At 34.1% G+C, this 72089-nt stretch overlaps 2 protein-coding genes across 2 annotated transcripts; both read right to left on the minus strand.

The window, feature by feature from the left end:
• Positions 1-1981: 1981 nt before the first annotated feature.
• LOC129220976 (G-protein coupled receptor moody-like) lies at positions 1982-23731 on the minus strand. Its single transcript, XM_054855412.1, has 4 exons — positions 23382-23731; positions 10684-10957; positions 4469-4650; positions 1982-2240 (listed from the first exon to the last, which is right to left on the minus strand). Exons 1-4 carry the CDS (start codon positions 23729-23731, stop codon positions 1982-1984), a joined length of 1065 nt encoding a protein of 354 aa, XP_054711387.1.
• Positions 23732-27978: 4247 nt separating this feature from the next.
• On the minus strand, positions 27979-54980 carry LOC129220139 (histidine ammonia-lyase-like). The gene is made up of 18 exons (XM_054854489.1): positions 54729-54980; positions 52573-52639; positions 51623-51650; positions 51450-51524; positions 48527-48666; positions 44019-44056; positions 43110-43235; positions 41505-41644; positions 37540-37587; positions 37391-37442; positions 36601-36696; positions 35622-35717; positions 34860-34999; positions 33831-33896; positions 33291-33369; positions 32989-33075; positions 32225-32468; positions 27979-29505 (listed from the first exon to the last, which is right to left on the minus strand). The coding sequence occupies exons 1-18, from the start codon at positions 54970-54972 to the stop codon at positions 29187-29189; spliced, it is 2085 nt and encodes a 694-aa protein (XP_054710464.1). The 5' UTR covers positions 54973-54980; the 3' UTR covers positions 27979-29186.
• Between the last annotated feature and the right edge of the window lie 17109 nt (positions 54981-72089).

Raw genomic sequence — 72089 nt, forward strand, 5'->3', positions numbered from 1 at the left:
GAATATTGAAGGTCCTATATTAAAATGCCTAAATAGTTTATTTTTGATAGTTAAAAGTGGCAAATTCAAAAATAAAGTCTACAATTTCATGAAATTGTTTTCTGGAAAAGACAAGAGAAGTACTTCAATAGTTGGCCAGCTGAATAGAAGTAGTTAATATGGATTCTCACAAAGCACATTCTGCAAAATATTTACTCAGTGTAAACGGGTACTCAACTGCTACAAAAATAAATCTAAGCACCAAATAGCATTAAGAAGTTCTAGAAAATTATGTTTATTTGGTCTCTTACGTCAAGTACGAAAACGATCTTTGTGCTCTAGCAAGAATGACGAAGATCAAAACGAAAGTACTTCAAGTAACAAGAAAGGTAAGAACATGGAGGTATCCAATTTATCACTGATGGTGTTTGTTTCAAAGAAATTGAATGCTGAAATTTTGTAGGCATTTTAAGTTGGTAATGCTCCATTTATCTTTTGGTTTCTGGATTCTAAGGATGCTAGTCATACTTTTAAAAACATTCAATAAAAAATGTCTTATGATGTAAGCCCTAAGCAATGCTGCCTGTGTGGGGGCGTTGTTGTTGTTTCAACAAACAAACAACAACAACTGGTCTGGAGATTCCGTTGAAGTATTGGGACACTATTTCAATTCAGTTTTTTTTTTGACAATTGAGTTGCAGTGAGTACACCTTTGCATTACACAATTACAACATACCTTTTATAATTTTCTTTTAAAATCATTTGTCTTTTTCCTTCTGTAAAAATTTAGGTATTATTAAATACTTTTTGATTGAAATTTTTTTTTTATGAACATTTCAAGCAATGTTAATTTATTTAATTACTTTTCTATTTTATATTGATGTGTAGATCTATCATTTATACAATGCTGCACACATCTCATGTGTTAATATTTTTCTGCACATCCTACTAGTATTAAAATGTTGATGCTAAACTGAAAGTATCTGTAGACCCTGGTCTACTCACTAAATACTTGAAGTTTCATGTTAACGATATTGTAGAATGTGATTTTCTTAAGAGTAACAAAAGAAAATTGGTTTACAATATTTGAATAAAATTTGTAATAATTTTAAGAAAAATTTTGAAAAATGAAAAATTAATCATCGCTTACAAACTATTTACTAATTCTAAAGAGTCGTAATTGTAATGTCAAATAAAAGTTGATGGTAAAATTGTCTTTTGTATAATATCTTTTGCCGTTTAGTCGGTTATCAACCAATTTGCCTCAGTGCGTTCCTTCTGCTGAAAATTCGTGATAGCCATTACAGATTGGTTGCATGATTTTATTTGTGCAGTATACTGCTCCACCCAGGGGTGCCCCCTCAAGAGCAAGGATGCATCCTCCCAAATACCAAAGAGATTCCCCCAGGGGGAGATTCCCCCAAAAGAGAAAAATTTCCCTCAAAACAACTCCCCCTAAAAAGTTTAAATGCTGCATGGTGTGCCATGAACCCCCTCCCCCCCCCGCCTACGCTAGGTGGTGCCCTTGACTACACCTGCCCTATACTAAATTAATTACTCCCTGATTTAATTTTTTGTCAAAGCAGCAATTAAACACTTTTAATCTCCATAATCCTTGATTTCTGAAGCTCGAGGAACTTCACCCCCCCTCCAGGTAATGGGAAGAACTTTAGCTTTATTCAGTCATTCTGTAAACCCACCAAACCAAACTTTTTAGTAAACCCATGATTCAAAGAACACTTTGCTTAATTGAGCGATTGTTTAAATCTAATTTTTCGTTGGAAAAACTTGGTTGATCAATGTTGGTAAAATAGCTGCTTGCATTTTTGGACTAATGAACTGAGTTTAGTTCTGTGTTGATGTTAGTGTGGAATTGTTTAAAATATTGGTGCTGCACAGTCAAAATTAAAAAAAAAAAAAAAACAGTCAGTGGTAATGATGCCTAAATTATTCACTGACCTCATTATTTACAAAAATGTACAATGGTTTAATGGTAAGTATGTTACATAGCAACATCTCTGGAAACAGATAATTGAGATTCTTTGCTTTCTTCACCATAAACTGTTCGTAACTGATGTGCCCTTGAAGAATCGAATGTTCCGTTTTCCTGAACACTTCTATTCGCCTTGAGAACCTTCCACGAGCAAAGTAACTGAAAGTATGCTTCTCTGTAATGCTTGTTCAATAATACATAAATGAAGGGGTTGGAGCAAGCAGACATCCATGCAAGAACAGAGGCCAGAATGTGCAGTATGGGATACCTGCAAAGAGAAAGAGATGTAATATTTTCCTTGCGATATGTGGAATCCTTCTTGCAGTGTACGTAGGTATGATTCCCCACATCCACATATAGACAATAACACAATGTAAGAATGTTTTCACAGTGAGCTTTTTAGTTTTTACCAAATGATAGGACCACTTACGTTTGACTGTGCAACTGCCTTTGACGGTGAAGTTGAAGCTATTGCTGTGGAAGCTTTTCAACAACTGTCGATTCATACCGAGTCTTTTGAAAGAGCAGTTAAACTGTCGGATTCTAAGAGTGTGCTACAGGCCTTTCAGAATGGGAAAAGCAGTTCCCAAAGAATTTTAGAATGTAAGCCATTACTTAAGGAGCTGGCACAAAGAATTTCATTCCAATGGATTCCCACCCACTGCGGTCCCCCCAAAAGCTGATACACTGGCATGAAGGCGGATCTAGAAGATCATTTTGGGAGAGAGAGGGGCCATTCGAATTTTTCTAACCAACTTTCTTTGGATGTTTGTCCTAATGGTCACCTCTCAAACAATACCAGATCATTGATTTTTCCGAAAAACCACCACCTCTACCCATCTTCAAGTTTTTATATCGAGTTCGAATGCAAAAATAACAACAGAAATAGGGTGAATACATTAATTTCAGATAAGGTTAATATTAAAAAATTCTTTATGTGCAATTTATTGTTTTGAGGAAATATATATTAATTTTAGTAGTCTTTCGTGGCATTTGTGGAGGAGCAAGGGAATAATAAGGTCTCCTCCAGAAAAGTTTCGAAATTAAAGCCATAGATCGCAGCATTTATGGATCATCCTAGTGTCTAAAATTGGCATCAAGAAATGACGCAAACGATAGTGCTTAATATCAGGAACAAAATAGTTTTGGTTCAAGGGAGAGGGGTGAAATTTTTATCCCAGTTAAAAACTAAATTTCTTTTAAAATAAAAGTTGTGTTAAATTTTGTTATTTTCTCATGATATTTTCTTCTTAAGAAATTCCTACACCCACAAGGTTTTTGGAGGGGCCGTGACCCCCCTCTAGATTTACCCCTGCACTGGCAAAAAAAGGAGCTTTGGTAGAACAGCATATGAATCGTCAACATTCCTTCCATACAACTAAATTTGTTAACCTGACCCTCAGAAAAATTCTCAAACAGGATGTGATGCAATGTGCACTTAACAAGAGATGGGGACTCTGGGGGAAAACAGAGCAATTCCCAGTTATGAAGGTAGGAGTACAGGAGGGAACATGCCGTATCTACAAAAAGATAGGATTACAGGAGGGAACATGCCGTATCTACTCCCATTGTCAAGTTTGAAGTAACTGTGAGAGAGCGGCGGACATGTTGGGTGGTGAGAGAGGGGGGGGGGAACTCGGATTATGCGAGCGAAAATTTCGCGTGTTTTACTTTTCTCGTTTAAATTGATAATGAAAGTATTTATTTCCTACCTAGGAAATTAAAAAAAAATTGCCCAACACAATTATACATGAAATACAACGCCAGCTCAGTCATTCCATCCGAGGACTGCAGTTTGGTGCTTATTAGCACTCATCAGCTCGGATTAGGAAGACTATAGGGTGGTAACTTACTAAACAACACAATTATATTTTAAGCTTTAAATTTCCAAAGAATAAACAGAAATGTTTGTGTTTAAAGGTATGGGGGTATATCTTTACAACACATAAACAGTTCCGTTAGTTTTAAATAAAATTAGCTGTTTAGTCTCTAAAAAAATATTGGTTGATGTAAAATCTTAAGGTAAAAAAAAAAAAAAACTCATTGTAAAAGCTAATGATTTTAATTGAATATCATATCGAAGAAGCTATGTAGCTAGGCCCTTATACAAGTCAAGTTTTAAACAAGGTAAAATGTGTTACATGAATAAATATTGACAAAACATTTTTCAAAGTTTTAATATAAAAGTCTACATCTAAAAAAAACATAAACGTTTTGAAAAATTTATTTTTCAATGTATATTTGAATATTTTTTTCTTACCTGGACCTAAAATTCCAAATTTCAGCTTAATGTAACATTTGGTTTTGTTTTCAGGTTATCATTTTATATTATATCATATTTTTGACAGTATGATTTATGTTCATTTAAAAATGTGTCTGTAAGATAATGTAGGATGCTCTTCTTTCTCAATAAAACGACTAATGTTCCAAATTGTATTTGTGTAAGAAAAAAAGTAGAGAAGAGGAAGAATATTACACGGGCTTCTGGTCTCTTACCTGATATCTTCTTCGAAAACGTTCATAATCAGCAGAGGAAGAAAACAGATTTGGAAAGTACAAAAGCTCGCAAGCATGGTACAAGTGACTCGGATGTCATCCCGCTTCCGTGGTAGAAACCTGGAATTTCGTTTGTCTCCAGGCGTATCATGGGACAGGACTTTTAGAGCACTGCTCCGGACCTGCGGATGAAAGTATCTATTATATCAAGAATACACATTTTTTAAGCTCTTAAAACTAATGAAACCCAAACCTTTCAAAGTTAAGGCTAAGGCAGAACGACATGCAATATGCTAGACAGCCCGATTAGCACATCCAGAGATCCAGTGACTGCAGTTTCCTTCTTAGTTCCACGTAACCATTTCTTCTCGATCTAGTCGCGTATATATGTGTAATATGTTTGCAACATTGAGCGATCCTTCTTTAACTTTTACATGTGTATTTTATACTAGTGGTACCCGCACGGCTTTGCCCGTAGTAGAAAATAAAAAGGTCTTTTGGTTCGCCTGTATATTTACAAATAATGTATGGTGAACTTCTCGCCAATTGGCTTGCCCATGTTACGGTTCCACGTTATGATAACTTAGTAATTTACTCGTCCATCTTATGGTAATTTTGCTTCGGAAAATGTTCTTAAAATTGGAATAGAAAAAGAACAAAATCGATTCGAGGTGCACACCCCCATGCTAAAACTAATTTTGTGCCAAATTTCATGAAAATCGGCTGAACGGTCCATGCGCTATACGCGTTAGAGATACAGATATCCAGACAGACTTTCAGCTTTATTATTAGTAAAGATAAAGATTCGGGATTTTAAGATTAAGTCAACTTATTTTCTAAGAAATATTTTATATACAGAGAAACCGCAAATGTACTGCACAAGCGGATACAGCAAGAATGCCGTGATTTTTGTTATGAGAAATGTATTTAAAAATCATATTTTCTTGCAAGTAGTTTAGTTTTATGTGACCACTTTTTTTTAAAACTTCCTTTTACATAGTAAAGGAAGTATTGTAATCGTGAAATTTTTTTCACTCAAAAATTGTCCTAAATTTCTAGTTTGCTCACTCCTGTATCAATGTCGAGTAGTTTTCTCCGCCTGACAGGACGTGCATATGAACCTAAGAACGTATGGACGCCCAAAATATCTATTTTGAAGATCCTCGAGTTAATTAGTAAGAGTTTTCTCGTGTCATCTGTATGTACGTATGTGGGTATCTCGCATAACTTTAAGACGGTATGCCGTAGAAGGTTGAAATTTCGTATATGTGAACTCTGAGTGGAGTCTAGTTGAGCACCTACCCTATTGGTTTCATTCGAGTGTTCTAAAAGGGATCGTTTACACATTTTTGGGACAAATCAATGTTTGCAAACTTAAGTGATGAGATAATTTGGCGACCACTTGGCAATATATCGCCAAGTGGTTGCCAAATCTGCAAGACAAGTGAAAGATGCCTTCAATTTCTCACCGAAAAGTGCTATATTTTGAGGCTTTTCATAAATTTCTGCCAACTTTAAGACTATCTTTCAATAACGGGGAGACGAGGGCAAATAATGTTATGCGTCTGGAAACATATTTTACTTTTCTTTTGAATGCTACTTTTTTGGACTTTTTTTCATTATTTCACTATAGTATGGTTTCCTGGTTAGAAGTATAGTGCACAGATTTTCTCTCTCTCTCCCCCCCTCCCCCAGAAAATTCTACATTCACTGCAAATGTCATCCTTTTTCTTTTGCAATTTTCAGATACTTTTCCACGTAAATTGTGAAAAATAAAAAAATATCGTATGATCGAAATTAACATAGCTTGTTGTAAAAGGCAGCCGAAGAATTGAGAATTAGAGTAAGTCGAGGTATCACGCCTCACGTAAGAAGAAACATTTTTTAAAAACTCATGTTAGCTAAAAATAAAAAATAATATCTCCTGCCTCTCTTAATGCAGGTCCAGACGCAATGTAAAATCTATCTTGACCGAATGCTATGAATTAAATTTTTATTTCAAGAAAACAAAATGCAACTTTGGCTCGTACTACCTTGACAGCAGGGGCGTCATTTCACCATTTCATTTGGGGGGTCGAGTTTCTTAAATATGTATATCCCCAAAGCGAAACCATACACACATTAGCTAACAAGAAGTTGTCATAAAATCGGTTTAATATGAATAAAATTAGTGTTTAGAAACAATTAAAATTTTAATTCATTGACTAAGAAGTTATCATACAAAACATCTTGCTACTAAAGTTTTTATACCTTTTGGAGAAGTTATAATGCTTGATTTTTGGAATTCGGAAGAGCAGGGAATCATGTTACTAATGTATCAGTGCTCAATGTCGTGCTGTTTTACCACTTCAGCTAAATGGAAAAAGTTTTTTTTCCCCTTTGCGCTTCGAAAATATTTCTCTAACTTCCTGAGACATTAAAAAAAATCTTTCTCTACTAGCTGAGCTGTTTGTAATAGTTAAAAAATAATTAAAGTATTACAAAGTTATGTATGAAAGCACTTTTTATATCTTGCTCTTCAAAATCACCCAGGCTACTTTAAAAACTGTGAGGGGCTTAAACTTTTCATGATTGAATAATCTAGTCATGTCGGCGCTCTCAGCTTCAATGAGATATCATCTGCCTCCAGCTCTGTTATTCACTATTCCAGACTGTTGAGTCCATAACAAGGGCGAAACCGCAGTCTCTGGATGTAAAAACCATTCTGTCGGTATATTGCTTGTAAGTTTTCTTGCCTCATCCTAAAAATTTTACTCACAGTTGAAACATTTTATTTTTTGTTTCAAAATCCAATCCAATCATATAATAATCCCAGCCTATCATACAGAAAAATAATTATCATCAAATCTTGTGTTAATTTCATTTGAAACTGAATCTATTACTTCATACAAAATATTCAAAAACCAATGTTTAACTTCACATCATCATGTGAATTTTTGTCACTTTTTTTTTTTTTTTTTTTTTGCGCCTCTTTAAAATTGACTCGGAGGAAGAACTTTTTGGAAAAACTTCACGATTGATTGAAATATACATCTATAAAAAATCTATTTTCAGTTTCAATTGTAGATTCAACTGTGGTAGTATGGTGCACAGATCAATTGTAGATTGAACTGTGGTTTGAATAGTCGAGTAGCGGATTGAAGATATAGATTTTGATAGAGTAGAAAGCATTTTTCAAAAACCTTTTCCCGATGCAAACAAAGTGGATAAAAATTCAAACGAAGTCATACATCCTAAAGGGCATGAGCTTTTTCACCATTGAAAGAATCGTTTTGCAATAATGCTTCCAGTCGTCAAATCACTGCTTTGAAGTTATAGAGAAATGTTTTTATCGTTTTAACGCTTGAAGATTATCTTGTGTCACTCCGCGATTGCATAATTATAGAGCCCCATAAAAGGTATTTGGTTGATATGTCTTTTTTTTTATTCAATAATCACATGCATTTTTAAGAAGTTTCTATGAAAGCATCATAATGTATTGAGCAGCTGAAACGTGTTTCGAGCAGAAGAAAGCGATGAACACTCATTAAATACGAGGCATGTTTTTAAAGTAAGTACCGTTTTGATATAAAAAAAGAACGAGTACAGATAGAGCAAAGAAATTAATTGCACAAAAATCTACCATCCTTACGCTATTTTTTGACATTGCTCCCGTGATTTTCCAAGCATTTGTCATAGCGTGGTACAGGTTTTTGTATACCTATTCATAGAAAATTGCCGCCTGTGTAGTCAGCCATGAGGACACTTACAGGGCTTTGGCTGGGGCGTTTTTGAACATCCTCTGGTCTGCCCTCCCCTCGCTCGCAACATCTTTCATTTGTTTCGGCATCTAAATTCTTTCGTAGGTGGTCTGTGGCACAACAGCAATAATGAGCTCAGAGAACATGTTACCCCATGGCTGACTACACAGGCGGCAATTTTCTATGAATAGGTATACAAAAACCTGTACCACGCTATGACAAATGCTTGGAAAATCACGGGAGCAATGTCAAAAAATAGCGCAAGGATGGTAGATTTTTGTGCAATTAATTTCTTTGCTCTATCTGTACTCGTTCTTTTTTTATATCAAAACGGTACTTACTTTAAAAACATGCCTCGTAAATATACACTTAAAAATGAGAGTAAAAGTGAATGTAAAATATCAAGGAATTTTTTTGTGAAAACCATGCAGCCACACCACTTTTCACGAGCCTTGGAGATACCATCGTTACACTGGGCACACAAGTGTGAAATATTTAGCCTATATGAGGCAATGTCTTCTTTCGTTAAAATTAACCATTGTTCTCTGTCAGTTGTCTATGTTGTGAAAAAGCCGAAAATACTTCATAAATTTCTAAGTCATCATCCAAATAACGAAAAACACTTTTTCTAGTCTGAGAATGTCTCGAGTTTCATCATATAGTTACTGAGAACCACCGAGATTTTTTTAAAGAACATTATTTCCAACTTTCATAAATTGAATTCACCCATTTTCTATCGTTCTGCTCAGAAAATTTGGGGGTGCGACCGCCCCTCTTGACCCCCCTATTTGCCGCCCCTGCTTGACAGTTAGGCAATTCGCCCCACTCCGTCCGATTAAATGCCTTTTTGAGGTAACATCACCAAATTTGTTATAATAAGCAAAAAGTATTTAAAATTAAACAAATTAATGCAAATCAGTGCAAATTATTATATGAGCGAAGAAATGAAAAATCAAAATCATTTTTATCCCCTAGCGATAGGAAAATAAAATGTAAGAGGTTCTTAACTTCGTTTAAAAGTTACCTTTCACTTTGCAATATAACTGTCTTCACAAATTCGCTAAAAATGGCTGAAGTCAAAGGCACCCATATGGAGGGGGGGGGGACAAGTGGGGGCTCAAGCCCCCCTCCCTTTGAAATTAGAACTTCCTTGCTTTGAGTACTTTTTTCTTTGCAAAAATGTAATAACATTTCTTCTACAGCAATTAATGAATGAGTTATTAAAAATGTCAAATTTTAATAACTCGAATCTGTACTGAAATCGGTTTCTATGAGGAAAATATCTGAGCCCCCTCCCCTTCAAAATTTTGCATATGGGCGCCCTTGCCTGAAGTGTGTGCGTAAAACTTCTTCATACACAAATGCTCTTGAAAAAGTCGACGCAGGTGCATTCTGTTGCTGAAATCGTGAAATATAGTTATTGGGGCATTTTTCCTGTGCGGGGCGCAATACCCTACTTACTCTACATATCTTCGCCTCAGAGCAACAGCAAGATATCTTAGTGTTATTCCTGGGATTAGATATCTTACTGTTGCTCTGAGCAAGATATCTTAGTGTTATTCCTGGGATTAGATATCTTACTGTTGCTCTGAGCCGACGATATATCGCTCGTTTGAAAAGTGCCACAATACGATTTTATATTACAATTTTAAATTTTCTCTTTTGTTCGCTTTAAAGGGCTTCAAAGGACGTTATCTTCTTTGGAAAATGATGTCAGATTTTTTGCTCGAATATTAACCACCGTAGAGCTCAGCAAAGTTACTTTTTCTTAATACAAATTGCCTGAAGAGTTCAACGTCAAACGCTTCTCCTGTAAAATTTCATTTCTTCGTATTGTGGCACTCTTTATCCAAATGAGCGATATTATTTTTGATAAAGGGGTCGTTTCAAAAATTTTAAAATTATTTTTTTCTGAAAGAGCATGCTTAAAAACATAGGATCTGACCATTTTTTAAATAATTTGTTTAAGTTTAATATTTTTAAAAAATTACTTAAATTGGTATGCCTTCATTGTTTAAGCTTCTGCCGATGACATCACAAATGATGAAATGCCATTCAGTGTAGCCATTCACAGAGCAAAATATTTAATTCGCATCTTTACTCACGTGTATTGGCAACGATATGGTTGATAGCAAGCGTAGAGCGCAATTTTAATTCGCTTCTTGATTATCATAATGTAGAAACGCGATAGAAAGATGCGCCGATGAGCAACAATTGTGACGTCATCAAGACCACGCCTTCTTTGAAAAATCGGACATTTTAAAAACTTAATTAAAAAATAAATGTTGGGAAAATGAAAGAATTTTCTGAGTCCATGTTATTATTATTATTATTATTATTTTTTTGCTTATTCTATCAATTTCAGTGACTAAAAGTACTACTTTTGACTGAAGGAAACAACCCCATTGCTTCACAAATTTTGCTACTAGAAATGATAAACGCAGCTGATCCCTGAAAATGGACTTTTTTACTTACTTTATAAAATATACAGGAATAGCACAGCACGATCGTCACTGTTGGCAGAAGAAAGGCAAAAGAAAACAGGAATTTTTTAGGCGATTTCCCGTCTTTATTCTTCAAGATCGTGCAAGAAAAGGATGCTTCATCGTAGCCAAATCGGCCCCAGTAGCCTGTTAATGTTGGCAGAAGGATGGCGTAGCTGAAAATCCAACAGGTAGCGACCATAAATGCCACATTCAATCTACTGTAAATCTTGTTATACACAGGATAACAATTGATCAGCACAAACCTGAAAGAAAAATTAGGAAATTGAGTCAATCTACACCTTTACAAGTGCAATCCAAGGGTGTTTGCGATCCGAAATTTCAGAATATTTTGGGTTTTTGTTTCCAAAAAGTTTGGGCTGGCAACTCGTTCTAAAACTGAAAAATTGGTTAAAAAATATTAATTGTCTTTCTTTTTCCAATGATTTTTGCATGCATATTTAAAGAGTTAGGGGGGGGGGGGGGAGGAATCAAACTTCCTCATAGTTTCCGAAAATTTCACTTGAGTCCTCTATCCCTCCTGATTGCAATCACATATGTAGGGGCAAATACATTCAAATTTAAATAATCCCTTTAACCCTCTAGAACCCAGAAGTCGCGGCAAAACGACTAGGGCTGCAGAGTAGGGAGAAGGTCTGATTCCAACTCCAGAAATTTTGGAGCATTTTGACTCCAGCGCCTTTGCCTCAAAATCAGACCGACTCTGCAGGCACTTGGCAGAATTGCGGACTTTGAGGGAAAATGAATGACCGTGAGTCTTGGTATATTAAACCTAGCAACTTTTGCCGACTCCGACTGCTTTACCCGAAAATCAGTCCGACTCTGCAGCCCTGCTGAGAACTCGCTGCATGCGATTTTTTTCCCCACGTCACCTTTTCCCCCAAAAAGTTATTTAGTTGAAAATTTTTTTTTTTGCTGCTTATTCTAAGCTAGTACATGTTATACAGAACAATAAAACTTGCTGAAACAAAATAAATATTTAATCAAACAAATTAAAACCGAAAGTTTTTTTCTTCTTTGTGTGAGGTGTATAGTATCGGTAGTCTACATTTTGTTTTTCAATAACGACGAAGCTTCATGCGATAATCAAGTGTACATGTGTCAAGTATAGAGACGTGATTAGTAAATTTTATTTTTTAACTCTACGAAAGAAAAATTAAGTATACATATTTAGGCTATGGATTTAAGTTGTTTCAGTCAATGCAGAATGCGTAGATTTTCAGCTAGAGGGGTGTTCAGTCACTGGGTACGAAAAATTGCGAAAACCCAGGAACAATGGCAAAATTTCTTTTGATTTAAAAAGAAATTTGAAGTTTCTCTGAGATATTTTCATTTTTGTACTTTTTTGTAATGCAGATACTTTTATATGCTTATTTATTTATGTATTTCATTTTTTATTTAATAATTTCTTTATAAAAAATGCACTTTTTACTGAGTTTTATCTTTTATCTATCTATATCTCTATCTGTATATTAACCTACCTACCTACATCTATCTTTCTATATCTTTAGCTCTCTTGATAGATAGACAGATAGATAGAGAGATAGAGAAAGAGAAATATATATACAAAGAGAGAGAATAGATAGGTAGATATGTATGTATGTTTGTATATAGAGAGATAGATAAATAGATAGAGGAAGATATAGAGATAAATATATAAAAAATAAGAGGTAGATAAATATAGAGATAGAATAGGTAGGTAGATAGATTTATTGATAGATAAATAGATAGGTAGTGGTTAATAGATAGATAGGTAGATAGAGAGACTAATATAGAGATAGATAGCTAGGTAGAGAGACTGATATATAGGTAGATAGTAGGTAGATATATAGACAGGTAGATAGACCGATAGATATAGATTGGTGGATAGATATAGATAGGTAGATATACTGATAAGGAGATAGATAGGTAGATAGATAGACAGGTGAAAAAGCAGGTAGATGGATAAATAGGTTGATTAGGATAATAGATTGGTAGATATTTAGATGTACAGACAGATAAATAGGTAGATAGTTAGGTAGATAAGTAGATAGAAAGATAGATAAGTAAATAGATGGATAGATATATAGATACATACATAGACGGATATATAAGTAGACATATATATATATATATATATATATATATATATATATATATATATATATATATATATAGATATAGATATAGATAAGTACATAGATAAATAGACATATAAATAGATGAATGGATAAGTAGATAGATAGATAAATAGATATAGATAGTTATATAGATAGATATAGATAGTTAAATAGATAGATAGATAGATAGATCTCAAAGAAACTTAGTTTCTTTTTGAATCAAATTATATCATGTTCATTCACTGGACCAATTTGTGTTCATTTACTGGTTCGAGGTGTTCATTCACTGGGTCGTTGTGCCATTTTTTCTTTAAACACCTAAAAAAGTCGGGAGCGGCACCATTTAGGTTCCCGGGATTTTTTTGAGATATTTACATAGATCAATTAAAATGTTTCAGCTATCACGATCTGTATAGTATAGAATTTAAAATTACTAGGATTTTTACAAAATGAAATTGTGCTTAACTGTTCATTCACTGGTCGGTCTACCCTAGCTTGGTCAGGAATTAGTTTCACCACTTCACTTGTAACGGTACCTTTAAAAGCCTTTTTAATTCTAGTACCTCTTTTCGATGACATATACTTTTTGTACGAGTTCTGAAGCATCTCGTCTTTTCTGCCAAACGGAGACTAATTTGTGCGGCAAAAACTAACTGCTCTGAATTACTATATTTAATAACAGATGCAAATTTTCATTTCTTAGTTTAAGGTAACTTTCAAAAGTTATTGTAGGTCGACCGCGAGCTGCAAAAATTTGCTGGCCTTTTGAAGATTCTGGGATTGTTATGACAGCTTCTTTAACAATAGTTTCATCAAACATAATATTTTTTAACCAAATAGAATTTTTTCGTAAGAGAGTTTTTTTGTGAGGAAAATCATCGCTTCTATTTGTCTTTCACATGTGCGCCAAAAGTATTTATAGTATTTACAACACTTAGCTTAATAGCATCCTTACAGTCATGAAAGTTAAAGTTTCAATCACAAAATTATGTACATTATTCGAGTTCTGATTCAGAAGTCAATACCAAAAAGAGTTTCTTTTTTTTAAAAAGAAACCATACAGTCGAGTCCCGACTTACGCGAGGGATGTGTTCCAACACACCTTGCGTAAGTCGGAATTTCGCGTTGTGAAACAAGGTATGTTTAGTAATTTTTTATAAGCATACCCAATTGTTTCAGACGTTTGTAAACACTCTTCATATTGTTTCAAACCATTTATTAACGATATATTACAGTATCTTTTACAGAGAACAGACTTTTTCTGTATTTTAGAAAAACTGTTATTATTTGACATAAAATCAAAATCAATGATTAATGGGGGAGAGAAACATTAAATAAAACAGTATGATACTTACAGTATGTACACTACAGCATTATTTTTGCACTTAACAGTATAGATATAGTAAATATATTTATAATTTAAAAAATGAAGAAGGTTTATGCAGCGCGATTAGAATGTACTCAGAATGTATTTTATCAACGTTCATATGTGAAATGAAAAAAAAAAAAGTTAAGAATCGGAGCGGTTGTTTGTATAAACTAAAGCAAAGCGTTGTTTAGACTAATACAGTGGGTGAACTCCCGTTTTCAGTGATGCTAAAGGGATGAAAGTTCATTCACAAAACCAATATTTAGTGTCAACGAAGCCCATTCTAACTCTCTGCCGCTCTTTTCCGAAAAATTTCATGTTGCAGGCGAGTAATTTGTGTCCGCATTAAAAAATTCATTACTCATGAAAAATTCGCGTTATAGCCATTTCGCGTAAGTCGGATCGCGTTGTAGCGGGATCCGACTGTATTCAGCGAAACATTCACATCTATTAATTCGCAACTCCAGAGCTCGAATACGCTACCTTGCGGTGATTAACAATACTAAAGGAAAAGGTAAAACATTCCATTCCACGTGTTCTCTTTGAGGTAAATTACAGGCTTCAGATAGTTTATGATGTAATGTAATTTCAGAAGAATAGAAAAGAAAGCTTCCCACAAACACGATGAAAAATTACTGTTATTCACTAAGAGTCAAAGCAAGTTATAAATTACGGCATTTGTTTGTTTTACCTTTTTCATCCGCCATTAGACAGTGGCTGCAGCGCCCCCTATAGTTTATTGGAGTTGCAAATAGTAGGAAAACATATTTAACAAAAACTTTAGGACGATTATAATAGTGACAATGTAGTTGCCAAAGGAGAAAAAACAAGGTTTGCAAATAAATAGCAGACGATAATTAACAGAACACGATAGCAAAGAAGCTGATGTGTGCATCACATGACTTCCTTTTACTCCAATTTAATGTCATTTCCCTATCACTGGCACTTTTAATGTGATTAAATTGTTAACTCTCTAAATATCACCAACAGTGGCCAAATTGAAACCAAATTAAAAAAAAAAATTTAATCGCCAAATGTGTCGCCAAGTTGGCTACAAAACTTGGCGACCAAAAGACTGGCGATATATCACCAAGTATCCGACAAATTATAACACCACTTGAGTTTACATCGAAATTAACAATGATTTCTCCCCTAAAAGGAGCAAAAGAACCCCATAGGAATGTCCGAATGCAACCAAAAGGGAAGGTGCACAACTAGACTCCACTAGGAGTCTACGTACCAAACTTCAACTTTCTAGGACGTACCATTTTTGAGTTATGCGAGATACATACACAGATACGCACGTACATACGGACGTCACGAGAAAATTCGTAGTAATTAACTCGGGGGTCGTCAAAATGGATATTTCTGGTGTCTGTACGTTCCTAGGCATATGTCCACGTGTGGTCAGGTCGAAAAAAAAAACTCAACATTCATTTGGGGGTGAGAAAAATGGCAATTAAGGCCGATTTTTGAGTGAAATTTTTTTCGCGTATACAATACTTCCTTTTTTGTAAAAGGAAGTAAAAACCAGACAAAGCTAGGGAAAAATAAACGAAACATAATCATCTTTATTAAGTAGAAATTCAGTTCTTTAAACTATACCCCATGAAAATCTCTCGCGATCTTTGGTTGTGTTGGTGAGCTTTTTACAGTGATGAATAGGCTCCATTTTGGCCTTGAAATATAATTGGTTCAAAAATACATGTAAAAAAAAGTTTCTTCTAGATAACAGGACACCCCTCAATATTTTTAGACTTGTGGATAGTAATAATACTGGAAGAATTTTAGCCTTCTAGTTTTCAACTGAAAGAGGGTGCTCAACCCGCTCCCCCAAACTTCATAAGTATTGGGAGGGGGACTAAAAAATACATTAAACTGAAAAAACAATGCTACATATTATAATATACACTAGTAATATGCAGATACATTGCAATAAAATAATTATTTACAAAAAGACAGCTGGAGAAATTAAATGTTTCTATATTTGTGACATTTTCTATGCTACGGTGTTAATGTTAAATTGAGGGGTCATTGAGCACCTTCTTAAAATTTGAGTAAGAAGCTAAGACTTTTACTGCATAATATTATTTGTAAGTCTAAAAAAAAAAAGAGGTGGCCTAGTTGAAGGAAAGTTTTTTTGAACCAACCTAAGCTATATGCTGTATTTTTTCATAATTTGTGCTTTATTTACATTGGTTTTTCACTTTAATCATATACCACCTTGGTTCAAAAAAACTAAAAATACTCGTACCGCCAGGTACAGTGGCTCTCAAAAGTGTTCGTACACTTTAAATTTTTTTAGTAAAACCAAAATAACGCAAAACTGAATTCGAATATGAAGTCCAATATTTTTTCACCTCATTCCTATGTCATTCCAAATAAAACCCTGTAGTTTTTTTCCAAATATTGACGGATCTTCTTTTTGAAATGGGTCAAAAAACGAAGAGTCAGAGAAATAATACGCCACAAAAGTCATCGTGCACTCAAATATTTTCGAATAAATTCATGATTAAAATTATCATACGTGGTTTTTTTTTATTATTATTTTTGCATTGTGTTGACCCTTAAGAGTCATTTGGCTTAAATTTTTTATTTATTCCTTAATATTGTGCTTATTACTTTAAAATGGCTAGTATTCGTAAAAAACCATAAACACCATTGGAAATTTGAATTTTTTTCCTCACAGTGGAGGTAAATTGGTTTGAAATGTCTCTAAATTAGTTAATTTATTCCATTCTATAGTAAAGTGCTTGATAAAATGCTTTAAAGAAAAGAATCGGGCCGAAAACAAGGCAAGAAAAGGTCAACCGGCAAAGTTGACAAATCATGATCGGAGATTTACAGTTAAAAATTTTTATGAAAAATACGCATTTGAGTGCTGTAACAGTTTCTGCAGAATTTAATGAAAAAACTTACATTTAATTTTCACCTAAAATTGTTCTCCAAGTTCTCTGATTAACTGGATTAAATGGGAACTCTTCCCGCAGAAATTTTTTGTTCGTGCGAAAAACGGAAAACTTTCGCTTTTGTCGCAAAACAAAAAAAAAAAAAAAAAAAAGATAAATAAGCTCCAAAGCGTTTTGGAATAACGTCTTACTTACAGACAGGAATAACGTCTTACTTCAGCATTTTTGGTTAAATTGTTGTATAATTGTCAACAGAAGAAAAAATGAGGAACTTGATCTTAAGAACTTAGTTGGATCAGTTTATCAGGACGGTGAAGGGGTTCTTGTGCGAGGGTGCATATCAGCATCAAGACTTGGTAGTTTGGAATTTTTTGATGAAATAATAAACCATGCTGTTCATTTAAATATTTTAAAAACCAATTTTAAACTCTTAGCCAAAAATTTGGTTATCGGAAACAACTTTGTTTTTTTTTATCAAGATAACGATAAGCAGCACACGTTTTTCAACGTTTGCGTCTAGTGCCTCAAAAATTGTTCTAAAATTTAGAAAATACCCCTTCAATCTCCAGATTTGAACTTAATGTAACATATTTAAAGATATCTGGAGGCTTGATTACGAAAATACGGCTTTGAAACAAAAATAGAACTAGAAACAGTAACACTCAAAGTGTGGTTGAACACTTACTCAGAAATTACACAAAAAAAGGAAGAAAAAAGAATGAAATCTATTCCCAGATGTTTAAAAGCTGTTGTTGTTACTGCATGATATTCTACTAAATAATTACTTAATAAAAAAATTAAGTTATTCAATAATATATAGACATTTTTTAAAGTGTACAAAGACTTTTGTGAGTTAAAATTTCCGGCACTTTTTGGTTTTTGATTTAAAAAATTTTTTTTAATTATTTAAAAAATAAAAAATCACGTAGTTTTGTTGAAAATTGATCATAGATCTTATAATTAAATACCTATACCGAAATAATAGTTCCAACCAATGGATAGGGTCCTATTTCATTGAAAGTCGTAGGTGTACGAACACTTTTGGGAGCCACTGTATATCCGGCTATACTATTTTGCACTGATATTTTTAGATATATCCGATGTATATATGTAAATGTAAATTAGAAGGCAGGGGTTTGTGGAGTATTTTTTTTTTTTTTTTTGCTGCTCTAATAATTTTTGATGAAGCGGTGTAAAATTCGTATTTGTTTAGCTTGAAAAAAGAAAACATGCATTTAAAACTTGCATTTAATAAATGAAACTGATGAATAATATTAACCTTGGATAACAAAATGTCAATATATGTATAAGTACAAATATTTTGAAATGAGGCAGACAAAATGTAGCACTAACCAATTATTTTCCATGCAGAAGAACACAAAATGTACTATTGAGAAATGCAAACTTCAACCCTTTATAGGGAAAATTCCAGAAACTAACTGTCTAAATTAGACGTGGTTCATTGCTTTATAGGTATTTAAGTGTCTAATAAAGTATTGCTTATCGAGAAATAACGGTGATGGAATTTTGATTTTTGTCCAGCTAGATTCAATAAATCGACTACTGTGTGATGTTAACAACAGAGGTACACTATAACGACGATGCTGCCCTAACAAAGACTCCCAGGCTACTGCGGACCGGAGTGAGTCCCAGTAGTAACCTCCACCACCGTCCTAATCGTTTTGTGCGCCCTCGGAAGGTACAGTCGCATCAGGAAAAAATAAGTCTCATTATTTATTATACAGACCTTGTAGCAAAAGTACCGTTTTAACCAAAACGAACAAAAAATCGTCTATTTATTTTTATCCGACTGCGCGTGCTCGACGCAAATGATGGTAGTGTGTTTATGAGTCTATGTATGTATGTATGTAAGTTGTTCCTATGTGGCGTTGTAGAGGCTAAACTTCTTGGCCAATTTTGACGATTCTTGCGACAATCGTCTTGTCGATCTTAACCTTGGGAGTGTCACTAAACACATGATAGCAATAAAAATTCACCATATCAGCATTCTTTTTGCCCTTCGAAAACACCTTACGTTCCTTTGCGGGTGCCCAAGTTCCTCCCTGCCAAATTTGGTCGAGATCCGACGTCAACTGTGGATTTGTATAAGGAACATGCACACATATATCTTATATATATAAAAATCTCATGTCACGATGTTTGTTCGGGGTAAACTCCGAAACTACTGAACCGATTTTTATCAAATTTCATACGTATCTGTAATTTGATCCAACTTAAAAGATAGGATGGTTTTCATAATTTTTTATTGCTAATAAAATGTTTATTATACATTAATAATGTGTGTTGATTGTTTGGTTCTGTAAATTCTTACTAGATGGCGCTGTAAGTTGATTCATCCTCAAAAATTTTATTCTTAAGTTAATTAAAATTTACAAATGATACTATGTTACGGATATTAATGGTTATTAAAAATATCGCCGTAGAAAAGAGGAGTATAGAGGCCACACTTTAGTTTCCCCATATACGAAAGAGACCCTTCTGTACAGCATCTTGCAGTACATCTTGAAAACGGACAACGAGTATATTTTGCTAAAGATATTTTCTACGAGGATCAATTGAGCCACCAAAAACGATCCTTTTTTTTTACATGTTAAAACTTAATGTGTTTGGCTCGATTCTCAGAAATAGAATTATTTACCAATGTTCCAAGCTATTTTACATGCACTGCAAAAAAAAAAGTCCGAAATGTCACTGATTATTTCCGGGGAACATGTTAATAGTTCACAGGTCCTCAACAATTTTATTTGAAAATCAAGTATATGCATCACAAATTTCCTAAATTGCTACAAACGTCACGAATGCAGACTTCTCACTGTTGCGAAAAATATTTTTAGCTCCCAGTTTAAAGATTAACTGAAGGTATTTATTAAGTGTATCGGCTTCAAATAAACTACGTTCCGTCTGCATTGCGGAAGCTCTAAGAGAGAGTGAATGAGCGTCTGGATTCCGTAACTTTGCAAGAATTGTAGGCGAGATAGACTAATGGTACTTGCTTGCGATTCTGTCTTACCTTTTGCCATGCTTGCAGCATTATTGTTGGAGCTTTCCTGGAAGAATAGTGAGGAGTCAAGCTTTTTAATCAACTTACCTAAGTTTTTTCTGAAGGTCCAGCGACACGACTGGCTTTTAGCCTGGGATAGTACTGAATTCTTCGAAAAGATTCCAGAATAATTTCAGGAAAGTTAATAAATTTTAGTGATGAACTGACTTTACTACCGTCGTCATGGTCCGTCCAGATTGACGTAACTCCCTATGGGAGGAAGTGATTCTCTGGATTCCGTAACTTTCCAAGAGTAACAAGCAAGTAGAATTCTTTGTGCGTGCTTGAAAGTCCTTCTTAGCAGTAGCTATGGTTGCGATAATGCTTTAAGTACTTTCTTTGTGAGTCAAAAAATGTGCCAAGCTATTACTTTTTATATTACTTCGGTTCTCTAAAAGATTCAGAGAAATGATTGTCTCGAATCGGAGAGGTTTCGGAATTCTTCAGAAAGACTTCAGGATAATTTTAGGAAGGTTTCTGACTTTTAGTGGGGTACGTTTCTATTCTTTTGCAGGATATGTTACTGGCCGAAATTGGGCGTATTCCCTGCCCATTTCTTTTCAGGACGTTTCTTATTTGTTTTTACAATGTTGAATAAAATCAAAAAAATCGTGGAAGGCATGCAAACAAAGAAGACAACATTCATCAATCTCGGACATAATTAAAAATTAAAGCCAAGAGAATGGGACCAAAACTCCATCCAAAACAAAACTGTGCATCCAATACAAAGTGAATGTTGTTTTTGCATTTGTTTTCGTTAAACATTCCCGAACGGAGGGGAATACTTGTCGAGCGTTAACTGTCGAGTGTTAAATATATATCACGATGCATTTCGCGAACTGTAATTATTGGTTGCACACAATGATTGGGAATTGCATTTTCTAATGCAGGTTTTGCATAACGAGAAACCGTATTCGTCAACTGTTTAAAATAATTTTGACGACATAATATCCAACACAATCATCATTTCTGTGGGGAAACTATATAAATTTTGTGCTTGAAGTTGTACTCCATAGAGTTGAACAAGCACACCGATGTCCAAATCTAGATTTTACACCAAAGATGTATAATGAAGCTTTAGTGTTAGTTAAAGATTTTTGCATTTCAATTTCAAATTTGTTATTTAGTCCTTATGGTGCGATATCACCTCATAGATTGGTCACCGACTTAGTGAACACTGATTTTTAACGCGAAAAAACAGTACAATGACTCTGCCTTAGTTACAATTATTGTGAATAATGAGCCATTACTGACAGTTGAAAAAAATCATTATCAGATTGTGCTGACCGTTAATGCTGAACAAGACTATAGAGTTGTCAATGAAAACAAAGCCGTAATCATTTCAACTGAATTTTTAAATTCTCTGGATATACCAGGAATGCCACTAGACGATTTCCGGTTGAAAATTGATTCACCAATTATTCTTTTTCAGTTTAAACCCACCGAAATTACGCAACGGTACACGTCTCTTCATCAAAATTTCAACAATTCTGACGGAAAAGTTAAAAGGAAAAATTTTTGTGTTGTCACGTAATCCATTAATAGCGTCATAATTTTCAAACACATTTAAAAGGCTTCAATTTCCGATTTGTTTTGCTTTTGAAAATACCATAAATAGATCTCAAGACCAAACAATCTCTACTTTCGGTTTGGACTTCAAACATACATGTTTCTCTCATGGGCAACTATCTATCGCCTACTCACAAGTGGGAAAGTTGTCATACCTATTCGTATTAGCAAAAGACAGGTTAAGCAAGAATATTGTACACAACTTAGTGCTTAGATAATTTTCAATTTTCAAATAATAGAAACAATGTATCGAAGTCAATGTTATCTACCTCATTTATAAAGTTTAATTTTTATATGTTTTTTATTTAGTTAATGTATTTTGTAAAGAAGTTATTGATTACAAACTGTAGAATTCTGAGATGAATGAAATGTAGTGTACATTCTAAAAGTGTATGTTAGTTTATGCTTAATTTCTACTGATATTTACTATCACTTTCAAGTTATGTTGCTTTTATTTCTGGCCGAAGTCATACTTGCAAAATTTACTAAGCGTAAGTATAGTGCTTTTACCATTGAAAATTTAGTTAGTACTTACTAATTTCAATAACTACTTAATTCAGCCTAACACGCCCATTATCAATCTCATGTGTTTTAAAATTGGCTAAATTAATTTGAACTTTACTAAACATATTAATTAGATTCTATCAAAATAATGAGTAAAGAATATTTTAATCCAACTACTTCGCCACAGCAACGCGTGGCTGGGTCAGCTAGTATACATATATATTCTTATTGTTTTATTTATATTGATTCGATTGTCTGTGGCGATTTGAGCCGAACCTTTTCACATAAATCTGTTAGAAATAAATTAACTCTTAGACTTCGGAAAAAAACTTTACATGGTGTAGTTTTTTAAACGTGATATAAATTTCAAATTGACAAGGAAATTCATTCGTGTAGACAAAAACAATTTCATACCATTTTATGCATTACAACTTAAGTTTGAGCACTTTGGAACTTTTTTATAGTTTAAGACCAAACCCCCAACCATCTAATCTTATTTCCCGGACATCTAAGTACCTTCATACTACTGAGCTTGGGCGAAGACTCGACGTCAACTGGATTTTATATACGGAACTTACACACAATCAAATCCACATACATTCACCAATAAATACTATATGGACCAACTATTCTCAACCAGTGGTCCGGGGAAAAAATTGACCGTTCCTGGTAGATTTTGACTCGTTCATGCTAAAATATTTTCCTTACTCGAAAAACGAAAGCGCCATAATTTTAAACATAACATCCTATATGACATCTTTTTGCTGAATTTTGTGGTTAATTTTCGTAATTTTCTATAATTTTTCAACACTGTTTATTGGTTATTACGTCTGTATAATTCTTGCAATAATTACACTTATCGTATTCTCAACATTTAAAAATTTAAAACATTTCTTTAACACAAAGAAAAGTTTTATTAAATTAATTAATGAATTACTATTATTTTATTTCGTAAAAAGGTGGCAAGACGAAAAAAAAGAAAAAAAACCTCACCGGTCCAAGTGGGGGGGGGGGGAGAAGAAAGGAAAGGAAAAAAAAGAAAAAGAAGAAGAAGAAGGTATATAACCGGTCTACGATTTTTTTTTCCAAAAGCTCTTGTAAGTCCACGAATCAAACAAGGTTGAGAAACGCTGATATAGATTACTATAACCGACTCACCTGTTGAATGTTATCGCTGTCATCGACATGAGAGAAGCAGCAACGTTGCCGTAGAAAAAAAACGGAAACAAAGTACACATCTGAGGACCCAGAATCCATTCCTCATAAATGTAACGTGTGGCAGTGAGCGGGAGACAGACGATACAAAACAAAAAGTCTGCAATTGCCAAACTGACGACGAAAGTTGTTGTCGCGTTTCTCAGACGTCGACACCTTGGTAGAGCCAGGATCGTCAGTCCATTGCCGACACATCCGACGAGGATGAAAAATATAGAAAAACAGGCTGCAAAGATGCATGACGTACTTGATGGTCGATTGTCCCAAAATGGATGCTCAAGACTTTGATTCATAGATTGTTCTAGTGCTTTATGTGGCACGGATCACCAAGAATTTGCACGATGCGTTAATTAACACAGTTGGTGTGATTAAGTGCAAATAATTGATGGCAATCATCAATATTTCAACTAAAATGTTTTCATCGTGAGCTTGGTTTCTAACTTGGCAAAGCTTCTGACTTTTTCACATATTAATGTTCTTTGCAGCCATTATAACGTGTAGATCCAACGAAGAACACCCCAGCATACATTTTATGGGAGAAAGTTAGAGATTTCAGATTGCTGTTTCTTGTCGTCGAAAAATAACATTCAAAACAAACTTCTTGAAAACGAAATCACGCAAAAGACGTCCCTTTCACTGTCATACAACTTGGCTTATTTTCAAAGCTTCCATGCTTTCGTTACATGGGAATTGGTCTTTGTCAATAATAACGAGACGGAATCAAAAGGCTCAAATACTTAATTATAATCTTCTACTTTGTCAATGCAATAATGGTACTACTTTAAGGAACCACCAAACATTATTCCTCCGAAAACACCTGTGGATGAGAGGCGTCAGCAAGGAATTCTCTCTCCCTAATCTTCTCAAGAATATGAAAGCATCCAGCCTTTCCATGTCGCTCAGCAGCAGACACGAATGGATTAGTTCCGCTAGCAAACGTGATCACCAAAAAGGATTGTAGCTCATCAGAACCGGATGGATGAAAAGAAAAGGGGGAAAAAATGTATCAGAAAACATGACAATGAAAAACGAAGAACAAAAAAAGCCACTCAGGCGAACACAAGATCCACCCTAAGACTAGTGTTCTAAGTATATTCGGTACTATCTGGCCACAATATCCGGCACAAGAAAGCATTCTTCCAGTTATCACTTCATCTGTTCTTCGGAACAGTGTTTAGCTGATTATTTGCGTGCACTGCGGTGGTCGAACTTTTTTCTGTTCTCTGTTGCCTTTGAACCGCTCGTGCGGTCAATAAGTTTTGTTTCTATATTTGGTTTTAATGAAGTACTTTGTTTGTTTCCCAACAAACTTAGAGACCACGTGCTTGCTGAGAATATTTTCTTACATTTTTATGCCGTTTGCTTACCTACATGCTATTGGGTCATTCCACTGTCAAGCGTGGGACAATCCAACTCGATAATTTCACCATGATTTTGTTATAGATTTTAGTATTTTAATTAAACGAAACACACCCTTCTTAATCTTTACATTTTATACAAAGCTACTCCTGACACAGTATCATTTTAAATAAGTAGGTTGGTTTTGATTAATTTGCATGCGTCACGTGCAGGACATCCAAAGTCAACCTCTTGTAGTTTGTTGTTGCAATTCTTAATATTTTTGCTCTTTTTATATAACAATGACAAAACAAATTGTAGGTTTTGAAAGCTAAGGTTCCAAGTTAAAGGAAACGTACTTCATCTGTCAAGAAATAATAATTTAAACCGTTGGAAAAAAATTATGTCTATGGCTATTACTCTGAAAACGGCTATTTTGTCCCGCACATGACGGTTACTATATTTCATAAAAAGAAATAATTTTAAAAGGTAAAGACGAAATGTTTCACTTACAAAGTCGCACCTACTTTTGTGACTTCTAAAGCAACAAAATTTTGTTCATTAACGTTTTAACTTATTATTTTTAACTAGAGAATCGCCCGTCAAGGTATGACAGGTGAAAATTGCTTCAACACTTGAATAAAGCAATTGCGTTTGGTGATATTTTGATAGTTGAAATTCTAACCTTCACTCCAGTTGACTAACCCTAAACTCCAGTAGATAGCGTTCATTGTTGACCACTTTTTCGTTTCTTCATTCTCCTAAAACGACAGTTTTATGAGAAAAACAGCTAAGTTTCTGGATCCAGTTCAGCCTTGTCAAAACAAAGCAATTCTCTGCACGTCAAACATTACCAAAATATATCATGAAATTATCATGCCGTGGAGCGAGTTTCATTGTTGATGACGTCAGGAGCGTTACTCGATCATTTGCTATTGCATATATGAGGATGAAATGTATGAAGCTTCACGTGCGAGGTAAGATTACTATTTTCCGTTTAGTGGCCCCATTGTAGTATACCTATTTTGTAACAATAATGACATACTTAGGGATATTTTAAATAGTATCTTTAAAATTTATTTCAAGAACGTCATAGTTAAAACGCAACTTTTTAAAACTTACATTTTACACTTCTTCTCCATGAAACAGAGAAGAAACAGCAGATTTTATTGAAAAAGACCTTATGCGTACGAAAAAGTTCAAGCTGACTTAAAATATAGTTTTACTACATGATATCTTACTTTTAATTTTTAAAATCGCTTTCCTGAAAAATGAAGGTTTTTGAGTTATGACGATGTTGAAAGGAGTGAGCAAAATGACCATTAAACATTATATTCAGCTAAAATGTGTGGCGAAGAATCACCACTCAATTTGGATACAAAGTGCAGATACGACTTTTGTGCTTAGCACGGCAGTATACTCTACATTCTGCAGATTTTGTAAACCGACGAAAAAATTCAATATTTTCCCAAGTGGTCCGCCTGGAAGAGGCCAGGGCTCAGATTGAAATTTTGTGTGTGTGGGGGGGGGGGGAGGGGCATAGACATATTTTTCTCATTTGGGGGGGGGGGCTGTTGTTGGGGAATGAGCATCCTTGATTAACACATTGAAAGTCCTCATGTTCAAATAGTGTACTTTTTTAAAATTCATCCGCCCTTGTAATTCATTGATGCCTATGTATAAGATTGTAGTTCGTTTCTTAGAATTCTGCTGGCATGTGTATTATAAAGACACGGATTAACGAACTTCAACTGAACTAATTCTTTCAATCTTATAAACGATCTGTTTTGGAGTATACTAATCCGTTTATATCTTGCTTCTTAAAAATATTATCAAAAGTTAGAGTTTATGGAAAGAAAAATTGATCATAGGCCTTATATATAAAATTCAGAAAGGGCGTGTTTCTTTTTACTTAAAAAGAAAAAAAAAAAGGTTTACTAACAGTTTCTTCAATTTCGAATATTTTAAGGTTTATTACTCTTAGTAATGTGCGCTGCGATTTCCTCGTACAATCGTGTGTAACATTCAAATTACATTCTGGAATTCAAATTACAAGAGCACAACCTGCATCACTATGGGTCCTTGGGTCCTAGTAGAACCATGTGCAAGGGGATAGGGAGGTGTGCACGGTGCACTGTCATGTAAATCAGTATTAAAAGAAAGGATGTTTTTTATTTAACTTTTTTGTATAATTATCATTTAAAAATATTATTATTCATTTATGATTTAATTATTTATTTGTTTATAATTTAGTTCTGATTGTTTAGTCTGTCCTTTTTAAATTAATTCAATTTCATTTTAAAAAACCAGGAGGGGGGGGTGAAAGTGCCCCCCTTTTTACCACCTTATCAGCTTTCGTGAACGTATACAGAGGACTCTCTTTATCTCTTATTTATACAGTGGACACTCCCTAATGTGAACACCCCGAGAATCTGAACAGATTTTGATGGTCGCGGCGAAACTCCATAGACTTAACATAAGTTGACCTCTCTGTACTTTGAACCCCCTATGATATGAACCCCCCAGTATTATGAACGCTTTTTTTTTTACCCTGTTCAATGATTACCTCTCCGTATGCTGAACATGTTCACAATCGGTACTCAGAAGCAGAGGCGTGTCCAGAAATTTTGGGACCCGTCACTACTGACTCTTCCGGACCCCCTCCATATTGCTAACCCCTAAATTTCACAACTAGTTTTGAAAATATTGGGCCTCCTTCAGGCTTGGGCCCGGGCCAACAGGTTTCTCTTCTCACCCCTCCCCCCGTGCACGCCCCTGCTCAGAAGTCCTTTCCATTGAATTAAGTATGGAATTTTTGATAGTGTTTTCGAGTTTATCAACTGTAGTTTAATTTGTTTTTGCATTGACAATATTGAATTTTACTATTATTTTTTAATTGATAGCACTTTTTGGCTTGTCTTCAGAGCTGGTCTTTTTGGGAACCCGTGTTTCTAATAAAGATCGATTCGCCTTTTTTTGTTACACTGCCGATACGCAAAATTTAAACTAAAATTTTCTCGTGGGATGATTTTTTCTTATGTTTTATGAGTCATTTGATGAATGTACAAACACTGGATGCAATTAATTCATAAATGAGCAAGATAGTTGGCTTTGAACCTTATGTTGGCCTTATTTGTCGAACCTACCTTATTGATTCATAGATTGATCAAACTTACACTTAAATTCACATAAATATTTTGTTTATTAAAAAGTACATTACATTTCAGCATGAATATTTACAGTGAGTGGATTTCGACACAATAACAAGAAATCAAAAATTTTACAAACATAAGCAAAATACACGTCAGTGCAAAATTATGAATAACATCAACGTAAAATGCACAAAGTTTAATAAATAAAAAATTTCACCTTTTCAAGTTGAACCGAAAAAATAATTAGTTTGAATATCATAAGGCGAACGGCAAACCATAATATTTTTATAACAATTATCTTTCCCTACATTCCTCCTTTGGAACGAAAAGAATCTCACCATTAAAAGAGTTCTGTTACATTTTTAACCTCATCCATGTTCTCTTCCAAGACTGAATACTCCCATGGCACCATCTCTTCCCCATTTCAGAGGCTCCTAATTATTTTAACTTGCTTTCTTCGCCCGTTTATCTTAATACCTTTGGTCATCAATCAAAAATTAAACAGCTAGCATGAATGAAATAATATTTTCCATGTTTTCTTGTGGGGGAAAAAAAACGCATGTTTCATTTTTTTTTATTACGTAGCAAACATGTTTTAATAAACTGTAATTTTCTGAATTTCATATTTTGGTAGAAAAACAGTTTTCCGAAGCTTATGTGGTGTCATACGAATATTAGTTTTTTGGAGGTGAAGTTATAGGAAATTTATATATAATTAACAATTTTTTGTCGGTTAAAAATACTCCCCCCCCCCCTCCCGTAGCAGATTTTTAACAAGGTTTCATTGCATTTTATTTGTATAATATATGTAACAACATCAAGTTGTAATTCCTTGGCCTAAGTACAAATGAAAGATTCATATCTTTCAGATTAATAAATTACCGGTACTCATTCTCGCATCAACTGCGAAAATCTAAATAATATGCTTATTCAACAAAAGCATTGCTTTTGCAACACTTATTTCCTTGCTTTTGAATATTAAACCTATTTTAAGAACTTCTTTGATGCTGTTACTTGAATTTCTTATTAGGTGCTATGTTCAAAAAATATGATTGATATTATTTGCAACTTACAGGAAGGAAAAATAACATGGATCCTTAAAACTTTGAAACATAACCTCAGCCCCATATTTGCATATGCCTCAATTGTAGTTAAAGGCAGAATGAAAATTCGAACTCGTCTCCCTTATTCGCAGTTATCAACCCACATTGATACCCAACTGAAATTCCACCCACTTCTAACTTCTTCTAGGAAATCATCACTCTTCAAGCAAGTATAATGGACGTAGTCCTTTCGTCGGTATTTTGAGTGGGAGTTCTTCATCGCTTTCGTTGCCGTTGATGGTGTTGATGATAAAGTTTTCATGGACGAACCCGTTGGAATTGGCGCTGGAATGGCGTCGCTTCTTGAAATGGTGGGCGCTGCTGGTGGTAGGCGAGGAAGGTCTCGTTTCGACGCCTTGTTCCATGAAGTAACGATCCATGTGAGGCTTAACAGCAAACCAGACCTTTTCTTCGCGAAGGATATCTGTCACCATATCGATATCAGGAGCCATGAACCGGTCTTTGTCCAAAGCTCTGCAAGAAAAGAAAGTCTATGTAAGACTGTATCTGAATTGGCTGTTTGGTTGCTAATGCAAGGGAATTAAATGGCCAATCTTTAGTTAGGAACATATAGTACACCTGGACCAAGAATGAACTCGAATACCATTTCTTATCGAGTTAAGTCTTGCATAAGCAATTGAATTACAGAACTGCAGGGTTAAAAATGCTTTTCTCATGTGGTGGAGAGCGTTTTACGGAAGTGGAAGAAGTAAATATAATTTTCCTTTAGGTACTGAATGCTCAGAATTAGCTTGTTTTAAACATTCGTAGGCTTTCTCTTAAACGCTACAAACGTTAAGAAACAAATCTCTTTAGTGTAACAAAACAAACTGGTCTTTTTTGATGACTTCATTTTAGCTTTGCACAGGCTCAAGAATTTTTTTGTATTAAAAAGGGGGTTTCTTGAAACTTCAAAGAATGTGTTTGCAACAATTTTTAAATTTTTGCTTCAATAAAGTCGGTTTTATCAGCTAAGAGTTACTATTTGATATGAAACACTACCTTAAGAGAAAATTTTGAATTATTGAGCTTACACAGAATGCCCGGTATCGCATGAAGAATACATTTCTGACCCAGCAATGCTTTGTGTTTCGGAATCGTCTAGGTGTACTACCTCTTAAGGTTTGGTCCGCTTTTTCAGACCACCCTGTAGATTTTACTTTTTACTATAGACACGTTTAGTGTGACGTCAGAGGTTGCCAGAAACTCGGGGAAGTTTCCAATCATGCCGTTGCTATGCGCGTTGCTAAGGGATAATCAGCATAGGATCTTCGTAGGAATAGGGTTAGAGCGATGTTTAATTGATAGTTTTTTGGCAATTAAATGGTCGAAATAATTTTTTTAGTGGTTTCAAGTTACATATAAGCCACCTGTAGACATCATTTGACGAGTATCGATAGTTTTTACATGTGAATCGGGTTAAAATTCGGCAAAACATAGAATTATGTGGAATACAAGTGTGTTTTCTAGAGTTATAGACTCTTCTTATTGTTATTTCTTTTTCGTTGGGGGGGAGGGGGATAGGTCCGACATTTGAGAGGGTCAGGAGAGGTATTGCCAATCTCATGCCTTTTGGAAAATAACTGTATTTCAATAAATTTAGTGTAATTTTTGCTGTTTTTCGACGCAACATACTCGTACATTGACTATTTCCTTTTTGTACGTACCCTTCTAGGAAATTTGAAATATCATGACTTGAGGGGGGGGGGGGGGGTTGTGAGATTTTTCTTTTAAAGTATAGAGCGAAATTTAATTATTATTATTATTATTATTAGGAAGAGGAGTAGTTTTAATTGAATTGTATGCATTCTTTTCTTTAGAAGACGAGAGACCATGTCAGCCTAGTCAGCGATACCTGGAGGGGGGGGGAGGATTTTTCTGCATTTGTTCCAGTAATAATGCATATTTTAATGAAACTCCATTCCTTCGAGCTCTTTGGGGGAAAGGGAGAATCGCGTGTTTTCTTCAAATTGTCACGAGTATTTTAACCTTTTTTTTTTTTTTTTTTTTGTATTCCGAGGCGGGGGATTTTTACTTTACTCTACTTGTTATACATATTTTTTATATCAATATACATAAATATACATCGAAAATTTCAGTTTGTTCTACTATTTCAATGCATAGTTCAATTAAATTCTTTTTTTCTTTGGGGGGAGGGGATATTTCTTCTTGCTGCGCGTAATTTTAAGTAATTGCTCTTTGGGGGGGGGCGACAAGGATATACATATTAGTTTTTTTCTAGGTTCAATGGGAATTTTACCAATTTCTTCAAGTTAGTTTTTATTCCTATTCGGAATAGAACTCAATTGGAGTTTAACTTAAATTACGTGTGTGTTCTCGCAGAAGAAAAACTTTTAAACTAAAATATTCCAATCAAACTCGCATTAGAATAAGGACAATGTAACCTAACAACCCCCCTCCAATTCGAAAAAAAAATAACTTCAATGCAAACAAGCATCACAATCGAGAAAAGTGAAAAATTCTCCTTCCCCAAACAAAAAATTACTTATAACATTAAAAAAAAAAAAAAAAAATCCCGGTCGAAGAAAATAATTATAAACAAATTCTTAGAAAGCTTTAAACAGGATTTAAAAAAAATATATCTCCCTCGTCCCGTCATTTCAAATTTTTCTGCAAAGGGGGGGGGGGGGGGTTAAATCATATACAGTCAATGCATATTGCATCGAAAGACAAAAAAATTGCGCAAAATTTATAGAAATACAGCAATTTTCCAAAAGCGGGGGAGAGGGGCAATGTCTTCCCAGATCCTCTCAAATGGCGAAGTTGTTCCCCTCCACCCAAAGAAAAAGAAATAACAATAAGAAGAGTGTATAACTCGAGAAAACACACTTGTATTCCACATAAGTCTATGTTTTGCCGAATTTTAACCCGATTCACACGTAAAAACTATCGATATTCGTCAAATGATGTCTGCAGGTGGCTTATATGTAACTTGAAACCGCCAAAAAAATTATTTAAGCTTTTAATTGGCAAGAAACCATCAATTAAACATCGCTCTAACCCTATTCGTACGAAGATCCTATGTTGTTTCTTCCTTAGCAACGCGCATAGCAACGGCATGATTGGAAACTTCCCCGAGTTTCTGGCAACCCCTGACGTCACCACTAAACGTGTCTATTTTTAGCTCAAAGTTTGTTGGTTTGCTGAGATTCATTTTTTACATAGTACTTACTTGACGACAGATCTAACTAAACTATAAACTGCTTCCAGAGGTGCCGTAGTCTTCAGTGGTCTCAAGAACTCTATGGCTTGACAAGCTGCGAGCAGTTCAATGGCAATCACTCTTTCGACATTCTCGACAACGGTAAGGGCTTTTCGAGCAGCAAATCCACCCATAGACACGTGGTCCTCTGTACCTGCGCTTGTTGGAAGAGAATCGACTGATGCTGGATGACAGAGCACTTTGTTTTCAGATACTGGAATGGAAAAATCGTCACATTACTAATTGTGTGCCACATAAGCAGAGCCTATTGAGCAAAACTCCATTGTTCAACCAAAAGTAGTTTAAATACTTTTAAAATTAAAAGTAAAATTTCCCGCAAATTGAACTAAAGAGTAAAACAGAGTACAAAAAAAAAAAAAAAAAAGCTACATTAAATTTAACTTTAATTGAAAAAATTCTTGTGCTTGAAATATGCAAATGAGAAGTTGGCAACGATCGATGGATAATCGACGATTCGACGATGAAACTTCGATTGAAATTAAATATCGATGGTATGAATCATTTATACATTGACCAAAACACATCGATGCTTTGAAACGTGGAAGATCAATGGTTTTGAAATGCATTCATTGCTACATAATCTCAATTAGCAGTCAATGAGAAAATAAACTTTCATTGAGTTCAACATTAGCTTTTAAATCAGCATGATAGGAGATCAGACAGTCGTTGTGAAGTAAATTTATTCCGAAAGAATTAAAAAGATTTCAGCGTACCTAAAGCAGCTGCTGTGCAATGAGCCATCATGAAACCAGAATTAAGTCCACCATCCTTCACTAAAAATGCTGGAAGTTCACTCAAAGCTGCAAAGTAAATTTTTGATCATAAGAAACATGGGACGCGACATAAACAATATTGTTTTCAAAAATAAAGAAAATCTAATTTTACCTAACGAAATCATATTTTCAATTAACTGTAATAATACAAGTAATCTGATGGGTTAATATTACTCTTTTCTAATGTTTAGCTGCTACAATTTTTAAGTTCAACTCCGATAACATTTTCACATTAATCTTACCAGGATTTATTAATCTTTCTGTTCTTCTTTCACTCATACTTCCTAGTTCATGTACTCCAATAGCAAGGTAGTCTAGAGCCTGAAAATAAATAACCGCAAAATATTAAATGGTTATATTAAATATTTACGTGGTAATGTAACAAAGTTACATTCAGTCAGCGGTATGATTCATTAATGTTTCTAATTTTCATTAATGTTTTCTAATTTTTCAGTACTAAATTTAAAGGACGGATTGGGAGGGATCCAAGCCGTAGAGCACAACCGTCCTGCGACATGGACCCGACAAAGACATGGATGTTGTAGATACAGAAATGACTTCTTCCCATTATGCCCCAGTGATTCGGATCTTATTTTAAGTTATCTCTCCCCCAAGCTATGTATAGGGCAGTTTCATGTTAAGCCTTTTTAACCAACTGTAAGCACACTAGATGGTGGGTCAATGGGTTAAACCGAAATACCAAGTACGAATTAAGACGGTGATAATTTTAAAGTATCGAACATAATCACAGATTGAATGGAAAACAAGAATATAAAACTTACTTTTGCTGGATATTCACCGTGAAAATTTCCTCCAGAAATAATTTCCTCTCTTTCAACAAATACCAGCTGCATGAAGAGTTAAGATAAATACTGTGTTATATTTGATATTTGAAAGATAATTCCAGATGACATTTGAAAATATTTGTTGATAACAGCAGTGATAGTAATACAGTAATTAAAGTGGACAAATTCGACAAAAGCGTTTTAAAACTTACTACAATATCCTTATCAAATTCTGGAATATTGCCTTTTTATTTCAGAGTAGTTTAAATAAATGTTAAGAATGATTCTAAGCAAAAAAGAAAAGAAAAAAGTTGCGCTTACAAATAGTTTTTGCAGATCAATTTACATGGCACTGATCATGCTTCATTGGCAAGGAAATGCAGTACAGTGTGGGCATAAAGCTTTTGAGAGATTATAAGAATTCATTGTAAAGTATTAATACAATGTTTAGGCATAAGCTGCTTTCGATATATTGTAGAAATATTTATAGTTTTCGCTAAAATCACTTAAGCCAATAAATTTTAAACTGGAAGATCTCGAAGGATGTCAAGGCGGCATTCCAATTCTTGCAACAGATTGTTCAATATTTTTTTAAAAGATTTTTTAGGAGGCGATTGAAATTTTTAGAAGCGTTTATGAAGTTTTCACTAAAATCACTTAAGTCAGCAAATTTTAAAGTGGAAGATCCATAAGGATCTCAAAGAACGCCAAAGCGGCATTCCAATTCTTGCAATAGATTATTCAATATTAGGTCGAAAAATATTTTTTTGGCAATCAAAACTATTAAAACATTTAATTGAAATAAAAACTTTGATTAAAATAAAGGTAATCAGTGATCTGCCGATTACAGGCTTAGAAATTTGTGGTTTCTGTTATCCTTCTTCGACCGCATGCGTTTGATTTAAAATCCACCTCTCTCTTATGCGGACTTTAGGGTCTTTCCTTATGCCTTAACTTTTTCACTTAAGGTGAAACTATTATTTTATAAATTGTATACAGTCAAAACAAAGAGCCGGAAAAGGATACAGGATTGTCTGTTGCGCTGTTCATTTCTGTCGCAATAATGTCTCGCACAAACTCGATGGTGTCGTGCACTATGCCGTGGACTTGAGGGCAACATCTCAAAGTGTAAGCATCTTGCACGCGGTGGCAAAACCGATGGCTCTCTGTAAGAAAACACAGGAAGATTTGGATTAGGAATCTTGAAGACTTAAATTGCTGTTTAGTATTAAACGGCAAAGAAAACGACGAAAACAATCAGATAGCGAAACTTATGAACTAAATTCCTTAAAATCTTTTTCATGGTCTTTCTCTCAGTTTACCAACCCCGTTTTTTTACCTCTTCTGTCGTAATTATGAAATATTTAACCAAAATTGTTTATATTTGGCACACAGTGTACGACGGCGAAGAGTATCTTACAAACAAAATTTTAAATTTGTAAGTGAAAATGTAAAGAGTTATGATGCGTCTAATATTTCGGACTTATATTTTTGAAATTAATATTTTCGATAAAAAGAACAATGAAATATCAAACGAACTTCATTGTAAAATGTTCTCTAAGCAATTATAAAACATAATATAAGCATTTGAAGATTAAGAAAAAAATTTGTATTAAAAAAAAAAAAAAAAAAATCAGGAAAAAAAAAACATCGCTATTACGTGACGTATTATTACGTGAAAGTTGCATATATTTTTTTCCTAACTGAAGTTTTGAGGCAGTATTTTGTTTTTTCTCTGTTGGTTAGTGATTAAAGAAGTTTGTGGAGAATAACTGCTGAAGTTATTACCTGCCATCTCTGACGGATGAGTATCAGAATGAAGCAAAGCTCGAAGTCTTTTAGCTACTTGACTCTGTCCTCTGTGGGGACGAACCTTCTGGATGTCTGTCAAAAAGAAATCGATCATCAAGAAAAGTAACTGATATTCATAATTTTAATAAATCTCAAAGGAATAGCAGATTGATAAATATTGAACGACAAAACTAAAAATAAAAAGCGAATGTTTGGCACACTTATAGTTCTGTTAACATTACTTAAAATGATTATTTTTGGGAATATGTAACATTTTTTAAACTCCATAGATTAGATCCAGATAAACAGGAAATCCCGATATACGGGGGACGGATAAACTAGGTTCTATTGTATAACAAAAGACGGAAAATAAAGAAAAGCAATGTTCCAGCATTTTTTTATACATAAAATACCTCTTTAAAATTTATTTTAAATTTACTTTGTTTTTATAATTTTTGTTTCAAAATTCGGAAGCGTGTGTTATATTGCTTGATTTAGTAACGCTTGCGTTGAGGAAGTAAAATTGTATTTTCATTTACTGATTCTAACCTGGAGCAATCGAGTTGTAACTTATAATCTATTAAGTTTTGAAAGTTATTAAAGGTCTCAAAGGAGCAATTATTTGTTTCAAAACCACTACACTAGTTTTTGCACGTTTTGAGTAGATTAAACATAATTTTGACAGAACACTTGTTGACATTGCCGGGATTTCGTGGTATTCGTTTAACATTTCAGTGGCTGAAAAAAACATGTTTTTTTTGTTTAAACATTTGTTTAAGTATTGACTGTTTAGTGCAAATAAAGTTTTTCAGCTGTTGAAGTGTTAAAATTCCGGTTGAATTTAATGTTTTCTATAGAATTGGTTGATAAAGAGTACAAAGAAAATGTTTTCTTAAGAATTGTTGCAAAACTGGTAATATAGTTATATCATCGGTATTACGTAACTCAATAAAAGAGTTTTTGGTTTGGTAGTTACCTCCATCGAATGCTCTTGTAGTTCCCTTTAATACTTCTAGAGAAAGAGCTGCAACAACATCAGCTTGTCTTGCAATAATTTCAGCTCTACTTAGGGCTGAAATAGAAAAAGAATTTAAAGGAAAAAATAGAAATGCATTTATAAAGCTCTTTTTTGTGAGCAAAATCTTTGAAAAATAACAACAATATTCAATAAAAACATCAAAATCTATTTAATCAGTTTGAAATTTTCAAATTCCATAATAAAATGTAATAACACTAATGATTATTCTTTTCCATGAAGTACACATATCATTTAAGATTCTGCATCTGGCTCATTGGTTCCGGCCATTGATGGGTCTCATTACATTCTGGGGTCTAATGTAATTTTTTAAACATATATCCACTATGAACAATGAACGTGAAACATATAAACAACCTTGACTCAGCTAGGGACTTTGCGATAGTTTGGGACTCCTGATTGGCCAGCCCACACAAATACGTCGGCCATGTTTTCCCCCCATCCTACGCATGCTGAATTCAAGTTTACATTTTTTAAATCCCCTCCCCCTCCTTCGAAACATATCTAGAAGATTTTCCTCCGACATGAAACAATAATTAGAGCCGTCAAAACAAGCTACGAAGGAGATGGATACCGTTTTTGCGTGGTAGCCAATCAGAGGTCATTAAACTTTTACATTGTCTCTAGCAAAGTAAAGTTTGTTTACATGTGAACAGCATGCACCAACTCTGACTTTATGATGGATTGATCACCCATTGATAAACGTTAGAGGAATTTTGAAATTTCTTACCTTCTGCTCCTATAGATGTAATCAGCTGCGTTCCGTTGAGGAGAGCTATCCCCTAAAACGGAAAAGTTTACCTAAATTAAGATTATATATTTTTCAAAAAAGATAAAACCGGATATATTTGAGAATGCCAATATAAATTGCATAGTTACCTCCTTTGCACCAAGAGTGACGGGGGTTAACTTATGACTTTCAAGAACCTAAACAATACAAAAAAATTATTAGTCCTTGGAAAACTCAAGTATGTAACATAAAAACTTAATTAATTATAACTATGATTTCCAATTTCTAGTCTTATTACGTTAGATTCAAATTTTATGGTACATCTAGTTAATTCCGGCCAGGGAATTCAGTTGAATAATTCTTAGCTGTTTTATGAAATAAAATTATAAATAGGAAAGTAAAAAACCAATTAAAAAAATGCAACAGGACATCTATCTCAAACATAGTCATTAGACAAAATCGGATCAGACTTTTAACGGAAGTCATTACACTGTAAACATTTTTTCGAAACTTTCCTGGAAAATAATGAGTAGCTAATGGGCCTAACTTCTTCCAATAACATATTTGGCGAAAACCAGGAAAATTTTTAGCTAACGGTTAGTAACCTTCCTGATATTATCCAGGAATCTTCCTGAAAAATTCAGAAACCTTCTCAATCAAAGCCAGTTATCTTTCAGAACTAACTCCGGAACCTTCAGAGAAAACTTATATATGTATATCGTTATAGCTTAGCACCTTGTTGATTTACCAAGAAAGCTCCCAAAGCAAAAAATGGCCGAAGCTAAGAAGGAATTGCAAGCTATTCCTTCACAGCTATAATATCAGGAGACTGAATTTTGCCCTTGATTGGGGTTCAGTCAATCCGAAAGGGCCGTAACTAAGTTGAAGGAGAGACACTTTATAAAAAAGCTTATTCTCAGGAAACTGGTGTATACCTTTGAAATCCCGAAACGTTACTCGGAAGAAATCAGAGACGTTTCGGAATTTTTTTACAGTGTATGAAAACAAGAATTTTTGAAAATTTTGTGGTTTGATAATTTGATTACATTGTTCATCCATTCTAAAATGCTGTTGCAAATGCCAATAAACTGTGCTAAAGACATACGAAAAAAATCTAAACTTCTTTGTGCTAAAATATGAGTTTAAAAAAATTATTTTCAAATAAAAAAAGAACCGACTTCAAAAAACAAAGAGGAACTAAAAAGTAAAAAATAATTGGTCATACTTACATGCGATTTTCTACCCAAACCTATAAATCAAATTTATTTTACACTTAAAGTACAAAAATCAACTGAACACCCAAAAAATAAACACTGTTTTTAATTACTATACGATGAATTATTTTAATACCTAACTAATTATAAACGATCTCTTAATTTTTAATAACCATTTGAAGTCGGGGCCTCCTATAAACTACTACCTAACGTAACTGAGTAGATTTAGTTTTAAAGACTTTCGCGTTTTGTTAAATTAGTGTTTAACTCAGGATTTGGTGGGTTGTCAGTTACGCTAAGTAGTAGTTTATAGGAGGCCCCGACTTCAAATGGTTATTAAAAATTAAGAGATCGTATATAATTAGTTAGGTATTAAAATAATTCCTCGTATAGTAATTAAAATCAGTGTTTATTTCTTGGATGTTTAGTAAAGTTGATTTTTGTACTGGAAGTGTAAAATAAATTTGATTTATACGTTTGGGTAGAAAATCGTAAGTATGACTAATTATTTTTTACTTTTTAGTTCCTCTTTGTTTTTTGAAGTCGGTAATTTTTTTATTTGAAAATAATTTATTTTTTGCTTTTTAGTGGTGTAAATATAAAATAAGTACGTAGGGTAGCGTATTGACGTACGAGATGTACTTACGTACATCTCGAGTGAGAAAACGTCGAGCACAGGAGTCTGAAAACAGTAAGATGAGCAAAATAGAGAAATAAATAGAGCACAGCATTTCGGAGATTTCCGAAGACTGTGATGAAAGGCTTTTTCAAATGCGCAATTATTCACAAAGAAAATTATATTCATCATCAAATTGACTTTATCAAAGTATGCTTTCCGAAACGAATTCACGAGTCACTAAAAAAACAACAGAAAGCGCTTTAATTGCCCATAGAATTTGAAAAGTTTTCTTGATTTTTCAAGACTCCCATCTTCAGATACTGACCTGATGACTATGGGATCACCTGGGAAGTATATACCTTTTCAAGCGAGAAAAAGAAGAATTTTCCAAATTGGTCTATGCGTGTTTCAGTTTACGGGGGACATACATAAAAAGATTCCGAAAAATTGAGAACGTCTTTTTTGAAGTCGGTTAAAAAGCAAAAAAATCTTAACGCGCATAATATTTTATACGATTTGCACTAAAAACTGATCTTTGTTTCTCTCCAGGATTTCTTTGTGCGCTAATTTAATTAGAGCCATTTAAAGTCAATGGTTTTCCTAACTATATTATATTTTACAATAATACGTGTCACGTAACTCGTGAAAAAACTCACATTTCTCTTTACTTGGCCCCGTCTTAGATCAGCACCACACTAGAAACAGAGTATCTACTGTGATGTTGTATATATGAAAATCAAAATACTACTAGAGCAATGATACTAAATGAATTTTCTGTTTGCTTCAGAGGAGTCTTTATTCAAAATTTGCGATATGACTACTAATGATTAATACGGGGGAAATATTTAGGGGTGGGGGGGGGGGTTCTCCCCCAAAGCAAGAGCCTCATTAAAAATTAAAAATATCCCTCTAAACACCCCCTCCCCGCCCTTAAGGGGGCACCCCTGATTAATATTAATGTTTTGTGGTACTTTCTTTAACACTGAGTAAAGAAAGTACCTTTGTTTTATGGGGCACTTTCTTTAACAATGGATTTTATATTTAACCGTTTAATATTGAAATTAAATGAAGTTTATTGTTTTTTCCCATAACTTGTTTCTAAAGAACAAAGGTGGTGAAGCAGAGGTTTGGAACCTATATAAGTTAGATCACTCCTATCCATTAAACAAAAAAACTATAAAAATCGTTTCACTAAGTGAGACGCTATGAGTTTACAAACAACAAAGTGCGAGTATTAAATTTGAAGAGTTCCCTCGATTATTCCAGGATCCCTCATACCCGGACTTGAAGACCATTAGACGACCAGGAGAAGTATACCGTTTCAAACAGAAAAATAATTTTCCTAATCGGTCCAGGTGTCTTCTGATAATTGGGGAGCGTAGTACATAAAAAAATTCCAACGAAGTCTGTTAATTAGTATTGCCATAACTGTAAATTAAACTGACAGCATAATGAAATATAAAATCTAAAACACTTGTCAAACTTCAGAAATCGGACACCAGTTACGATATATTTATTAAGAAATATAAATTTAACCGTTGGAGGGAGTGGATGGGGGGATTTTTGTCTTCAATTCCCCTTGAATTGAACACTAAATATATTTCAAAACTGAAAAGTTTAAAAAAAAAAATAATAATGATGATGACTAAATGAAGTTATTTATTAGAAATTTTTTTTTATATAAAATTAATTAATTCAACTATTTTTGTAGCAAAATTCATTCAATTTACTGATATGCTACCTGAGTAATAAAAACATTAGTAAGACGATAATTAAAATTAACAGGCGCCGCCGTGAAAATCAAACATTCCGATGCGTGAGAATTAAATATTGTTCAAGGCAAGATTCCTCCGTCGATAAAAGCTGGGGAAGGCTGGTCTACGTAGCCACAACGCGCGCGTATGAAATTTAAAGTTTCTTAGATTTCTCCGGCACCCCTCATCAGATCCAGACAAAATTAACATGGGACCATCTGGAAAGTATACCCTTCCAAACAAAAAAATAATTTTTCAAATCGGTCCAGTATTCTTGGAGTACTACGAAAACATACATAAAAATCCGCAAGACGAAATCATAACCTCCTTTTTTGAAGTCGGTTAAGAAAGGACGAACAAACAACTTAATTAAAGTACATTTCTTGATAATTTGGGCTCGATTTACCGTGTTCATTTACTGAAGTCACACGTAATTGCAATACGTTGCCATGAATTTGCCCAAAAGCAATCGAGTTGCTTAATCTGAAATAAAATGTTTACAGAAATATGAAAACGGAAGATCATACGTATTTTGCTTCTGCCCAGCCGGATTCTGGACTCCACATTTTCCCTTCTCCAATCAATCCCAACGCCAAGTGGGCCAATGGAGCCAGGTCACCGCTAGCCCCCACCGTTCCTTTCTCTGGAACCCACGAGAGGCAAGAAGCTGCGAAAAGAAAACATAATAAAGGGTCACTAACGAAGATGGGAAAATAGTTGCAATGATTTCAATTTATGAAGAAATCTTCTGATTGTGGTACGTATAAAGTGAATCGAAGATTTTAATGGAACATCTTGCAGGTCTATAGCAGTAGCGTCCAACCTACTTCTTACCCTCGAAACTGACCCGTGTGACCCGTTGTTTTGCTTAATGTTGCAAATCGAAAAGCACGACTAATGACAATGTTACGAGAGGCAAGAAGCTGCGAAAAGAAAACATAAAGGGTCGCTCACTACCTAAGATAGGAAAATTATTGCACCTATTTCAATTTATGAAAAAATCTGATTGTGGTACGTATAAAGTGAATCGAAGATTTTAATGGAATATCTTGCAGGTCTATAGCAGTAGCGTCCAACCTACTTCTTACCCTCGAAACTGACCCGTGTGACCCGTTGTTTTGCTTAATGTTGCAAATCGAAAAGCACAACTAATGACAATGTTACGAGAGGCAAGAAGCTGCGAAAAGAAAACATAAAGGGTCACTCACTACCTAAGATAGGAAAATTATTGCACCCATTTCAATTTATGAAGAAATCTTCTGATTGTGGTACGTATAAAGTGAATCGAAGATTTTAATGGAACATCTTGCCGGTCTATAGCAGTAGCGTCCAACCTACTTCTTACCCTCGAAACTGACCCGTGTGACCCGTTGTTTTGCTTAATGTTGCAAATCGAAAAGCACGACTAATGACAATGTTACGAGAGGCAAGAAGCTGCGAAAAGAAAACATAAAGGGTCACTCACTACCTAAGATAGGAAAATTATTGCAACCATTTCAATTTATGAAGACATCTTCTGATTGTGGTACGTATAAAGTGAATCGAAGATTTTAATAGAATATCTTGCGGGTCTATAGCAGTAGTGTCCAACCTACTTCTTACCCTCGAAGCTGATCCGTGTGACCCGTTGTTTTGCTTAATGTTGCAAATCGAAAAGCACAACTAGTGACAATGTTACAAATTCGGAGCCAAATATTTAGAAATTGGTTTCGGAAAAACAGATGCAGTAATTGATAACAAATTGTTGGTTTTTATTTTGTTTTCATCTTCCATATTCTCCCAAGTTATTAAATTTTGCAAAAAATATTTTGAAATTTTATATGTGTTTTGGATCGCAAGAATCATTTTAATATTAGGTGCGATCCTCGAATAAAAAAAGGTTGGGCAAAACTGGTCTATAGTAGTTGTAAGATGATTAAAATTGTAAAATAATGCATAGTTTTAAAACTTTGACATTAATGAAAAGGTACTGCTAAAATAATGAATAAATGATAGTTAAAAAAAATCAAAGTACAAAGCAATGCACTGTAAAAAGTATAGCATTATATTTTAAAGTTCAGTTAAACTATTTTTCAATGAAAAAATAAAAACATTTAATCAAAAACATACACTAGTATTAAAATATTATTCACCATTGAAAGCATGTACAACGTGTTTCAAAGTCTCTAAAGAAATGCCACTGTAACCTTTGGCCAGTACATTGATTCGAAGCGCCATCAACATCCGGGTCTTTTCGGGTGTCAGTGGTTGACCGACGCCTGAAATATGGGGTACCAAAACGTAAGTAACCAATAATAAATACAAAAAAGTCACATTCTAAAAAATAAATAACATGAAGAACAATACTAAAATGTTCCCAAACTTCAGACCTCCGCGGACCCCATCCGAAAAAATTACGAACTTCATGGAGCCCCCCCCCCCCTCTGGCACGCGAGCACAAAAAAAAAAAAAAAAAAAAAGAAGATTTGACACAGTTAAATTGATTTCTTTCTAATATATGTTACGTTTTTTTCCCTTCAAATTTATTTATTCATTGCTCTGTATATTTTCAGAGCTCTTGTCAGGTTTTTATTTTTTTCCATTTTTATTTTGAGTTATGCAAGTAAAATTCTATTTGAAATTCAAATAGGAATAAAAATGTTGTCACCAAATTTGAACAACAAGTTTATAATAAAAATGAACATTTGAAGTTAGTGAACAAAACACTGTTAGCCTAGTTTTAGTGTGTTAATTTTTCATAGGAGTTGTATTTTTATGGCGTATTAGGATTTTTTTTTTAAAATTATTAACTATAGTTTCGGGCAAACCTCAATTATATTTAACGTTTTAGCTGGATAGCACGGCGGGCCCCCTGGCATAGACTGGCGGACCCGCGGCGGTCCGCGGACCACAGTTTGGGAAACTCTGGTTTGAAGTAATATATTTAATGCGCTACAGGTTGATAAAATAAACAAAATGTATAAAGGTATATAGATTAAAATTGCAGTTTTGTTGCAAATGGTTAGTTATAATTACAATTAAAGTTTATAATTAAGACTTACCAGCTGCATGAGATCGTATTAGGTTCACCTGTAGTTCTCTGTAAAAGTAAATATTAATAAATTATAGAAAGTTACAGTAATGAGTTGAACACATAAGTACATTATTAAAAGACCACTATAATAGGCAAGCCGAGTCGTTCGACACTTTTTCAGGGTTCGTACTCAATTTCAAAAATAAAATGAAGTAGTTTTGAAGGAGTAAAATCAGATTTTGAAGGAGTACTTTAGTGCAGTACATAAATGACACTTTTTTTTCTCAACATATTTGACCCCCCTCCCTCTTTGTCAAAGTATCACACTACACCTTACTCCTCCCCTTGTCACATGTCATACTTTTGGAAAACATATTGTGTTAAAAAATGTGATGTCACTTTTTTTCACCCTCTCTCTTCCCCTTCTCACAATTTCATGAACCTCTCTGTCTTCCCCTCAGTGACATCACTTGTGGATGATCCCTTTTAGTATGTCAAAACTGCTATTAAACAATTGTTCTTTTAACAAAATCACTAAAAAAAAATCTACGTATGTAATTTTAAAAATTTAAATACTAATTAGACAAACTGCTGAGAGTGTGGTAAGGGAAAAAGCAATAATCATAAAACTTTAAAACATTAGATTTAGAAAAACTAAATTTCAAAATATACAAAATTACTGCATTACATTTATTTAAAAAAAAAAAAAAAAAAAAAAAACAAAGAAAAGAAAGAAAGAAAAGAAAATGTTTAATTTAACAGTAAAATATGCTAAAGCTCAATATGTTTATTTTTCTCTCCCAACTGGGATCAACGCAGTTCACAAGCTTCCTCCCCCCCCCCCCAATGCCCTTGGGACGAAGTTAACAGTTCTCGATCGCAGTATTTTAAAAGACTGTCACAGAGGAAGATTACGTAGTCTTGAACTAACTAGTATGTTGTGGCCATCACAAAACTTTCTTCTATATTTTTCCTTTTTCTGATCCCTCCTCATGCTTGACGAGGAAGCAATATTCCTAACAAAAACAAAATTACACATGCAAAAACTTGACGACCATCCCAATGTCTGAATTATTGTAAAAACAGAACAAAGAGCGAAAATTGAAAGTTACTTTAAAAGCCTTACTTGAATTAATTACAAATATTTTATTTATTAACAAACATAAGATGGCAACAGTTAAAAATTTTAAATCATTGAGATAATATTTCCGATCATTTCCATACAATTAAAATCACGAGAAATACGCAGACGACAATCTATTACGATTTATCTCTCTTATTGTTGCATTAATAAAGCTATTTTTATTCGCAAAAAAAAAAAAAAAAAAAAAAAAAAAATCAACACCTCTTGGAGCGATCGGCGTCAAAATAGAACCAAAGCCTGTTTACATATGGATTCACATATATTCCAAATTTCAACCAGAACGTAGCATTACTTCTTGAGATAGGGCACTCAAAATGGAAAAAAAGAACGGGTGATTGCGCTACCCCCTTTTTAGCTGTTGACACAAAAATAAAATCAGTTCTTATACCCACTAAGGGCTACTTGCCGATAAATTTTTCTTTCATTCCGTTCATTATTTCTTGAGATACAGCAGTCACAATTGACGACAAAAAACGTTCTATAGCTCAACCCCCGTTTGAGTTATTGACACCAAAATTGAATCAGCTCCTGTTCCTGTTAATACCAACATATAGACCAAATTTTGTTTGATTCCGCCAGTTACTTCCTGAGGAATAGCAAGCACGCGTAACTCGAAAAACGTCCCATTGCTCCACCCCCCTTGGAGGAATTCGCGCCAAAAACCAATGGGCACAAGTTCACATAGGGGCACATATGTGTACTAAATTTCGTTCGATTTCATGCGGTAGTTTTTGTTGTAGAGCGGCCACAAAAAACTGGTCACACACAGACGTGACACACATACATACACACACACATACACACACACACACAGACAGACAGACATTTTCCAAAAATGGTCGAAATGGACTCAGCACACCTCAAAACGTTCGAATCCGTCAAAATTCGAAATTCGAAAATTTGCACGAATCCAATACTTTCTTCTATATATTAGATATAGAAGAAAGTAAAAAAGAAGGAGCTCTGAAGGAGTTAAAACCGAAATGAAGGAGTTTGAAGGGCCCTTCAAAACATTTTCCTAAATGAAGGAGTATTGGAGGAGTTTTGAAGGAGCGTACGAACCCTGTTTTTTCTTGATTAAAAAAAATTAAATTCCGGCTTGGTTATCGAACAATCGTCGAAGAAAGCTACGTTGCGGATATGTTGCTTGGTTGGTGTTGAAGTATTTTTAGTCTACGAGAGCAAACCATTTCCGTAATTTATATGTAAAACGATTGAAAAAAAAAATATTGGCAATACATGAAACTGATGATGTAATTCTGTAGCTTTAGTTGGAATGCTGATTAATGATGTAGTAGAAAAATACTTTGGCTTATTTCTCGTGGTTTCTTCAAAAAGTATTCTTTTTTAATATTATGTATTTTCCATTTAAAACTGGAGAACCCCAGCATTTATTTCAGAGGCTGATATTCGTAATTTTTCTTCCCTTGTGTATAAATAAGTAAAGGAAAATAACAGCTAAATTACTACAAGTACTCGTCCATTTTTTGATTAATCAAAATCAAGAAAAAAATATTACAGCGCAGTGGTGTAATTTTAAAGCTAGATTTTTTTTTCTACAATATTTTGAAGTATAATAAGCTTTTGATCAATGAAAATCGCAAAAAGTACAATTTTTTTTATAATTAATTTCCTAAAATTCTTTTAAATAGTAAAAATTTGTTTGCTTGTGCATACGTTATATTTTAAACTTATCTTTAAAAAAAATTATATTGTTTTGCATAAAAGTGGTGGATTGGTACCGGATAACGGAGGACCATGAAGTAGAGAAAAATCTTCAGATTATGGAACATGGTTGTTTACAAGGGCGGATTCAGGGGGGGGGGGCAAAGGTCGGTTGACCCCCCTGTGGCATGAATTTTATGATAGTTATGAAATTTCAATATTTTAGATTCGAAAAAAAAGTACATGGTGTCAATTTTAACCCTTTTTTTTCCGCTTGGTTCTGTAAGATATTTTCTCTTAGCGCGTCTTAATTCTAAAGATTGACTGGGTTTGTTTACTGGTCTGTTGCTATTTTGATATTTTTGTTCATTTTCAAAAGAACAATGTATTCAAAGCTTACGGCAACGTGTCCAGCTTATCTACCTGAAGAAATATGACTTTTGATGAAAATTTGAGGGAATATGATCCATGACACCGGTAGCGCCATTGAAAAATTTAGGGGAGAGCGGGGATTCATTTCAAAGGGTTTTGATCTCATTTGTGGAGAGGGGGTACTCCGTAGCATATCAGGTGGTGCGCCATTCCTCTGGGGAGGGGGGGGGGTAGGCACTCCTGCTGAACTGATACTAAATTTTTATGTTGAGGTATAACGTTGGCCATTGAATATTGACCCTCCTTACAAAAATTTCCGGATCCGCCCCTGGTTGTTTATAACTAAGTTTCATACAACTCTGCTAAATATCGTTTCAGATGAAAAGTGTCTATTATTTTGAATTAAAAACCAACATAAAAAGAAACATCAGTGCAAAATAAATTGGAGTGTAATGAATGAATACTAAATATTATACGTGAAGGAAAAAGCAAACGCATCCTTTATAAATTAGAAAAATCTATCGCGTCATAATTTGTTTTGCTCCCAGCAGTAGTGATTTTCTCCCATCTTATTAGGCGTAACAATGAGACAATCAAAAAGATTTTTGTGAGTTAAGTGGAGGTTGTTGCATCCGCAGTCACCCATGACGTACTATTTATGAAACTGTGTGAAATGTTTTTGACCCTCGAAGCTCGGGAGAAAGTGTTGGAGCATTTCATTGGTGAGAAAAATTATATTGCTATCGTATCAGCCCTCGATTACCGACTAGTAAGAATTCTTTTTGTACTTAAGAATAGGAAAAGGCAATAATAGTTCAGAAATAGAGAGAGAAAAAAAAAGAAGAAAAAAATTGATATAATAATTTAAAATGAATGAAATCAAATTAGTATTCTACATCTAAAACATTCAAAATTATTTCAATTTGAAAATACAGGAAAAGTAATGCTAAAAAAAAAAAGAAAAAACAATCTTAAATTAGAAGACAGAGTTTTACACAGTAAAAATATTTGAAGCATCTTGTCATTAACATAAAAAAGGGAAATGAAATATATTTTTGAATGTTGATGAATTTTCAATTTGTATTTAATGCGGTAACTAGATTTTTTAGTTCGAAAAGTCTAATTGAATTCAATTAGTTTATAAGAAGATAATGCTTCCTTCAGCTACGAATAACCGAGTTTTCTCAAAATTGGTAAAGCGAAGTTTATTGTCCTTATTTGGTCAAATACAATTTAAATATGAAATTTAAAGATCACACTATTTTTTATAGATAAACTAAATAACTTTACTTATTAAACACAAAGTACTACAATCAATTGTAATTAAAAGACACTAAAAATGGTAGCATACGTACAAAATTTTATCGTCTCCGATGACTGTGTTAGCAAATTTTCCAAAGCCGGTGTTGACACCATACGCAACTTTGTTTTCTTTCAATATAGTCTCCAGCAAATCTCGAGATTGCTTGACCCTTGCTTGAGAATCAAGGCTCAACTATTGTGTAAGATAGGAAGAAATACTTGTAACTAAATATTGGTAAGAATATAACTGAATCTGAAATTTCAGAGAAAAATATGCCATGAAAAAATATTCTTTCAAGAAAACAGACTAAATGATCCACATTTCTTCTAGTAAAACATGTTCCCTCACCTCTCCCATCACTGCAATGTTTTCTAATTTTAATTTTTTTTAATCGTAACGTTAGAACTGATCCAAATCGTTGATCAACGTAACATTGTCATTCAACATCAATGTAATGTATTGATGAAATTGATGATATGTTGATTGATTTGGATAATCTAAAATCTGAAAACGATTATCTGAGATTTGGTTGTAAATTTGTATTAGGGATGTACCGATAAGCAAACCGGTCGATTACCGGTTATCGATAATAGGCTGTTGATAATCAGCAGAGCCGATTATTCATGATTATTTTTTAACTCTACCAACTTTCCCATCATTTTCTTTCTTTTTTATTTCATTTCGATTTTAGAAATAGTTAATAGTTTATTTCTGAGATACGCTTTATTTTTCTCCTCTTTCCTTATTTTTCCAAAATAATGTCTAAATTTCATTCAATTTCTTCGAGCCACTTTTCATATTACTGTTAATAAAATTACATTATTTTATTTGGATATGAAAATTGAAAAAATGTTGGAGGGTAGCCTGTGGTCAGCAGCATACTTTAGGAGAACTTTGAATTTAAACTTACTTTTTAACTACTAGTAGCCATTTAATTCAAAATTATTATTTTAAAAAAAACGTGTTGATGTGTGCATCACATGACTTCCTTTTGCTCAATTTTAATGTCATTTTCCCATTATTGGCAATTTTAATGTGATTCAATAGTTTACTCTCTAAATATTTACCACCAGTGGCCAAATTGAAACTAGATTTAAAAAAAAAAAAAAAAAAAAAAACCACCAAATTTGTCGCCAAGCTGGCGACAAAACTTGGCGACCAAAAAAACTGGCGATATATCACCAAGTGTCTGCCAAATTATAACAAGACTTGAGTATACATCGAAATTAACAATGATTTCCCCACAAAAAGGGGCGAAAGACCCCTTTAAAAACACCCGAACGCAACCAAAAGGGGAGGTGCACAACTAGACCCCACTACGTACCAAATTTCAACATTCTAGGACATACCGTTCTTGAGTTATGCGACATACATACGCACATACATACATACGTATATACGGACGTCACGAGAAAAGTCGTTGTAATTAACCCGGGGAGTGTCAAAATGGATATTTCAGGTGTCTATACGTTCTTAGGCACTTATACGCGTGTGGTCGGGTTGAAAAAAAATACTCAACATTCATTCGGGGTGAGCAAATTTTAAATTAAGGCCGAACTTTGAGTGAAATTTTTTTCCCGAATACAATACTTCCTTTTTTTTTGTAAAAGGAAGTAAAAATATAACATTATCTAGGTATTAAGGTCAACGCTTATTAAAGCACTATGCTAAAGGAGAGAAGTATCGAAGTTTGAAAAATGCTCCAACATTGTATACGTGTGCATATTTATTCAAAATAGAAAGAATAAATTTAGAAAACAACATTACTTCAACCATCCGTTTGTATATAATAATACAAAATGTACATATGGATGCCTCAATAGCCAAATCGATTAACTCCACTTTTTAAAGAAATCCTTATTTCTGCTTTAATAGTTCTTTATCAATGCTTAGCATATGAATTTATAGTAAAGTTTTGGTTCAGTAGGTTTCTGACCATGTGATGTCAGAAAATGTAACACGAGGGCCCATTTACTCCTATGGATAACACAATTTTCTTCAGAATTTTTCTCTACTTTTTGCTGTATGGAGTTAGTCTATTTGGCAACTGAGGCATTCATATATATATATATGTATACTTTTTTAAATCAAATGATATTTAGTAATTTTTTGTTGAATCAAAAATGAATAATTTGAAGAGAAAGTTGCAAAACGTATGATGTAATCATATGCATTTAGAAGAAACAAAGTAACTGAAAAAATAAATAAATAAATGAATAAATAAATAAAATAAAATGTGTCATTAAAAGCTGGGATAAGGGTATCAGAACATAAATTTAGGAAATGATCCTGATTTTCTTCTCTACTAATAATAAAGCTGAAAGTCTCTCTGGATCTGGATCTCTGTCTGGATTTCTGTCTTGATGTCTGTCCGGATCTCTGTGACGCGCATAGAGCCTAAACCGTTCGGCCAATTTTCACGAAATTCGGCACAGAATTAGTTTGTAGCATGGGGATGTGCACCTCTAAGCGATTTTTCGAAAATTCAATTTTGTTCTTTTTCTATTTCAATTTCAAAAACATTTTACCCTGCAAATTATCATAACGTGGAAGAGTAAATTACGAAATTATCATAACGTGGAACCGTAACATGGGCGAACAAATGAACATAGCAAATTGGCGGGAAATTCATCATCCATTATTTGTAAATATACAGGCGAACCAAATGACCTTTTGATTTTTCTACTACGGGGAAAGCCGTGCGGGTACAGCTAGTTAAGAAATAAAACAGAGGCATCGGGAAGCTTTTTCATTTCCGTTCGAGAGTTATTAAGGTGAGGATGTTGCAATGGGATCATGTAAACATTTGTTCATTTCTGTTACATTTCTGGTGCGGATTTCACTGTGCTATCAGGAAAAAAAACTTTCACTATCATGCCAATTGTTTCCAAAGTATGCATTGCAGACTTTTTCACCAATATAAGGATCAAGTTAAAAAGATAGTGCAGTGTGATTTACACTTATAATAGTCTTACCTTGATTTTAAACATTCCTTTCCCAAGTTTTAAGAGGTCTTCTGGAGTCAGGTTGTATCCATCCAATACTAGGTACTAAACAAAAAGATTGGTTCATAAGATATGAAATTCATTTTTCGTAATCAAATTAAATTATTCACTTTGGTATTAAACGGAAGGTAAAATGTACTTACTTCAGATGGAATCTTGAATTTTCCAGGACTGATTGTTTGAGTTAAGTGTATTTGCATTATGTGGGTTTCACGTCATTAAACACAAAAGCAATAAAATTGTTAAAGTACAATTCGGAGCATTCTAAAATATTGAGCGCTAACAATATTCGGATATAAATCAGTGAAGTCGAGTAAATTTTAAAAATTTTTATTTATTGTATTCACTACTTTACGGAACAATATGTCAACTTTCGAAAATGAGCGTTAGTTTAATGTGTTAGAACCTGAATATCATTCTTGTCATCATGTATTAGTTTAATTTATTGCACAAATTAGAAAATTGAAAAGTCATGTTAAAGTATATCATGGTTTAAGTTGATTTTCTTAATTTTACTGTCTTTTTTTACTTTACTTAGATATAAAGTTCTGATTTTTTTCCTTTCTAAGTTCAGAATGGCGATTCATTTATTGCTTATTTTCGTACAAAGTGTATGTAACTGTGAATGAACTAAGACAAATAGAGAATTGCAATTAAAATTGTTTAAACGTATAATTTAATTTCAATGCTCCTATATTTCTATTACGATCAATTTAAGAAGCATTTTACCATGCTCTTTTTTTTTCTTAGATATCTAATTCAGTTTTTACGGGAAAAAATTGCATTAAGCTGATTGTTCCCTTCTCTTATTATCTTTTTTTTTATTTCAAAGAAATAATTCGTTGTAATAAGGAAAAAATATTGCAAGTGCATCATTTAAATGAAATTACTCAAATTTGCTTTAAATTTTGCGCACATTATGATATGTAAATAAAAATAATTTGCATTACAAGATTAAAAACCTTATCAATGTTATTAGATACTATGAAAACTGTTTCACAGCTCTAGATGAATAAACTTTATGAGCAAAATTATTTTTTTTTATGTTCTAGAAATAAAAATATATGCTTATTTTCGTTGTAATAAAGGATACACTTGTTCGGGTACATAGTGAATTTCAGCAGGCCCAGTTACAGGATTTGCCTTATCTGTCTCCAAAACTAGAAAGAAAAATCTTTTAATAATCAAACTCTCTTATGTTTCTCTATTTTTTTATTTTTCTTAAAATCAAACTTTTATGTTTGAAAGCAAGGATTTTTTTTCTTTCTGTTAAGTCAATCTACATGACTCAACTGGCAGTGCACCCAGTAGTTAGTATAATTGGTGCAGTTTTAAAACAGTAAAGTAATCATCTAATTTCATTAAAAAAAATAACTACCCACTACAGTTCAAAATTTTGAATTACTAATTTTTGAACTGCAAGATTTGAGCTAAAAATTTAAAGAGCTTAGCGTCTTCACTCACTGTTGCTTAGCGTCGGAAGCTCAAAACCTTACAGCCTCACTGAAAAAGGGTTTTGCAATGAGTTTACGAATATAATGCTTTAACAGCACCTATTTCATTATTAACATTTTCAGAACAAAGAGCATTGTTTTTCATTCTTAAAACAATTATGAATCATATAATAATGTCAATAATCCCAAAACCCCTCAGTTTGTCATACTTTTGTTAAAATTACGTATATTAAGCTGCAGTTCATATAATACCATCTAAATGTTAGCATTAAATTGTATTCATTTATTCCCTAACAAACCCACCATTATTAATTTAATTTTTAAATAATTAAATTTCTTTCTTTTCATATAAATATAATAAGAGAAATAAAAAAACTCATGCAAAATTAAGCAACAGATATTGCCTCTACTAATTATGCTCTAAACATTTTTTAAATAAAATAGTTTCTTAAATTTTCTTTAATTCGTTAAATTACTTGAACTCTTTGCATGCAAACCTGCGATTTTCATAGTTCAACCCAATTTGCGAATGATTTCCACACACAAAATTTTTCTTAAATTTGCCAATAATTCGCAACCTTATAATTCAAACTCTTTATATAATAAATTTTAAAAAAATCATTAAAATTAAAAAATTAAAAAAAAAAAAAAAAAACGTGTCTATACAGAATTGAAGAAAACTCAGGGAAAATGATTCCATAGTAATAACAATAAGACGAAATGATCATACCGGATGCAATAATACGTAAGATTAATTTCTTTAATTTTAAAATATGCAATATTCATTGTTCGTTGTCTAGTAAAATATAGACGCTCTTGTTACAATTTTTTGTAACATATGCAATAATACGTAATACGGGATGCAATAATACGTAAGATTAATTTCTTTAATTTTAAAATATACAATATTCAGTGTTCGTTGTCTAGTAAAATATAGACGCTATTGTTACAATTTTTTGCTATTATTACAATTTTTTACTTGTCATTATGGTACTACGTTAGGAGTTAACTGTCGTATTTTTGTTGTCTCCTCCCAGTTTTGCCGAAATGAAATTTCCTTCCCCCCTATTTTTCAATTTCAACCATACTTTTTGTTATATTAAATGGGAAGGGGGGGGGGGAGAAATTTTAAATGTCAGCGAAACTGGGGGTATACCATTTTTATATTATGCACTTATTGTTACATTATTACGCATTTGTTACACACATTGTTTTTAAAATATCCACTTTTTACATAACTGTCAAATCACTCATCACTAGAAGTGACAAGAAATGTATACATCGTCAAGTGAAATTCCTAGTATAAACGTTTCACAGAAGAAAAAAAATGTGCATTCAAATATTGAAAAGGTACTTTTCTGTTAAAAGTACGTCACGACGCATTTTTAATCTTGAAGATTATTTTATTTTATTTAGTATTGTTGCAATGTTTCATCAACTTTACATAGAAACTACTTTTTTTCGGAATCATGCATTACTTTGTCTCTTCAATGGATTCTTAAACAAAACGAAGTAAAGTAATCTGCCAAGAAAAAAAGCTATTAAATAACACGAATAATCCCTTTAAAATAATTCGTCAAATTAACACGTAAAATAATCGGCTAAATAAATATATCGAGTCTTAAATAAAAGTCGAAGGTTCCGTTAAGCTGTAAAATTAGAAAATGAAAGCAAACCTGGAGACTATCTGAGCGTAATTTTTCAATTTTCGCCAAGGCAGAAGGATACTAAGTCAAGTGACGAACCGAAAACAGAAAAGTACCATTAAAGTAAAAGAAAATTTTGAGCAACTCACCAACAGAAAGGAAATCGTTATCGTCAAGAACTACTCTGACTTCATCTTCGGGATCCAGTATGGCCCCACCTTTTGTTTTTCGAATCTGGTAGATTCTTTCCTCTCTTCCTGAGACATGGGAACCTATTGGTTTCAATTTCTGATACCGTCTCAATGCCTCGTCACCTATCCACCCTATTGTAGTGTTGGCCTTCATGCAAGGCACAGCAAACCATTCTCCTCTAACTCTAACAGACACCTTCATTTTTGACTTTTTGCCTACAGCTTACTTATTTCTTCGGATTTACCGATAAATTTAGAATTCTGGGCTTTAAATTATGAATTGGAACAAAAACAATTGCTTGAATGATTGACAGTATTAATTATGAAAGAATATCACGATGGGTGCACAATGAGGAACAATTCCTAAAAGATACAACAGCTGTTTCAATGTGTCAGGTCAAAGAACCTTTAAAATGGTCGAAATAAATTAGAGATAATAAATACCTATAGTACTGTAAGCAATATCAATGGAAGTATAGCGCAATTACAGTGATGCCTTACTTTCTTGATACATTTGTTAAAAAAAGGGTGTCTTAGTGTCCTAAATAAATCGAAAATCTGGGAGGATGGTTTGAAATCGGCACACGGAGTCGAAGACGATCTGAAAATCCATTTTTTCACAACCTCGTTGCTTTTATGGCAGTCTGGTGAAACTCTATCAGGCCAACCTTTGACCTTGTGGCATATTGGCCAATTTCGCGAGGCGGCCTCCAGCACACAGGCGCTTTTGGCGATTAGAAACACGTGAATTTGTTTTCCGGGGGTTTCGAATAATGACTAAGTAGCTGACGACGGGTTTGAAGGAAAATATTTTTAAAGAGCCGCTGTGGCGTTGTTGAGGTATTGACACGTGATTGAATTCCTCTTGTGTACGCAAGCACTTGATGTTTTTTTGATTCGTCAATTCGGGACTTTGAATTGTTGGTGCAGTATATCGACGATTCCGTGAGCCCCTTTTCCGGCAAAGCAACAAACTACGGGGCAATTATTTATTTATAACCAAGATGAATTCCCTTATGTATATTTACTGAAAGATTGTGAAAAGTTAAAGTGCGTAATGTTTTATGCACGTCGCTGATTGATATGAGTGTTGGGGAAAGCGAAATTTAAGCCATTTACTAGAATTTGCAGTGATAACGTTGCGCAGGAAAATCGGAGATTATGAGACCTTTTAGTGAACTTTTCCACCTTTCATAGCACTTTGCGTAGTAGTGTATGCGTATTATTTAATGCAATGGTGCAGCATCCAGAATTTACCTTCTCTTGGGGGTGAGGGGAGGGGATTTTCGGTCATAACATGCAGAAAAATTACAATACTAGGACTGATAATATAACTTTAAATTAAACTCTCCCAGCACTCCTTGCTGCCATCTTGAGTATACACATTTTACTTTAGTTCTTTCTACAGTATTGACACACTTATAATTCATCAATGTTTTAAAATGAATGTGTTTTGAAATAGAAAAAACGTGACTATTTATGATATTAAGTTCAAGTAAATGTTGTTACATATCATTGTTTTTTTTTTTTCGATTTCAATGAAAAACGTTTCACATTTTTGCGGATCAGCTCGGTATTTTGCATAAAATTCAATAATAATAAAAAAAAAAACTAAAACCATTTATCTAAAATTGTTTTTGATCTTTGTTAATCATTTTAAGCACTAGCATAAAAATGAAAAACAGCTTTAAACACTATGCCATGCTTGAAAATGCTTGGCCGGGAAATGCGGAGCAAGATAACTTTTTTGGGGAGCGGCGGAGTTTCGCTATTTTGTGGAGCAACTCCGCAAGATGCACAGCAGTTGGCAACCCTGATCAAAGCGATTCTGTGTTTTCATCCAAAACAAGAGAGTAATTATCTGCTTGTTTCTTCGTGGTTTCTCGAATAGCCCTCTTACATAAGAAGAGATGCACCCTTTACTCACCAGGAAACCACACAATAGTGTAATAATAATAAAAAATTAAATAAGTAGCCAATATAGGGGCCAAATAAGGACATATGAACCAAAGAGGCCAACCTAAAATTGTTTGATATAGAATAGCTCAAATTCGCTGTGCATAAAACTGTGCATAAAACCCTATCAACAAGCCGTTCGTTATCAACAGGCAAAAGTGTAATACTATTATAAAAGAATCTTGTGTGTGTGTGTGTGCGCATGAGTAAATCAAGATGCGTAGTAAGGAGTAATCATAATTAAAATCAATGGACCCTCCTTGAAGAATTTCTAGGTCCACCCTTGGTAGTTGTAGATGTGCTGTCAGATATGTATGTGGAATTCAACTCAACTGTTTTGAATTTTCGTCCACCTCTGTGACAAAAGTAACTTTGCTAACCAATAGGGTAACGGTACCAGTCACAGACATGTTTATGACATCTCTCGCAGGTTAACTCATTTTTCTGAGTCTTTTAATATATTTAGACTTTTTAAAGTATTTTTCACTCATGCAACAACATCTCATCTAACAATTGCTTGCTTCTGGATCCTCTGAATGAGTTAACTATTTTTATTTGCTCAATTTCGAAAAAAGGTTCGACGCCCCCGAAAAATCTGATGACACCCAGCAACAGACAAGATGAGGAAAGGATGAGTAATCGACAAAATTTTCTTTTTCTCTTCAAAATGTGCAAAAGTTCCTTAGTTTAGAAATAAAACCTAATTAAATTCTAACGAACATGAAACACCAGCTGACGTCGAGGTAGCTGTTCATAACCTTCCACCACCGCTTTGTATAAATACCAACTGGCTCATAAAATTCACTCCGATAACACTAGATGGTTGCACCGTATTCATGGGTCACATCAACATCAGTTTTACCCTCCTAAAAGGCCTATTATTTTTCAACTATTATTTAATTTTTTATTATTATTACACTATTGAGTGGTTTCCTGGTGAGTAAAGGGTGCATCTCTTCTTATGTAAGAGGGTTATTCGAGAAACCACACAGAAACAAGCAGATAATTACTCTCTCGTTTTGGATGAAAACACAGAATCGTTTTGATCAGGGTTGCCAACTGCTGTGCATCTTGCGGAGTTGCTCCACAAAATAGCGAAACTCCGCCTCTCCCCAAAAAAGTTATCTTGCTCCGCATTTCCCGGCCAAGCATTTTCAAGCATGGCATAGTGTTTAAAGCTGTTTCTCATTTTTCTGCTAGTGCTTAAAATGATTATCAAAGATCAAAAACAATTTTAGATAAATGGTTTTAGTTTTTTTTAATTGAATTTTATGCAAAATACCGAGCTGCTCCGCAAAAACGTAAAACTGTCGGTTAACTGTTACTGGACCCTTGTCTGTTACTGGTGACCTTACCCTACTGAGCTTCATGTTTCATCACGTATTATTTGCAGTGAACATTGCAACTCTCAGCCCAACTCGTGTTTTCGTGAACTAGTTACCGATTCTGAAGTTTCACAGCCCCTCGATTGGGAAGTCTGAAAAATTTCACAGGTGTTTTATCATAGAATTACCATTGTTATTTTACCATTCTACAATGTATTAAAATTAAGCTATTCCCTCGATAAGTCAGACGTAACGGTGTTGAGCAACACATTTATTTTAAATCAGATAACCAATTTTTTTTTTTTTTTTGAACTCCTTGCTCTTTTCGTCAGGAGAAGATATTTACGAATTACAGATTACATCTTTCTAGTCCTGCTCATATCTATGTGAATAAATAAGTTCATCATTTACTGATAAAGAGAAAATGTTCGGTATCATTTGCATTTTACCTAACTTTCTGTTTCTGGTGCTTTTCTTGTCTGTCTGTGGATCGAGCTTATCTTTTGCTTATCTTCATTTTCTTGACTTTTCTTTTTTCGCATCTTTGCTTCTCTTCCTGGTTTATTTCTTGAGTAATGATCCGAATTTAGTGACAATCATTTTATCTTTAAGTTCTTGTGACTTTTACTTTCGTCAAACTTGTTTTTTTTTTTTTTTTTTTTTTTTTTTTTTTTTTTTTTAACCGCTAGAAGCTTTTCAAACTTTAAAATTGTAAATTAAAACGGACGGGAAACCTTCATAAGCATACGGTTAGGTTAACAAACACAAAACGATTTGATTATTCAATAGATATTTTTATAACAATGCATAAAATTTAACATTAAAATCTATGGAGGAAATTCATGCATTTTATTCTGAAAGAAATAACAGCCCAGTTGGGGCAGATCTAACCTGGCAGCACTGTGAAAGCTACGCAGATCCTAATCACAGCCTTATTAAGACACTGCTAAGTTAGGTTGGTCCCAATTACAGAAACCAAATTATACGTACTAAAAAATTTAAAGCTTGAAGAGATTCCAATTGTATTTTGATTTCTGTATTCTTCAGAACAAAAAATAGGAATAAAAACAAAATAATTATTTTCACATTCCAGGGATTCCCGTACCTACCACTGTTTGTGATTTAACCGGTTGGAAGGGACACTGAAGACAGCTCTGATGTTTTGATCCTTTCTGATTCAAGGAATCCCGTAAAATTTGAATGGGCCCCGACTGTTGATCCTTCTATTCTGCTTTTTAATTTATGATTTGTCTTATCTGTGTAAGGTTATAAAACTATTTCAACGGTGTAGGTATTTAGTAGTACTTTATAACATTCTAAACTACTGGGCTTATACATTTTTCTTTTTAGTATTTTTGGTTTTTACGCAGTCGGGTTTTTTGTTTTTACTTAATAATTTTTTTATTTTACTCTTTTTAGTTAATTTTTATTGGCTTAGTTATTATGATTATAAGACGGTACATTTCGCAATCTTGTCATTTCATCGAGACAGTTTGTTTGTATCGTGAGTTTTATTTAGTAACTTGCGGTGATCTAAACTACTAATAGTTAGTCCCTCTAGGGACCTAACTCGGCTTAAAGCTACATGTGCTTGACCTTCGGCAAAAATGCGCGAACTTAAGTCAACCGCAGCACAGCTATATAAACAGTTTGTATAACTCATGATGACGCAAAATCGGAAATGTCGTCAGTCAAATCTTTCTCGCAAAAGTAAAAACTCCTCTCAAGAAAGTACACGTCGCGAAACTCAGTCCCTTGAATCAAGGCAAAAACAAATGCAACATATGTTAGAGATGAAAATCGAATTAGTAGACTTTCTTTCTTTTGGTGCTTATTGTCCGGATTTATTTTGATGAGGACTACAATCTCAGTGTCTTGCCTTCGTTACGCATAATATATTTTTATTACACTACAGAATACATATAAAGAACACCATAAAAGAATTTACATCAGAAAGAGGGGAAAGTACATCTGGAGCAAGTGTCTCTTGACCCACCGCCTCAAGGGGAGAAGCAATCGCTTAGACCACTCGGCCATTGAGACCCTAATTAGTAGACTTGGTAAACAAAAAAAATTGAGGCGGCGAAAACTACCTGCATTTGTCGTACGCAGGTAGCGTGCGACACATTGTGCATACCCAACGTGCGCCGATGCCAAATGACTGTTGTACCATCTCAAAAAAGTTTTTGAAATGGTACTTTTGATTATTGTCATTTGACACTCCCAAGGTTAAGACAAATCGATTGACGTAAGAATTACCAAAATTGGCCAAGGCGTTTAGCCTGTAGAACGCGACATAGTAACAGACATACATACATAGACTGATAAACACATTACCCTCCTTTGTGTCGCGCACGCGCAGTCAGGTAAAAAGATAGCCAAAGATCTGAGTGAGATCATTAATGATCTGGTGTGATGTTGTTATACGACAAAGTGAACTCGTTTTACTTTGGAAGAAATTCTTGATAACGAATTACAGTCTAAAGCTTTTGAGCAAATGTTTTTTTTTCTTAACCAAAAACTGTATTAAGTTTAAAACTTAAGTAAGTGCAACACATGAATCTTAATGCCAGTTAGTTTTGTGTTCAGAATTGAAAACAAATCTTTATTTAATCCCCTTCTACACCCTTTAATATCTTAGCGAAGAAAAAATAAATCTATTAAATGTGATACGAATTGCTTAATCTTGCTCTAGATCTTATACTACTGATAACTACTGGAAGTTTAAACTGGAATTTAAGATCTCTATCTATCATTTCAAAGATATATCTTGACACAAATTTAAAAATTAAAAAAAAAAAGAGTTCATGAAATTAGTTCTTAAAATTTGTAATTTTTAAAGTTAGTCAATGTTACAAAAAAAAAAAAAAAAAAAATTGCGTACCTTTTTTGTCAACTTCTTCAAACAATGAAAATATATGTTTGTACAGATTTTGAGGGCAAATGCAGTTCTAAAGAGTGTTTGTACCTTCAGAAGTCAAAGAGTTTCCGAATTTTCTTGAGCTAATCTGTTAGACTACTTTGGAATATTTTGAAAAATAACTGTTTAACGTAGGTTTATAATACATTTACATACGTATGTTGGTACAGAACATGGTAGGGTAGACGGGGCACGTTTACGAGGATTTTTTTCTTTTTTAAATTATTTTTCTAATTTTTATGTTTCAACTTAGGAAATTTATGGCATTGCGGTTTTATGAAGCAGTTAATGGAGTCAAAATTGGTGTATTCAGTTGTTGCTCAGTTTGTGTTTTTAACCGTTAAAAAAAAATATTTTTGAGTCCGCGTCGATTGTGTAAACTTGCCCCGGACACGGGGAACGTTTACTCATGTTAATTTTGACACCTAATGTGGTTTCCTCTGTTAGTGCTTTGAACATAATGTCTTACCATTGTTTAAATAAGGCAAATTCATTACAGATTGAATAGTGTATAAAGTTAAAACTGAAGGGGCATGAAGACAGCACTATAACCTATAAGATACGAATGTGTAACTTAATTAAAAACTAAATGGTCATTTTTGAAACTAAATAGCCAGAAAAAACTAAAAAGGTTTGAGACAGTTTGGAGCGAAAAAAGTGTCAGGGGCACATTTGAGTTAGGCACAGTAAGAACGTGCGTATAAAGGTGCTGCGATGTCAACGCGTAAACTTGCCCCGTCGCCAAGTTGGGATTTATTTTTAACGTGCAAAAAAATTAACATTTCAGTTCATACAATAGCCCAGTCAATGAAGGTAAAAAAATAGGCTTTGTCGCAACTAATTTAGGGAAAGCTGAATTTTTGCAGGATGTTAGCAAATAAAGTATACACTAAAAAAATACAAAGTCCCAACCCCCACCTCTCTTGCTTTCCCCCGACCCCCTCCGAAACAATGCCAGAGCAGTACTATGATTATACGCTTTTCGTGTTGCAACTACTTAAGAGAAAGCTGAGTTTTGGCAGGATGTTAATACATAATGTATTCTTCAAAGAAGTACAAAGTCCCGACCCCCACCATTCTTTCTATCCCCCTCACCCCCTCTGAAACACTGCAAGAGCAGTACTATGATTATACTTTTTTCGTGTCGCAACTAATTAAGAGAAAGCTGAATTTTGGCAGGACGTTAGTAAATAAAGAAAACACTAAAAAAAACACAAAGTCCCGACCCCTACCCCCTTTGCTTCCCCCTCACCCTCTCCGAAACACTTAGACCATCAAGAGCAGTACTATGATTATACGCTTTTCTTTTTGCAACTAATTAAGATAAAGCTGAATTTTTGCACGATGTTTGTACATAAAGTGTACACTAAAACCTTGACAGTCCCGACCCCAACCCCTCTTGCTGCTCACTTCCCCCTCCTTCTGAAACATTGCACACTGGTCAGTTCAGTACTATGATTATACGCGTACAGCTTGAAAATTTATGATGTTACCGGAATGTTCCTTTTTTACTTTCTTCTATATCTAATACATAGAAGAAAGTATTGGACTCGTGCAAATTTTCGAATTTCGAATTTTGACGGATTCGAACGTTTTGAGGTGTGCTGAGTCCATTTCGACTATTTTTGGAAAATGTCTGTCTGTCTGTGTGTGTGTATGTGTGTGTGTATGTATGTGTGTGTATGTATGTGTGTGTGTATGTATGTGTGTGTGTATGTGTGTGTGTCACGTCTGTGTGTGACCAGTTTTTTGTGGCCGCTCTACAGCAAAAACTACCGCATGAAATCGAACGAAATTTGGTACACATATGTGCCCCTATGTGAACTTGTGCCCATTGGTTTTTGGCGCGAATTCCTCCAAGGGGGGTGGAGCAATGGGACGTTTTTTGAGTTACGCGTGCTTGCTATTCCTCAGGAAGTAACTGGCGGAATCAGACAAAATTTGGTCCATATGTTGTCATTAACAGGAACAGGTGCTGATTTAATTTTGGTGTCAATAACTCAAACGGGGGTTGAGCTATAGAACGTTTTTTGTCGTCGATTGTGACTGCTGTATCTCAAGAAATAATGAACAGAATGAAAGAAAAATTTATCGGCAAGTAGTCCTTAGTGGGTATAAGAGCTGATTTTATTTTGGTGTCAACAGCTAAAAAGGGGGTAGCGCAATCGCCCGTTCTTTTTTTCCATTGTGAGTGCCCTATCTCAAGAAGTAATGCTGCGTTCTGGTTGAAATTTGGAATATATGTGAATCCATACGTAAACAGGCATTGGTTCAATTTTGACGCCAATCGCTCCAAGAGGTGTTGATTTTTTTTTTTTTTTTGAATAAAAATAGCTTTATTAATGCAACAATAAGAAAGATAAATCGTAATAGATTGCCGTCTGCGTATTTCTCGTGATTTTAATTGAATGGAAATGATCGGAAATATTATCTCAATGATTTAAAATTTTTAACTGTTGCCATCTTATGTTTGTTAACAAATAAAATATTTGTAATTAATTCAAGCAAGGCTTTTAAAAAAACTTTCAATTTTCGCTCTTTTGCTTTGCTTTTAAAATAATTCAGACATTGGGATAGTCGTCAAGTTTTTGCATGTGTAATTTTGTTTTTGTTGGGAATATTGCTTCCTCGTCAAGCATGGGGAGGGATCAGAAAAAAAAAAGAAAAATATAGAAGAAAGTTTCGTGATGGCCACAACATACTAGTTTACTTTCTTCTATATCTAATATATAGAAGAAAGTTTTGGATTCGTGCAAATTTTCGAATTTCGAATTTTGACGGATTCGAACGTTTTGAGGTGTGCTGAGTCCATTTCGACTATTTTTGGAAAATGTCTGTCTGTCTGTGTGTATGTGTGTGTGTATGTGTGTGTGTGGTGGTGTGTGTGTATGTGTGTCACGTCTGTGTGTGACCAGTTTTTTGTGGCCGCTCTACAGCAAAAACTACCGCATGAAATCGAACGAAACTTGGTACACATATGTGCCCGTATGTGAACTTGTGCCCATTGGTTTTTGGCGCGAATTCCTCCAAGGGGGGTGGAGCAATGGGACGTTTTTTGAGTTACGCGTGATTGCTATTCCTCAGGAAGTAACTGGCGGAATCAAACAAAATTTGGTCCATATGTTGCGATTAACAGGAACAGGTGCTGATTCAATTTTGGTGTCAATAACTCAAACGGGGGTTGAGCTATAGAACGTTTTTTGTCGTCAATTGTGACTGCTGTATCTCAAGAAATAATGAACGGAATGAAAGAAAAATTTATCGGCAAGTAGCCCTTAGTGGGTATAAGAGCTGATTTTATTTTGATGTCAACAGCTAAAAAGGGGGTAGCGCAATCGCCCGTTCTTTTTTTCCATTGTGAGTGCCCTATCTCAAGAAGTAATGCTACGTTCTGGTTGAAATTTGGAATATTTGTGAATCCATATGTAAACAGGCTTTGGTTCAATTTTGGCGCCAATCGCGCCAAGAGTTGCTGATTTATTTTTATTATCATTGTTTTTTAGCGAGTAAAAATAGTTTTATTAATGCAACAATAAGAGAGATAAATCGTAATAGATTGTCGTCTGCGTATTTCTCGTGATTTTAATTGTATGGAAATGATCGGAAATATTATCTCAATGATTTAAAATTTTTAACTGTTGCCATCTTATGTTTGTTAACAGATAAAATATTTGTAATTAATTCAAGCAAGGCTTTTAAAATAACTTTCAATTTTCGCTCTTTGCTTTGCTTTTGCAATAATTCAGACATTGGGATGGTCGTCAAGTTTTTTGCATGTGTAATTTCGTTTTTGTTGGGAATATTGCTTCCTCGTCAAGCATGGGGAGGGATCAGAGAAAAAAAAAATATAGAAGAAAGTTTCGTGATGGCCACAACATACTAGTTATTTCAGTTCTAACAATATTGTAAACCAGTGGTGCCCAACCTAAGGCCCAGGTGCCGTATCCGGCCCGCGAAGCTGATCCGTGTTGCCCGTTGTTTTGTGAAATGTTGCAACTCGGAGAGCACGATTAATGACAATGTCACAAATTGTTAGCCAAATATTTAGAAATTGGTTTCTGAAAACATTGTTGGGGATCACTGATATATTGTTGAGGATCACTGAAACATACACTTTTTATGTAGATAACTCAGTTTCACCATTTTACCAACTTAATCATATGCAGAAAACTCACAACAAAAACCAAAAATTAACTTGAATAAATTAATAGCTTTTTATCATTACGCCTTGGGAAGAAATGTTTGAACAAAATTTATAGATAATAATATGATAATAATCATTTTCTTGAAATGGATCAACAATGTAATGACGTTCGATTAAAGTTTTTACTACCATAATGCAATTATTTGTTACAAAATTTTATAATTCTTTTGTGTCGGCGATAGTCTACAAAATAATGTTAATGCTTGGCTAACTATTTAAGCTTTAAATTAATCAGGAATAGTATATTTGAACTGATTATTTTCTCGCAGCGGATATTATTAACGTTTAATATTACTTTTGGTTATTACTTTTAAGTCTTATTTTAGGGGCCATCTTCTAATATTTCGTTGGTTTGGTCCGAAATATTGTTACAGTGCATTCCACTACAGTGTCCTCACATAGACGTGCAATCGAACCTAGCTTTACGACAGATACAGTTTGAAACACATAATGTTTTCAATTGCAAGATATTAATTGGAGAAGTTCACTTGAAGCAGAGGTAATCTTCATCAGTGGCGGCGCGAGAGCAAAAGTAGACGTCGACGATGCAGTTTTGCGAGGCCCTTTTATTCATAAAATATTTTCAAACAAATCATTGAATTCATGGAATTAATTTTTGTACTAACTATTGGCACTTAGAGTTCCCTATTTACTTAATTGCTAGGACAAAAACATTTCGTGACTACTAGCGCAATCAAAAAGTTTTTTTGTTGGTGGGGTATCGCGGCACATTGAAGGGGAAAAAATGACCTGATAGAAAGGGGGCAGGGGGATCCGGGAGTCCTCCCCCTGTAAAATTTTAAAATTTGAAGTTTAAAAACGCCATTTTAAACCTTCTTTGCTGATGTTATTGGAAACAATTGACAGAGGTCTCGGTGGAAATTTCTAGAAATTGAAGCCTTAAAAAGGCAATTATATGCCATATTTATTGATTTTAGGGTCAGAGACTGTCGCATATCGATTCCTTTGTTTAAAAAAAAATAGGTCAAAATCTATCCCCTGCGAATTCTCGAAGTTGAAGTTTCAAAAACAGAATTTTAGACAAACTTTGAAGATTTTACGGGAAGGAAGGGAGCTCTTCCCTCGAAAAATTTTGAAAATTATGGTCCTAAAAACTTTAGCAATATTTTATATTCAGGAGCCAGTCCACTTAAACTTTTTGTTAATGTAGTTTAAAAAACCTAATTGCTAATGATATAAAAAAAAGGCGGTATAGGGACCTTTGCGCGAATATTTTCTGAAATTCAAGCCTTAAAAATGCGATTGAAAGGCCATATTTTGTAATATTAGGCTCGGTAATTTTTGAAATTCAAGCTACAAAAACACGATTTTAAGCGATTTTCGATGTTGTTTAGTATTCGGGGGCTTTAAGCTGGAAATATCGCTAAATTTAAGAACTGGAAACGAAATTTCAGATGCTCCATAATGCTTTCGGTGTGCGTGTGTATGGAAGGGTGTGTAGGGAGGTGGGGGAGGGTTGTGTGTTCGGAGGAGCAGCATTTTGAATATTTTCTTATTTTTAGACGAACTTAGGAAGCAAGAGAAAAAGAAAAGAAATAGGACGGGGGTAGGGGGAATAGAGTTAGTTGATGAATAAGATGTAGCTTCTGAATATTTTAAATTCAGGCCCCGACAGAATTGGGCCCCGCATTTGCTAAGACTGGTTCTGTGCAGCAGGCCCGTGTCCAGGATTTCACAAAGGGAGGGGTTTCAAAGATCTTTTAAAAATCATTTCTCGCAGTGGCATGAAAACACCTCTTGTACCAAATAATACATTCCTGTTTTATGGTTATAATCAAGCAATGGAGTACTTGAGGGGCCAGAGCCATTGATTTTAAAGCGCATTACTATTCCTAGGAAGAGATAACAAGTATAGTATTATATACATGTAGGGATGTTTGTGACCCCTCCCCTATTTCTCCAAATTCCGGCTGCGCTAGTGGATAGAATGTTGTTTTACAGCTCCTTCGGAAACAAGCCTTTTTATCTGTTAACTACACTGCATATTTGCAAAAGGTATTAAAAATTTCGCACAAATATTTTTTTTTACATGCTGTATACCAAAAAATATTCCCATTGGATGTTTTGTATTGTCAGTCTATTCAGCGGTTCTTTTGCAACTGGTTTTCTAAAATATAATTTCAGTTGGTGAAGAGTGGGCACTCGTAAATTGCTGAAAAAAAATCAAAGAAAATGGCTTAAAAAAAGAGCACTGACATAAACATTAACACTATAACTAAGTTAAATATCATTTTCTTCATATTGCTTTTATCATTATTCTCCCCCAATGGGAGGGGTTTAACCCCTAAAACCCTCCCCTTGGACACGGCCCTGCTGTGCAGTCTCCGCTGCACGCACTATTTTGATTACTTTTGTGTCTGTTGCATTTAATAAGAGCTTCAATTGAAAACATGGAAATTTCTTAAAACTTATGCGAAGTTACTTCTGAGAATTTTGCGAGGCTCTATCTGCGCGAGGCCGTCGGCAGTCGCCGACGTCTAGCGCCGACACTGATCTTCATGAACTTAGGAATCAGTCTGTTGCATGAAGTATAATGCCAACCCCACTCTTCTGGGGGATGTTTAAAACCTAACCAAGTTTGAATCTGGTGTTAATCCTAAAAACTCTGGTGGAAACCTTAAAAAGATGTTGACGAGTGACGTCAGAAGTTGGTGGAAGTTTTGATAAATCAAAAGTGGACTTCGATTTCGATTCCGAGTCACAGCTGATAACAACTGTATTTATGTCGAGGACTGCATACTAAGTGCCTTGCCTCCATTATTTTTTTATACCGATAGATGGCAGCACCATCACCGGATCGAACAGTTAATGAGAATTTAGAACTAGACCAGGAGCTAATAGCTACCTGGTGCTAGCACCCCCAGAGGTATCGTTTCACTTGGAGGACATTGAGACCACGAGCATATTTAACGTCGCCCAGTCCCTTTTAATGACGACGGTGGGTCTTCGACCATCGAGATTCGAACTCAGGACTCTCCGGCCCCGAATCCGACACTCTACCGATCGGGCTACCACGGTCCCAAAAGTGGACTTTAGGAACGTTTTTGCGATTACTTTCTTTTCACAAACTTTTATTCAAACTTGGTTAGGTTTTAAATTTAAAGCAGAAGAATGGGTTTGGAAATATATTTCAAGCAACAGACTGATTCCTAAGATCATGACAATTACCTCTGCTCCAAGTGAAACTCTATGTATGTACCTATGTATCTATGTAGTCATCTAAGTATCTATGTCCAAGTTACTTCTCCCGAACGACAATGAACTGATCATTGAACCAGGTATCGTTGGATTCGTAATCTTCCCGTCTTTATGTTCGGCTATTTAACCTAATCCTGGAATAATAATTAGCGGAGATATCAATTAAAAAGTATTAATTAGGACACTTGGATTTCGACATAAAATTCCTATTTTTCGAAGGCTTTCCTCCATTCAAATTATTATTCAGTGCTTCATCCTAACTTTCCGAAACAACGCTTTTATTAAAATTTATAGCGTGAAGAAATTCATTGAGACGAAAGATCTGTTGCCATTTTTTTTTTCGAATATGAGTAAATAAAATTCTGGCTTTTGCTTTGAAACTTTTTCTGTAATCGGGGGATTTAAAATGTTTTCTTTTTGGATATTTTTCCGCAATATGCCGCAAAATTTTACTGATTTTTTAAAAATTGTATTATTATTATTATTTTTTGGTTCAAGCTTGATTGTTGAATACGCGTCGCTCGACACAACTTTCATTTTCGAGGTAGACCGTGCAAAGCCTGGCGACGCAGCTAGTCTTTATTACGGCGTGTTAGAAGCATAATAAGAACGTTTGAGTTGTACATACAGCAATAAGAATTGCAGATGTGCGTTTTAGGATTACAGGAGATCTCTTTTTCCAAATTACATAAATTAGCTTGTAACTGCCAGTTTTTCGATTCTTTTCATCTATAAACTCACTTTTATTTTTGCATCGAGAAAGAGTTTTTATTCGCAACACGTGTCTGCAAAATTATTTTGTCTTTATTATTTTTGCAATGTAAGTGAGCCATAAGTACTGTCTGATTTTCTTTCGCAAAGACATGAGATGTGAATTTGCGTATGTCTCAGGTCCGCTCTGATTTTACCAATATTGGTGGATTTTATTTGTTTTGTTTTTTTTCCCCCTGCCGAAAGTCCACTGCTCATATTATAATGATTTTCGCGGGCCAGAACACGTATGAAAATTTCAACATATGTAATTTTTTTTCAAAATAACATGGGAAAATATGGAAAAATAAAGAAAACTAAAAAAAATTGTTGCTTCATAAATTCCATGCTTCTTTCATTAAATGCATTTGTTTTTCAAAACCAATTTCTGAAAATTTGGCTCCAAGCAGGGGCGGCATTTCAGCATTTCATTTGGGGGGTCGAGTTTCTTAAACATGAATTACCACAGTGTGGTACCAAGCACACATAAGCTAACAGGAAGTGGTCATAAAATCGGTTTAATATGAATAAAAATTAGTGTTTAGAAACAATTAAAATTTTGATTCATTTTCCAATAAGTTATTATACAAAACATCTCGATACTAAAGTTTTTATACCTTTTGGAAAAGTTTTAATGCATGATTTTTGGAATTCGGAAGAGCAAGGAATCGTGTTACTAATCTATCAGTGCCAATGTCGTGACGTTTAGCCAGTAGAGCTAAATAAAAAAGTGTTTTTACCCATTGTGCTTGGAAAATAATTCTCTAACCTTCTGAGACATAAAAAAATCTTTCTCTACTAGCTGTACTGATTGGAATAGTTAAAGAAATAATCGAAGTAACTAAGTTATGCATGAAAACACTTTTTATATCTTGCTTTTCAAAATCCCCCAGGCAACTTCAAAAATTGGGGCCTAATTTTTCCTCACTGAATAATCTAGTCTCGTCGGCACTCTCAGCTTCAATGAGATGTCATCTGTCTCCAGCTCTGTTATTCGCTACTCCAGACTGATGAGTTCATGACAAGGACGAAAGTGCAGACTCTGGATGTGATAACCGGTTTGTCGGTATATTGCTTGTATTTTTTCTTGCCTCATGCTAAAAATTTTACTCGTAATTGAAACATTTTGTTTTATGTTTTCAAAATCCAATCCTGATAATATAGAGCCAACCATACAGAAAAATAATTATCATCAAATGTGTTAATTTCAATCGAAACTGAATCTATTACTTCATACAAAATATTAAAAAATCAATGTTTGACTTCTCATCATCATGTGGATTTTTGTCATTTTTTTTTTCGCCTTTTTAAAATTGGCTCGGAGGAAGAATTATTTTGGAAAGTTTCATGATTGATTGAAATATACATCTACGTAAAATCTATTTTCAGTTTCAATTGTAAATTGAACTATGGTAGTATAGTGCACAGATCAATTGTAGATTGAACTGTGTCTTCAATAGTTCGAAAATTAAGGGTAGCGGATTGAAGATGTTTTGATAGAGTAAAGCATTTTCAAAAACTTTCCTCAATGCAAACAAACTAAACAAAAATTCAAACGAAATCATACAAGCTAAAAGGCATGAGCTTTTTCACCATTGAAAGAATCGTTTTGCAATAATTCTTTCAGTCGTCAAATCACTACTTTAAAGTTATACAGAAATGTTTTTTATGGTTTTAACTCTTGAGGACCATCTTGTGTCACTCCGAGGTTGCATAATTATAGAGCCCCATAAATGGTATTTGTTGATAGGTTTTTTGTTTATTCAATAATCACATGCATTTTAAGAGGTTTCTATGAAAGCATATAACGCATTGAGCAGCTGAAGCGTGTTTCTAGAAGAAGAAAGCGATGAACACTCCTTAAATAAATATATACTTAAAAAATGAGCGTGAAAGTGAATGTGAAATATCAAGGAATTTTCTTGTGAAAACCATGCAGCTACATCACTTTACGCGAGCCTCTCGTATTGAACATACCATCGTTACACTGGGCACACAAGTATGAAATATTTAGCCTTTATCAGAAAATGTTTTCTTTAGATAAAATCAACCATGATTCTCTATCTGTTTTTTATATTCTGAAAAGGCCGGAAAATACCTCATGAATTTCTAAGTCATCATCCAAATAACGAAAAACACTTTCTAGTCTGGGAATGTGTCGAGTTTTATCAAATAGTTACTGAGAACCAGCAAGATTTTTTAAAATGAACATTGATTTCCGACTTACATAAATAATTTCATCCATTTTATACCATTCTGCTCAAAAAATTTGGGGGTGCGACCGCCCCCTCTTGACCCCCCTATTTGCCGCCCCTGGCTCCAAGTTGGTAGCATTTTCATTTATCTTGCTTTTCGATTCGTAACATTAAACGTAGCAAATGGCCGCACGAATCAACTTCGCGGGCCCTAGGTTGGGCACGACTGATTTAGATAATGACGTTTAGAACCATATTAAACGAAGTATAAGGATGTAAATTGGTGATGCAAAGTGATATCCAAGATAAGTGCATGCTGAAAATTTAAAATTTCGGAAATTGCTCGGCTTTTAGACTAGACAGTATGCAGCTGTGAATACACTTTCATTGACTTTGTTTTAGTGCATTAAGCTCTGATTTGAAAATAGTTGTGGTTTTATTATTATTACTGTCAAAGTTATAACTATTATTATTTTTCTTGTTGTTTTTAGTCTACGAGACAAGAATTGTGGAACTTTAAACTGAGTCAAAATGTGTTTTCGAATATTAAATCCTAAATTGTAGTTTACTTCTCATTTTTAAAAATAAACGAGCTGATGTGTGCATCACATGACTTCCTTTTACGCCAATTTAATGTCATTTCCCCATTATTGGCAATTTTAATGTGATTCAATAGTTTACTCTCTAAATATCACCAACAACGGCCAAATTGAAACCAGATTTCAAAAAAAAAAAAAAAAAGAAATCACC

This window comes from Uloborus diversus, chromosome 4 (genome assembly GCF_026930045.1).
Source record: "Uloborus diversus isolate 005 chromosome 4, Udiv.v.3.1, whole genome shotgun sequence".
NCBI classification, from domain to species: Eukaryota; Metazoa; Arthropoda; class Arachnida; order Araneae; family Uloboridae; genus Uloborus; species Uloborus diversus.

Coding starts and splice junctions, on each gene's coding strand:
- LOC129220976 (XM_054855412.1), bottom strand. CDS start 23,731: ATGAATCAAAGTCTTGAGCATCCATTTTGGGACAATCGACCATCAAGT. Junction 4,651..10,683: donor ATTCCTGTATATTTTATAAA/GTAAGTAAAAAA, acceptor TTTCATCCGCAG/GTCCGGAGCAGTGCTCTAAA. Junction 2,241..4,468: donor GTTTTCGAAGAAGATATCAG/GTAAGAGACCAG, acceptor TTCTCTTTGCAG/GTATCCCATACTGCACATTC.
- LOC129220139 (XM_054854489.1), bottom strand. CDS start 54,972: ATGAAGGTGTCTGTTAGAGTTAGAGGAGAATGGTTTGCTGTGCCTTGC. Junction 51,651..52,572: donor CACTATGTACCCGAACAAGT/GTATCCTTTATT, acceptor TCAAACAATCAG/TCCTGGAAAATTCAAGATTC. Junction 35,718..36,600: donor TACAAGAGCATTCGATGGAG/GTAACTACCAAA, acceptor TCTTTTTGACAG/ACATCCAGAAGGTTCGTCCC.